The sequence below is a fragment of the Scyliorhinus canicula genome, chromosome 1 (genome assembly GCF_902713615.1).
Source record: "Scyliorhinus canicula chromosome 1, sScyCan1.1, whole genome shotgun sequence".
Taxonomy (NCBI): Eukaryota; Metazoa; Chordata; class Chondrichthyes; order Carcharhiniformes; family Scyliorhinidae; genus Scyliorhinus; species Scyliorhinus canicula.
Window position 1 is genome coordinate 263,913,876 of NC_052146.1, and position 72,089 is coordinate 263,985,964.

Here is a 72,089-nt window from a genome sequence, read left to right on the forward strand (position 1 = left end):
AGAATTTCGCCCAAGGCCAGAGTTTGTTACCCATCCTAATTGCCCATGAAGTTAACTGAACACTTCAGAGGGCAGTTAAAAATCAACCACATCAGTGTGGGTCTGGAACCGCATGTAAACCAGACCAGGTAAGGACGGCAGATCTTCCTCTCTAAAGGACATTAATGAAACAGATGGGGCGCAATTCTCCGCGCTCACGAAAATTCGGAGAATAGCGGGCGGCGTAAATTTTACGGACACGCTGGTCCGACGCCCTCCGGCTATTCTCCCCCCCCCCCCCCCCCCCCCCCCACGGCCGCCCCCCCGACACGAATCGCTGCTCCCGTTTTTTTACGGCGAGCAGCTATTCACCTCTGGCCGATGGGCCGATTTCCAAGGCCTTTACGGCCGTTTTTATGAACGTAAAACACACCTGGTCTGACCGTTCGTAAAAACGGCCGTAAAGTCCCGATCTGGGGAACCATGGCACCGATTGGCACGGCAGTACCACGGCCGTGCCAAGGGTGCCATGGGCCCGCGATCGGTGCCCACCGATCGCGGGCAGCGGGTACTTAACCAGCGCACTCTTTCTCCCTCCGCCGCCCCGCTGGATCCATTCGCGGGGCGGCTGAGGGACATACCGGCCCGCCCATGCGCGGGTTTCACGCATATGCGTGATGACGTAATCCGCGCATACGCGGGTTGGAGTCGTCCAATCCGCGCATGCGCGGCTGACGTCATCTGACGCGTCAGCCGTCGCTAACTCTGGCTAGCAGGGGCAGCACGGTGGCCTAGTGGTTAGCACAACCGCCTCACGGCGCTGAGGTCCCAGGTTCGATCCCGGCTCTGGGTCACTGTCTGTGTGGAGTTTGCACATTCTCCCCGTGTCTGCGTGGGTTTCGCCCCCACAACCCAAAAATGTGCAGAGTAGGTGGATTGGCCACGCTAAATTGCCCCTTAATTGGAAAAAATAATGGGGTAATCTAAATTTATATTAAAAAAAAACTCTGGCTAGCGGGCTTAACGAAAATCGTTAAGCCCGCGATGCCGGAGTTCACGGCCACGCTATGCTAGCCCCGACCGGGGAGCTGAATCAGTTCCCGGTCGGGGGGGGCGGAGGCTGGCGTCAAACGCGCCCGTTTTTGACGCCAGCTTCCCGAGTTTTCGTAACTCGGGAGAATCGCGCCCCATGGACTTTAACAGCAATCAATGATAGTTGTCATGGTTGCCACCACTGCGACCAATTTTCAATTGCAGATTTATTAACTAGATTTAAATTCAACCAGCTGCTATGCCGGGGATTTGAACCCATGATTCACTGAGAATTAGCCTGGGCCTTTGGGTGACTGTTCCAGCAACATTACCATTATGCCACCAAATCCTCGCAAGTGCTGGTGATTTGGACCGGATGTAGTTTGCAAGTAAATGCCACAACTTGGTGATTGACCCCCCTAATCAATAGCAGACAGCGGAGTCAGTGCACATCCTATCGCCCAAGATGGCGTATATGGGACATATCATGGAGGAGCTGGGTCATTGTTAGGTGGATTCCAGAAATCTGGGGTGCAAACACATCTCGCCTTTCTCCCACCTGCAGGCGTAAGACCTGACAACTGATGCAGAATGTTAAGCACGTGGAATGGTTCGAGCACTGAACAGTACCATGCAAGGCGGATGATTACATGTCACAGAAAGCCTTTGAATCAATCTCACATTCATTATTTTTTCATGGCAAACTCTTACACAACCAGGTACGCTGTTACGCCTCAAGTGCAACCATACTGCAGCAAGTTTCACACTCAAACTGCAGCTTAATGGGAAGAGCACTGCACCTACATCTTCCAATAACTTATGGGGTGGCACAGTGGTTAGCACTACTGCCTCACAGCGCCAGAGACCTGGGTTTGATTCCGGCCTCGGGCCACTGTCTGTGTAGAGTTTCCACGTTCTCCCCGTGTCTGCGTGGGTTTTCCTCTGTGTGCTCTGGCTTCCTCCCACAGTCCAAAGATGTTTAAGTTAGGTGTATTGGCCATGTTAAATTGCCCCTTAGTGTCCAAAGATGTGCAGGTTAGGTGGGGTTGCGGGGTTATGGGGATAGGTCAGGGGAGTGGGCCGAGGGAGGGTGCTCTTTCAAAGAGCCAGTGCAGACTCGATCAGCCGAATGTCCTCCTTCTGCACTGCAGGGAATCTATTGAGTGGGCCATTCAGCCCCTCAAGCTTGTTCCCCCAATTGGTTAGATCATGGCTGATCTGGATTTCAATACCATTTATCCAGCTTCATGCCCAACTAAGCATTGCAACCCAGTTTCAGCTTCAGGATGGATAGACAACAACCGCCTTGTACTTTGAGAGATGCAACAGTGCAGCTACGTTAAATGTCCTCTGGGAAATAAATCTGAAATGAATATTAAAAATTGAATGATCATTGCATGGAATGAAGTTGTAATCATTGTCAAATTGTGCTAGACATCAACCCAATGCAAGGTTTATCCCTTTGGAACATTTCAAACCTCCGTGGCAAATTGGCATGAAAAAAAAGGAAACAAAGTCAGCATGTTGGAGCACTTTTTATTTTTAAATACTTCTAAAAGTTATCTGGAGCTTTAAGGAGGCCCACTACCCAGAAGCTCCCAATTCCTCCATTACATATTACTCCTCTGTGCATATTTCAATCACATCAGGCCCCAGATAATGGGATGAGTCAGTGCCCAGAGTGCAGTAACAATTGGAGTGCATCCCCATCACTGGACTTCTCCTTTATTCTCTTGCAATCAATTTGCTTCCTTCCTTGTTCTTTATGCTTGGGCCCATTTTTCTCTCACTAGGGTAAATTTAACCATCTCAGACTTTCAGCAGGCAATCACAGCACTGGGAGTGTGAACTGTAGAATTAGTGCTGGACTGTTGAAGGGCCTATCTCTGACCTTTACCCTTTTACAGGGAGGTCCTCAAAGTGCAGGAACTACCATTCTTTTTACCTCTGCTCTTAGCTTGCTTCTCTTTTTCCTCCATTGTGGCGATTGTAGCAGGTTTTACTGTGAGCAGACAGATCCGCCGATGTATTATTGGACACAACTGAGAAATGTCGGCAGTGCGGGATCTCCGGTCTCCCAGCCGCGTGTTTCTCGACGGCGCGCTGTTCACTGGCGGCTGGATTTGGTACTCCCACCGCTTGTCAATGGGATTTTCCATTGGAACCACCCCAAACCACCGGGAAACCCACAGTGGGGGGACTGTGCTGCCAACGGGAAAAGAGAACCCAGATGATCGGAGAATTCTGGCCACTTTGTACAGCTAGACGCAATTCTCTGGAGTGCGTATTTTAAAAAAATAGTTCTCAGGATACAAACACAGGCAACACTGACAAGTTTTATCAACCATCCCGAGCTGCCCCAAGAATTTGGTTGGGGACCTTCGTCCAGTGACTGTTTGTACAACTGACTGACTCACTAACCATACAGGAAACAATAACTGCATAGTCTGAGCTGTATAAACCAGATCAGATAGGGGTGGCCGATTCACTATTCTGAAAGGGAATTATCCAGTTTTTCCTGAATGATCTGATAACTTTCTAGATAACGATTTCTTTATGGCGCTGGCCCACAAATTAAAATGATTAAATACAGTTTCATTTCTTGCTAGCGTGAGATTTAAACTCATTGCCTTTTGGTTGCTAATCCTGTATTGTAATTAGAAATTTCACTGGCAGCCTCTTTAGGTTTGGCGTGAGGGTAATCCTGGGGCCTGGGGCCTAATCATTCATGGTCCCTGCATTTCCTTTGTCACAAATTGAGCATAAGCATGGCTTCAGCAGTATAGGTAGCTGCCAAAAGCTCGGCGGAAAGGTGGATAATTTATTTGCAGAATTCACAAGGATTTTCTCTTTTCTTGGGAGCGGGGTGGGGGGGTGAAATCTGTGGCTGGGGGTGGGATCTTTGGGGGTTCAGGGGTTCCCTTTAGTCAGGAGGTCTCTCTGGGGGCCCCTTTAGGGGAATCTCCGAGAGGGGTCCCTTTAGTTTGTTGGTCTCTGTGGGGGGTCCCTTTCATTAGGGGTCTATGTGGGGGGGGGCTCCCTATTGCAGTTGTCCCTGAGGGGGCTCCCTATGACAGGAGTCCCGGGGAAGGGGTGGGGGTGGGGGGGATCTGGTAGAGGAGGGTAGGCAGGCAGTGCATTGTGGGGGGGGGAGTAGCTCTCAGATGGACTTTGGGAGTAACTCCCCTTAGGTGCACCATAACAGGGCCATGCTGGTCGAGAGTACAAGTGATTTGCACCCATTGGATTCCCGATCCCAGGGATCAGAGAACCATGGAGGGCCAGAGCATAAGGTGCGGGGTCTGCTAAATGAATGCAAATCAGTCATGAAGACCCATTCACATTCATTTACATCCCCTTGCCAGAGCGCGATCGTAGACCTCATTCACGCCGCTAGTGGGAGATTGGAACATCGCGATCGCCTGCCGATTCTCAGTCCAATCGGGAAACGCGATCCGGGCATCCTGGGATGGAAAATAACGCCCTTAGTCTCCCAAGCGGAGAATTTTTAAGACATGTTTTACAGATTGTAGTACATCTCTATGGGTCTAGCATTTTTTTTAAGGTATCTCTGATGCTAATTCGGCAGAAAACCTGAAAATCTCACAGGTCACTTGAGATCCTCTAATTTACTTTCTAGAGCCGGCAGACCCGAATTTGTATGTCTCTGCTTTAGAGGGCTAATTTCATGGCTGGATACTCTGCAGGAAGATTGGCACTCAGAGAGTTGTGAAATTGCGGGTGCGCCTATTCTGCCCATTCGTGTAAGAGCTGGATCATCAGGCACCATGACCCTGAATTTCACATTGAGTGAAAGTATTGTTCCTCACTAGGGAACACCTGACTGGATAAATTGCTCTTATATTATTAACTACAAATTTATTGGTCAAGTGAGCAATTCATTAAAAAATAGCTTTTGAAAGAGCAATGCGCAGGATGTCGTTGCTTTAAGAAAATAGTCCCCAACTCTTTCAAGCACTGTAAAATTGCTTAGTTTACACCTCTTCAATGAAGGGTTTTCAGAACAGAAGGAACACCCTCTGAAGTCTGCTTTCAAGTCTGCAGGGACATGTTTTTCACAAACCAAACAGTGCCGTTTGTCCCTTTGTTGCATTCTTGAGGAAAGTCTTGCATGCTTCTCTGTGTAGGCAGGGAGTACAGCCGCCTTAGTGACTCCAAGCAGAAAATAAATTCTTCACTTCCAACCCCATTCCACAGAAAATCGAAGCCACAATAAATCTTTGAACAAGCTCAGTCCTGACAGGAGATATCAAACCACTGCACCTTCAAAGCTCCCCGCATTTCTCAAGCGCTGATGAGGCTATTCAGCCTCAATTGCTTAATTAACGGTGATTAAAGAAAGTAAAAATAACGACTTGCTGGTCTTAATGAGTTCTGCGGTTTGAACAAATAGTGATCTGTAATTGAGTTCTGCGGTTGGTTAATCCCTGGTTTTGAAATGTCGCAATGATGACTAAACCTACAGCAAGATCAGTCAGGTTTGTTGGTGTTTGCTTAGGTCGTTGCTAATTTGAAAGCGGGCAAAGCTAGTCATAGTTTCACAGAGAGAACTGAGGGAGAGACAACCCAATAAAGATTTGATAGTGATCCCTGCTGCCAATAAAAGTGCTTTAATGCAACCACATCAATTACAACAGTGCCGTAACTGCACTAAGCCAATGCAATTCTACGTGTTGGAAATTCTTTGGAAAGCAAATAACACTGGAAAATTGTGGCGCCTCATTAACAAATTTGTCTGTTGGGCAAGGAGAGGAAGACCCACAGTTTCTTAATACTGTGCTTGGGCATGTGTTAGATTGTTACGGCACAGCAGACAGAGGGGAATCGGGTGGGCTCCACTATGGATATGCAATCCTCCCTTTCTTTTTTTTAAATGTCTTTTATTACAACATGTATCAAAGCAGGTTACAGCAAATACACACCCTGGGAAACATACTTCCTAACAATCAACTATACAGTCTGTACAGATTTTCCCCTTTTTCACCCTCCCCTCCTCCCCCCACCCCTCTGCCACGAACAGCTCCTCAAACACAGTCACAAACATCCCCCACCTTTCTCAAACCCCCCCCCCCCCCCCCCCCCCCCCCGCTGAGCCCCTTAACTCATACTTTATCTTCTCCAACTGCAGGAAGTTGTACAACTCACCCAACCAAGCCGCTACCCCTGGTGGCGATGCCGACCGCCACTCCAGCAAAATTTGCCGGCGTGCAATCAGAGAGGCGAAGGTCACAACATCGGCCTTCCTCCTCTCCATGAGCTCCGGCTTCTCGGAAACCCCAAATATCGGCACCAAAGGGTCCGGGTCCACCTCCTCCCCCACTATCCTGGCTAAGACCCCGAACACTCCCGCCCAGAATCTTCACAATTTTTCACAACTCCAGTGTGATTTTCTGGCCCCCGCCCACACCTCTCACACTCACCTGCTAGCCCCTGAAAGCACCCACTCATTCTCGCCCGAATCATATGCACCCTGTGCACCACCTTAAACTGTATCAGGCTCATCCTTGCACAAGAGGAGGTCCCATTTACCCTTTGCAGTGCCTCACTCCATACTCCCCAATTGATTGCCCCTCCCAACTCCGCTTCCCATTTCTCCTTGATCTTCACCACCCCGCTCGCCTCCCTGGTCACCACCCGCTCGCCTCCCTGGTCCCCCAACCACTTGTATACATTCCCAATTCTTCCCTCCCTTTCCACATCCGGAAGCAGCAGTCGCTCCAGCAGGGTATATCCCGGCAACCTTGGGAACCCCCTCCAGACCTTTTGCGCAACGTCCCTAACCTGCAGATACCTGAACTCAATCCCCTCGGCAGCTCGACCCTCTCGCTTATCTCCTCCGGACTGGCAAAAAATTCCTCCAAATACAAATCCCTCACTTGACCAGCCCCACCTCCCTCCACCTCCTGTAAACAGTATCCATCCCCCCCCCCCCCCCCCCCCCCATGGGCTCAAACCCATGATTCACGCACAGCGGCGTTAGCACCAACATCCCTTCCATCCAGAAAATGCCTCCTCAGCTGATTCCATATCTTCACCATGGACTGCACCACTGGGCTCCCTGAATACCTACTCGGAGCCAATGGCAACACTGCCGTCACCATAGCCCTCAAACTAGACCCCTTGCAAGATTCCTCCTCCAGTCTAAGCCACTCTACCCCTTCTCCTTCCCACCACCGCCGCACCTTGTCCACATTCGCCGTCCAATAATAATGAAGCAAGTACTGCAGCGCAAACCCCCTTTTGCTGCCTCTGCCTCTGTAGCAGGGTCCTCCCCACCCTCAGCACCTTCCCCGCCCATACAAAGTCAGAGATGATTGTGCCCACTTTCCGTAAAAAGGCCTTTGGTATAAAGATCGGGAGAGCCTGAAAGATAAACAAGAACCTCGACAGAATATTTATTTTCACCACTTGGACCCTCCGCGCCAGTGTTAAGCAGTGTATTTCACCTGCTAAGATCCTCTCTGGCCTCCTCCACCAGCTTCGTTAAAGTTCTAATTATGGAGCCCTGTCCATTCCCTCGCTATCTGAATCCCCAAATACCTAAACCGAGCCCTCGCTACCATAAATGGCAGCCTCCCTAAATTAGCCCGCTGTGCCAGCTCATTCACAGGGAATACCTCACTTTTCCCTGCATTCAGTTTGTATCCCGAGAACCCTCCAGACCTCCCCAGCAGGCCCATAATCCTTCCCATACTCTCTAACGGATCCAAAACATACAGCAAGAGGTCATTCGCATTGAGCGACACCCAATGTTCCCTCTGTCTCCTCGTAATCCCCCCGCCACTCTGCCGACCCCCTGAGAGCCATCGCCAATGCCTCTATGGCCAGTGCAAACAGCAACGGTGACAGTGGGCACCCCTGCTTCGTACCCCTGTGTAAGTCAAATCTTTGTGAGCTCATATCATTCGTCCTCAACCTCGCCCTTGGTGCCACATACAGCAACTGCACCCATGCCAGAAATCCCAGCCCAAACCCAAATCTTCCCAAAACTTTGAACAAGTACCACCACTCCACCCGATCAAATGCCGCCGGTACCAGAGCCCTCAAAGGATTCATCACCACATTCAACGGCTGTCTTATATTACTCGCGAGCTGCCTGCCCTTCACGAAGCCTGTTTGATCTTCTGCAACCAGGAGACACAGGGACACAGTCCTCCATCCTGCCCGCCAAAAATTTGGCCAATACTTTCACATCCGTGTTCAATAGTGATATGGGTCTGTACGACCCACATTCCACCGAATACTTCCTTTTTTTGGGGATTAGTGTAATTACTGCCTGCGTCATCGTGTCCGGCAACTCCCCCTTCTCCAGGGCTTCCTGAAACGCCCCCAACAGATGTGGTGCCATAAAATTCCTTATAAAATTCCGCCAGGTACCCACCCGGCTCGGGGGCCTTCCTCGACTTCATACCCCTGATACTACCCAGCATCTCCCTCAGCCCCAGGGGCTCCTCCAATACCTGCCTCTTTGCTTCCTCCACCTGGGGAAATTCCAGCTCATCCAGAAACCACCCCATGTCCCCCCTCCTCTCCCCCCCCGGGTCCGCCTTGTAAAGTCCCTGTTATCTCTCCCGAAATACCTCATTTATCTTCCCTAACTCCGACACCACATCCCCAGCACGCATCTTCAATATTTCCCTAGACACAGCCTGCCTCCGCAGTTGGTGCACCAGCATGCGGCTCGCCTTCTCCCCATACTCGGATTGCATCCCTCTTGCCCTAAGCAGTTGCCCGACACCCTCCCCATTGTCAGCCTGTCAAACTGACCCTGCAACTTTTTCCTCCTCGCCAATCCACGGTGGGAAACCTCAAATATTCCCTGTCCACCTCCACTACCTCGCTCACGAGACGATCATGTTCCTCCCTCCTTTCCCTATCCGCACGAGCCTTGAACAAAATAATTTCCCCCCGGACCACTGCCCTCAGTGCTTCCCAAAACAATGGCCGCTGACACCTCCCCATTCTTATTCAATTTCATGTGCTCCTTAATTGCCGCCCGGACCTTATCACAAAAACCTCCATCCGCCAACCACCCCGAGTCAAACCTCCACCCCAGCCTCTGTTCTCGTCCCGTTCTGAACCGAATCTCCAGCCAGTTGGGTGCATGGTCCGAGATAACTATCCCCTGTCGCCATCTGGGATGGCCACTTACAACAAGAAACATGGACGTTCGCAAAGCCTAATGGGAAATATGGACAATGTAAGATTCAGGCAGACACAGAGCCTGAATGCATATTTGTGAGAAGAGAATCCAGACAGCATCGAAACCCCCAACCGATTAGCATTTTGATGCCCATCTCCGTTAAGACAAAGGATTGATACTCAGGTAACCGATACACGTCCGGACATTTCGGCGCCACTCCCTTTACTCAGGAAGCATAAACAACAGGGTCAATGACCGCTTAGGACACGCCCAGCCATCAAGGCACCCGCCCCTTTATTGGGTCAGATCGAAGGCGGTGATCGAGAACTGCCCAATTAATGGGGTCCAAACCTAAGGACCACCCAAAAGAGCACAAAGCTCACCAAGGATAAAGAGCGACACTGCCATGTGTTCGACCTCTTTTGGACCTGACGCTCCAACAACGTCCATCTCCAATTGTAGCACCGTCAGAAGCAAGTTCAAGTTCAACGCTCGCTACCAGACGGATTGTCATAGCTGAGCAGCAGTTACTTCTCCAGATCCAGCCAATCCAGATTCGAACAAAGGCCACTGTTCCTCTGACCTAAGCCGGTTCCCGAAGTTAAGTCCAGGTTGTTATAGTTGTTAGGTGTAGTTTAGCTTGTAGTGTTTATGTTGCATGTGTAAGTTAATCATGTGTGTAAATAAAGTACCATTGATCTTGAACTAACAAACTGGTTGCTTGGCTCTTTGACCGATACCCGGTTGAACCTTGTGCCGGTATCATTTGATACCTGGCGACTCTGAGAGCAAATCATATTCATATCCATATAAAAGGAAGGCAACCTTATTGACGGCCATATTTTGAGCAAGTAAAGATAGTAACACTCCGCAAACTCTGCCCCTCCACCTCAACCAAAATCTCTCGATTTACTACAAAGTAATCAATCCTCGAATATGCCTTATAGGCCTGTGAAAAGAAGGAATACTCCCTTCCCCCTGGGTTCTGAAAACGCCATGGATCCACCATACCCATCCTCTCCATAAACCCCCCCAGCACCCTTGCCATTCGTACTCTACCCATTGACCTGGGGCTCGACCGATCCACCCTCGGCTCTGGGACACAGTTAAAATCTCCTCCCATGATTAACTGGTGCGTGGCCAAATCCGGGATCGCTACCAACAACCTCCTCATAAAACCCACATCATCCCAATTTGGGGCATACACATTTACCAACACTACCAGTGCCCCATTCCAATACTCCACTCACAATCACATATCTACCACCTGGATCCCTCACCTCCTTCGCACTCACGAGTCCCATTTTTTTGCTCATTAAAATCGCCACTCCCCTCGATTTCAAATTAAACCCACAGTGAAAAACCTGCCCGACCCACCCCTTCTTTAACCTAACCTGGTCCTTCACACGGAGATACATCTGCTGCAGAAAGACCACCTCCACTTTCAGGGTCCTGAGGTGCGCAAACACCCGCGACCTTTTAAACGGCCCATTCCGTCCCGGGGCATTCCGCGTTACCAGCCTTATGCCTCCAATCCCCTCTACCGTCCGCCATCTTCCCTACTTAACTCCCGCCCCCTTAATTCCACCCTATACCTAGCCCATCCCAGATAGCCGCTTTCTACGCCCCCTCATGCCCTGCCACGTCGCAGCAACCTCCACCCCCCCCTTTCCCCCTTCTGCTCCTCAACCCCCCCACTTCCCCCTTCCCCTCCCCCAAGACACCCCTCTTGGCCTTCTCCCCTACCACCTCACTTCCGTTCACCAGCATAACCTGCTAGCGCGGCCACTCCTGCTCAAAGGCACCTCTCAATTATCTCCCCTCCCCCATACACCCCACTCCTCAGCTCAAGGAGGAAGGCCCCCTGCTAACCTTACCCTCCCCCACCCAAACAAGGACTTCTCCTGAACTCCAGGAACCTTTCTCCAAAAGCAAACAAACAGATGTTAAACACAAACAGTCCCATAAAACAGGAAGGCGGAATGGGAACATCCATCCCCCATAAACTGTTCACCCCTACAACTCCTTACAATCTCAACATTAAGCAGAACCCCCCCCTCCCAAAAAAACGCAAAAATACCCCAATCCCTACATGCACTTCAAACATGCTCCCGACCATTACATAGTGCCAGCACCCCGGTTCCTCAGCATTGTCTGCTCAGTTCACCCCAGTTTATGCTCCTTAATGAAGTCTTCGGTCGCTTCTGGGGCCTTGAAATAATACTCCCGGCCTCTGAACGTCACCCATAATTTCGCCGGGTAGAGCACCCCAAACTTGATCTGCCGCCGGGACAGCACCGCCTTGGCCTTGTTGAAACCTGCCCACCGCTTTGCCAACTCGGCTCCGATGTCCTGATAAATTTGGATGTTATTTCCCTCACAATGGCAGCTACGCTTCTCCCTGGCCCATCGCCGAATTTTCTCTTTCTCCACAAATTTATGGAGTCTCACGATCACAGCCCGCGGCGGCTCCCCAGCCCTAGGCTTCTGCCTCAGGGACCTAAGCGCTCTGCCCACTTCATGCACCTTATCCAGCACCCCTTCTGCCACCAGCCCCGCCAGCATCGTTGAGACGTACCTCGTGGCGCTCACACCTTCCACTCCTGCAGATAGGCCCATTATTCGCAGGTTCTGTCTTCTTGAAGTATTCTCCTGCTCCTCCACCTTTGCCCTCAACGTTTCACAGAGGTCCCCTCGGAGCCTCACCTCTGCCTCCAGAGCCACCACACGATCACTGTGGTCCAAGATCAGTCCTTTGATCTCCCGAATCTGCGACCCCTGCACCTCCAGGCACCTCTCCACCCGTTCCAGAGAACTTCAGGGGTGCCACAGCTTCTTTGATGGCCTTTGCGTGACCCTCACGCATTTCTTTCCTTTGTTGATGGAATTCTGTCTAGATAAAAGCCATCAGCTCATCCATCTGGGGCCTTCCAACTTGCATCAGCCCTTCCCCAGCCGGCATGTTTACTGTGGCTGCTGTAGTACACGCTTGTTCCAACTTTTCAGCCAAATCTCTCACTGTTTTCTGCCGGGTCTGGTAACCAGCAGACATACCATTCCCGGGGGAAATTACTCCTCCAACATTCACCTCCGCCTTTTCATCAAAATTCCACCTAGTATTGGATAAAAAGATGAGTGAAGAGTCCTGGGGCTGGATACTCCGCAGCCCCGCGCCGACATCACGTTCGGCGTTGGGGCGGAGAATACACCTTCACGCCGAAATCGGGCCCGGCGCTGGTACGGTGATTCTCCGGGACCTGGAAATCGGTGTGATCGCAGAGTACGTCGCGTGACTGGGACCCGGCCAGCGATCCTCCGCTCCCGACCGGCCGAGTTCCTGACGGTGTGGAACTAACCACCTATTGCCGGTCGGGATGCTGGCGTGGCGGCTGCGGACTCAGTCCATGGCCGCTCTGGTGGAGGATGGGGGATCGGACACCGGGGGCGGGGGGGGGGGGGTGGCTTATAGGCGGCCGGGGGTTAGATGATAGGGCGCGTGGCTGATCGGGATGGTCTAATTTTTGGGTCTGGCTCCGCGGTCCGAGTCTGCCATGGAGCTCGGTGAGGCCGCTGGAATCCGCCGCTGTGTGCATGTGCAGACTCCAAACCGGAAGTGCGGGGGCCTTATCCGCAGCTAAAGCTGCGAGAATCACTCTGGGTCCCAGCTAGCCCCCTACAGGGCATTGACTTCGCTCATCTATTTTCTAGAAATCTCTGGAGTAAAACTCCAGTGTTTTTACACCGGTGTGGGGACATCATCCCATTTTGGGAGAATCCAGCCCCCTGTTTGGGGGCTGATGAGTCTCCCCCGGAGGGAAATTGGCTCGTCACCAAATTTGACGTGTTTGCCCTTTGCGATTTTGTGCTGCAGTACTGTCCCGGAATCCCAGCTGAGACTTACTTCTTTCAGGTAATCATCCAGGATTACCATGGATGGGCCGAGTGCCCGCCGAGTTAGGCCGTGTTCCGCCGCCGCCGTTCTCGTATAGTCCTACCCAGCAGGACCTTGGCGTTCATGTTGCGGGGGGGGGCGGCCTGGTGGGAGGGAGGAGGGATCCGACCCCGGGGTGGGGGGACTCCATGGTGGCCTGGCCCGTGATCGGGGCCTACCGATCGGCGGGTGGGCTTATCCTTGTCAGGGCCAATGTTCCTCCGTGCCGGGCTCCTGTAGCTCTTCGGCATGTTACGTCGGGGCTGGCATGAAGAAGGCAACACACGCGCATGCGCGAACCTGCGTCAGCCATTGCGCACAGCGCAAACTTGCGCCGGCCGGAGTGCGCATGCACGGACCCGCGGCGCCCGTTCTGACACCCGGATCGGCAGCTGGAGCAGTGTGAGGCTCTCCAGTGCTGTGCTGGCCCCCTGTGCGGTGCAGGATCCCTGATCCTAGGGGCCAGATGATGCCGGCAGAAAATGCTCCGCCGTTTAGGACAGTGTCAACACTTCGCCCCAGGATCAGAGAATCCCTGCCCCTTGAATCTGACATGTGTAGCCACTGCCTGCTTATGTTAATGACTTTGTTTGGAGCAGATGGAGGGTATGTACCTAACATTCCATTCAGTAAACAGTGTCGTAAGGTCAAACCTGGATGTACCTTTGGCCTGACTCAATATCCGGCAATTTTGGCAAACGTTTGAAGAGATGGTGAATGCAGGTTTAGCTTGCAGACTGCCATGCCCACCTTACACCAGTAACATTTCTCTGTCGTACATGTTCTTGGTTGTGTGGTGAATTATAAACACTGATGGTCCACACTGTACAACATGTGTTGAGCCTGTACCTTGTATCAGATCATGTGTAGTTGCGCGGCTCCATCCGTAGAGGGAGATGAGGAGCTTGTACTGGGCTCCACCCATGGCTCCGCCAATGGCTCCTCCCCCTAACCAGAAGTATAAAGGTTGCTGTTGTGAGCCTGCCTGCCAGTTCATCAAGAGTTCATCTTGTCACAGACAGGCTCTGTTGTAAGACGATTAAAACCACCGTTTGCTTCTAACCACGTGTCGCGTGAATTGATGGTCCCATCAGGTTGGTTTACTTCCCTTTTGAGGATATTGAGAGCCAGCAATAATCTGATTCACCCAACTGTCAATCTTCTCTTAGACTTTCTATCATGCATAAAGATGGGGGTATGTGCTGAAGCCCAATATTACACTCCTCTTGCTCCTTATTTCTTGCACAATCAAACTAGCCCTTTTTGTGGGTGAAATGTATTCTTCTGTTGGACTGCTCTCTCGTAGGCGGAAAGCTTCTGCATGAGTGAAAGTCTTTTTCCAATTGCAGTCAAGGGGCGCGGTTCTCCGGGAATCGGCAGGGTGGGTAGAAACGGCGCAGTGGAGTGCCGGGAACCACTCCGGCGTCGGGCCGCCCCAAAGGTGCGGAGTAGTTTGCGCCCCGCCGGCAGGTGTGGAAGGCCTTTGGCGGAGTCCCTTCGGCCCTGGCTGGCTCAGGTCCGTGCACGCGCGTGACGTCATCCCCGCGCATGCACGGGGGGGGGGTTCACCTTCGTGCCGGCCATCGCGGAGGCTTACACAGCCGGCGCGGAAGAATGGAGTGCCCTCACGGCACAGGCCCACCCACGGATTGGTGGGCCCCGATCGCGGGCTAGGCTAGGATACCGTGGGGACACCCCCTGGGGCCAGATCGCCCCGCACTCCCCCCAGGACCCCAGAGCCCGCCCGCGCCATCAGGTCCCGCCGGTAAGGGACCAACTCCAATTTACTCCAGCGGGACCTGCGTAGAACGGGTGGGACTTCGGCCCATCGCGGGCCGGAGAATCGCCGGGGGGGGGGGGGGCGACAACCGGTGCGACTCCCGCCCCCGCCAAATTTCCGGCGCCAGAGAATTCGGCAGCCGGCGGGGGCGGGATTCACGCCGCCCACCGGCGATTCTCCGACCCGGTGGGGGCGGTTGGAGAATCCCACCCAAGAACTTTCTCTTTTATATCACTAAGGGCAAAAGGTGAGCAGAGCCGGGATCGAAGCTGGGACCTTGGCGCGTGATGCAGCAGAGCTAACCACTGTGTCACCGTGCTGCCTGAGTGAGGGATGATAAGGGTTAGTTGGTGATGGATCCAGAGGAGGTAAATGGAGTGTTTTTTAATAATCTTCATTGTCACAAGTAGGCTTACATTAACACTGTAAGGTCATGTTCGCTCTGTGAGGGTGGAAGCCGTTTATCGATTTCTTTAAGGACGATTGAGGGGCCAGCAAAGGAGAGGCGCGTTCGGTGGGGGCGTAAGGGGGTTAAAATGAGGAAGGTAAGGGGCAGGATTCTTCCGTCATCATTAAATTGTGACCTCCTGCTCAGTTCCAAATTGTCCTATGGTGTTAATTAGCATTGGTACGCCAAAGGGAAACTTTAGGGTTTCCACTACTTTACTGATTAACATTTTCAGCCAGATTTCCAAAGCCCCGTGCCATCGTGGCCCACTGCACCTAAACAGTAGTTTAAAAAAAAATGTAGGATGCAATTCCAGCAAATCTATCCATTCATATCAATGGGTGGACAATCAATTTAATAATCTTTATTGTCACAAGTAGGCTTACATTAACACTGCAATGAATTTACTGTGAAAAGCCCCTAGTCATCACACTCCGGCACCTGTTCGGGTACACAGAGGGGGAATTCAGAATGTCCAATTCACCTAACAGCACGTCTTTCGGGACTTGTGGGAGGAAACCGGAGCACCCGGAGGAAACCCACACAGACACGGAGAGAACGTGCAGACTCCGCACAGACAGTGATCCAAGCCAGGAATCGAACATGGGACCCTGGAGCTGTGAAGCAACAGTGCTAACCACTGTGCTACTGTGCTGCCCCGGGGCAGTGCACCCCTAATTTTCAAGCAACACGTCTTTGCAGGTGAACTCCTAGCAATGGCAAGAAAACACAAAGGGTGTCCATAAAGGCCCAGATTTCCAACATGTGCAAATCTGCTTCTTTGGTGGCTTCTATTAAACTATGCGCAGGACCGGAAACCTACCAAGCATTTTGGAAAAGTTTTTGTTTAACTCCCAAGACTCGACGTATTCACATTATTGCACACAGTCTCTATACAACTGGTAAAAAAAAACAGCTGTTACAATTTAGGCTTTAAATGTGGTACCTTCTCCCACATTCTTACTTCCTCATTGTCCATTGGCTTAATTCCCAGTTTTTGATCTACAACCTCATTGAACCTCTTTGTTTATCTGGTTGCCTGTTTGCATTATCATAAAAAACACTGATGAAAATGTCAAAGCCTATGCAGCTTGAAATAGTGCACATGCATCACATTGTAAGTTCCAGAGCTTCGTGAATTCAATTATCAATGTGTTCAGTCCTCTGGTCTCCCTGGTTATTTGCCAATGTTTCATATCTGATTTTGGACACATTTGAATATGCTTCAATGAGATTAAGAATACGCCTGCGATTCTGTCAGACTGCGTGTGTGTTCGGGCTCCAAGCCTGAGGCGGACCCAGGAAGTGTAGAAGATTTTAGTTTAGGCGGGCAGCATGGTCGGCACGGGCTTGGAGGGCAGAAGGGCCTGTTCCTGTGCTGTACTTTTCTTTGTTTTTTTTTCTTTGAAACCACCACCATCTCTTAGTGATGTCCTTCATATTTTCTTTAATGTCGACGGTATGATTGATCAGTGATAACGTACCTGCATAAACACCACAGAGGATACTGACAGCTAAACACATGCCCTCAGAACTAATACCGTTTTAATAGATTGTGAAATATTATATCAGGTACAAAATATGTAACTGAACATTATTTTTAAAAAGAACCCTCCGGTCAACTTTTCCAGCGTTTCAGTAGTTTAAGTTACTGTTTTGCTATGATATCAAACCAAACAAATCAGGAAGCTCGCAGGTTCAATCCCGACTGGATGCTGAGTTCGCTAATCACAACCAGCCGAGAGGTAAACACACTGCAGGTGGCATCCATCCATCTGGAGAGACAATAGACTGTGCACGGGCTTTATGCCAATTTTGGATTAAACATCATCTGTTGTGGCTGTAGAGGCCGATTTGTGATTGGCTCCCCCTTCCCTAGCTGGCGTGGGAGAATTAACATGGACCCAAGGTCGAACAATGTGTTTTCCGTCCAGCCCGTTCTCTTGGTTGTTTATTTTTTCCACTGCTTTTTCCATGCTCTTCCTGACTATCTGGCTTCAGGCAGCCTGTCAGCAGCAAGGACGTGCCACATGCATTGACTCCAATCCTGGTCAACTTGAGGTCTCACTTGCAGATATCACTATATTGCAGACCTTGGCGACCTTGGGCCTGTGCTGAAAGCAAGCTGACCATATAGACCGTCTTTGTGGATAAGGCCATGATCCATATGTTTTACATGACCCAGCCAACAGACAACAGTGCTGAGTCAAGAGGGTAAACACGTTGGGGATCCTTGCATGCTGGTGTACTTCCATATTCCACACTCTGTCTTGCTGGGAGGTGTCCAATATTCATTTGAGACGGTGGAGGTCCAGCTGTTTTTCTTGGCTCGCATAAAGTGCCCCTGTTTCGTTACTGTAACGAGAACACAAGCCTAGTACACACAGAGCTTTAAACATACTATCACTGGTTTGAATAATGAGAGGAAATATCAGCCAGGGTTCCTGCTGCTGACTGCTAACCAGTCACCTTTATGGAAAATCACGATTTTTAATACAAAAAGCAAGGGTTCTGATTGAGAGAATAGTGGGGTAGCAGGCATGATGCCATCTTGAGAAAGAACAAAATGTGTCTGTCCTCTCATGGCACTTCAGCAACCTGATCTCCAAACAAAGTTGTTCGAGCTGTCAGGAGAAGCTTCATTACTGTGGACCTTTCTGCAGTATTCATAGAGCCAGCCACTGGCTGCATTGGTTTATTTGAGTGTTCCATTGACCAGCGCAAGGACCCCATTGGTTGGAGTTGGACTGTTTCATGCTCTGTGCCAGTTTGCAGAGGCTCACCGGCAAGAAACCCAGTTGCTCTTTCACACTTAAGAGTTGCTGGTGTAATCAGTTTTCTTTATATATGTTCCATAACATCCATCAATCTCTGCAGCTGAACTCCCTCCAGCTAATTCCTGGATTGCCTGTACGCCCAGCCTTTGCTCCAGCACACGAGGGCTGGATGCATCTTCATGTAGACCTATCTAATCTACCCTCTGACCTACCCATGGCCCTAGTATCTGGTCGGAATTCCCCATCCGTTCACGCTGGCAGGATTTTCCCATAGCCCTGCAGTTAATGGAGTTTTGGCTGAGAGCGAACTCGGATCGAAGAATTCCTGGATTCTCCGACCTCCCAGCCGCGTGTTTCACGGCAGGGGAAGGCGGCGCGCCGGGATTCTCTCCTCTCACCGCTGCCAATGGGATTTCCCATTGAAGCCATCCCATGCCGCAGGGAAACCCACGGGCGGGAGTGAGCTGCTGACGGAAGCAGAGAATCCCACCGGCAGCGAACGGCGGGAGAATCCCGGCCATGAATTTCTAGTTTAAACATATTTCATGCACACAACAAATGAACTTTAACTCTATCACCACATCTGGAGCACAATTGGATGCAGACTTGTATCGAGAGCCAAACCTATTTACCCTGCATCATGTAACCAATTTGGTTGCGTCGTTGTCAAGAAACAGAATTTCACTCAGCTGTTGCTTTTATGAAAAGTCCCGAGACAATTGCCTTGATGCTGATTGTATTGTGACTAATTTCCATCCTGAACTGCTGTTCCCTGTAAATCAATTTAGGGAGGCAAAACAGCGACATTAATCTCAGAGGTTTACAGAGTAACAGAAGTAGAAAGCTGTCTGATGTGGAGTACAGTACTACTTGATGTATTATGGCACTGTAAAGTTAACAGTGAGAGTCTAAAACAGCAACATCGACAGGCAGACAAACTGATAAGCGATGGACTGTGAGGAAGGATTTGCACGTTGACAACACCCAGGGCTGGATTTTCCACTGGGTATTGGGACCCCGTGTTCGTCCCATATGAGGGACCTGAGCCCATTCATATTCTTTGTGTGCCAACCGGCACAAACCTTCTAGGAGGCACTCAGAATCTTATTTCGGAGAATGGGCAGGCTCCCAATGCTGTAGGTTGGATCAATGGGCCAGCAGCAATGTCTGGCCAGCTGCCCCACTGGAAGATAAGGTGCCACCAAGGCAGGCCGACATTCACAAGGGAACTTCAATGTGGAGGTGCCTTTGGCTGCCTGCAGAGAAGTGATAAACTAAAGAGGTCTGAAGCCTGAAGGGTCATCAGGAGTCATAAGGATGGCTGACACAAGGAGCCAAAGAAGGTGTCAGCAATCTTAGAAGCACTACGTCCTCAAAATGTGACACGACTAAGGCTGTTTTTAGCATTGATCAATTATTATGGTAAAATCATGCTGAATTTAGCAACACGATTGAAGCCTTTACACACTTTGTGATGTGGCGAACAGGTATGGAACTGGTCAGAAGAATATAAAAGTACATACAATGAGGTAAAAGATGCCTTACAGAAGTCAGAGCTGTTGGTTCACTACAATCCCAAGCTGAAGTTACAACTTGCTTGCGATATGTTCACCCTATGGCACTGGTGCAGTCCTCTCACATATTAGGCCTTCAGGACAGAAACGACCGATAGTATTTGCTTCATGAACTCCGACTAGCGGAGAAACAAATGACACTCAGCTAGAAAAAGAGACTTTGAGCATCATTTTTGGGGTAAGATGGTTCCCCCATGACCTTTATGGAGGTCATTTTACTCTTTTGACGGAGCATCGACTCTTGACGACAGTCTTTGGGCTGTTTAAAGGTATTCCTTCTTTCGCAGCAAGTAGGTTCCAAAGATGGTCTTTGATAGAATCGGCACACACGTATGATATCCAATATCGCAAGTATGAGCAACATGTAAATACTGCTGCTTTGTCAAGATTGCCATTACGAGTCAAGCATGAATCGGAAGGACATTTTGTCCACGTCCTGTGTTTCTCACTCATGGATAAAGCACCTGTGACCTCATCTGAATTGCAGAGACACACAAGAACCGATCCAGTAATAGGGAGAGTGATGACTTGGTCCAAAAAGAAACGTCATCAGACATTCATTGGAAAATCCAGACCTCAAGCCCGACACCACACCAAGACTTGTATTGACAGTACAGAATGGAGTTTTATTATGTGGAATCCGAGTGATTATTCCTCTGTGCTTGCGTAGTAATGTACTTGACCAACTGGATGAGGGATGTCCTGGTGTGGTGAGGATGAAAGAATTTGCATGCAGTCATCTTAGTGATTGTGGATGAACACTCTAATTGGTCGAAAGTCGTGATCATGATATCCATGACAACAGAACAGACCATTGAGAAGCTAGACAAAATATTCACAAGATTTGGAACATAAGAACATAAGAACTAGGAGCAGGAATAGGCCATCTGGCCCCTTGAGCCTGCTCCGCCATTCAATGAGATCATGGCTGATCTTTTGTGGACTCAGCTCCACTTTCCGGCCCGAACACCATAACCCTTAATCCCTTTATTCTTCAAAAAACTATCTATCTTTATCTTAAAAACATTTAATGAAGGAGCCTCAACTGCTTCACTGGACAAGGAATTCCATAGATTCACAACCATTTGGGTGAAGAAGTTCCTCCGAAGCTCAGTCCTAAATCTACTTCCCCTTATTTTGAGGCTTTGCCCCCTAGTTCTGCTTTCACCCGCCAGTGGAAACAACCAGCCCGCATCTATCCTATCTATTCCCTTCACAATTTTATATGTTTCTATAAGATCCCCCCGCATTCTTCTAAATTCCAATGAGTACAATCTCCTCAATCGCCCCTCGTAATCCAACCCCTGCAGCTCTGAGATTAACCTACTGAATCTCCTCTGCACACCTTCCAGCACTAGTACATCCTTTCTCAGGTAAGGAGACCAAAACTGAACACAATACTCCAGGTGTGGCCTCACTAACACCTTATACAATTGCAGCATAACCTCCCTAGTCTTAAACTGCATCCCTCTAGCAATGAAGGCCAAAACTCCATTTGCCTTCTTTTTTTTTAATAAACAATTTTATTGAGGTAGTTTTTGGCTTTATAAACAGTTACAGACATCATCAGAAAGGAAGCAAAAAAAGGCAAAAATGTGCAAACATCCACGTACTTTCAATACTTCCATCGTAACATATTGCACAAGCCCGCTCCCCTCCCACCGGTACTACCCGCCATATTTTCCCTCCTACTCTACTCTACCCCCCCCCCCCCCCCCCCCACCCCCCTGCTGACGCTCACTCTCCCGCAAAGAAGTCAATAAATGGTTGCCACCTCCGGGTGAACCCCTGCACAGATCCCCTCAAGGCGAACTTAATTTTTTTCCATCCCCAGGAATCTCGACATGTCCGCAAGCCACCACTCAGTCTTCGGGGGCTTTGAGTCCCTCCACGCCAATAATATTCGTCGCCGGGCTATCAGGGAAGCAAAGGCCAGCACATCGGCCTCTTTCTCCCCATGGACGCCCGGGTCTTCCGAAACCCCAAAAATTGCCACCCCTGGACTCATCACCACCCTTGTTTTTAGCACCTGGGACATGACCCCCGCAAATCCCTCCCAGTACCCCCTCAGCTCAGGGCATGCCCAAAACATGTGAACATGGTTCGCTGGTCCTCCCGTGCACCTAGCGCATTTGTCCTCTATCCCGAAAAATTTGCTCATCCGAGCCACCGTCATATGGGCCCGGTGAACGACCTTAAATTGGATCAGCCCGAGCCTAGCACATGTCGCGGTCAAGTTTACCCTACTCAGGGCCTCTGCCCACAGCCCATCCTCCATTTCCCCGCCTATCTCCTCCCATTTAAGTTTCAGTTCCTCTGTCTGGGACCCTTCCTCCCTCATGAGCACCTTATATATACCCGAGACTCTGCCCTCCCCTTCTTCCCTCCTAGAGACTATTCTGTCGAGGATCCCCATTGGCGGGAGGCGCGGGAAAGATGGGACCTGTCTACGAACAAAGTCCCGCAACTGTAAGTATCTAAAATCATTTCCCCTTACCAACCCAAATTTCTCCTCCAAGCTCCTCAAACTCGCGAAGCTCCCTTCCAGGAACATATCACCCACCCTTCCCGCCCCTGCTCGCCGCCATACTCGGAACCCCCCATCCATACTGCCGGGGGCAAACCGATGGTTGTCGCAGATTGGCGCCCAGACAGACGCCCCCATCTCCCCCACATGCCTCCTCCACTGGCCCCATATCCGCAGGGTCGCCACCACTACCGGGCTGGTGGTGTACTTGGCCGGCGGCAGCGGTAGAGGAGCCGTGACCAGGGCTTCCAAACTGGAGCCCCTGCACGAAGCCGCCTCCACCCGCTCCCAAATAGACCCCGTACCCACCATCCACTTCCTTATCATAGCGATGTTGGCCGCCCAGTAATAATTGACCAGACTCGGCAAAGCCAGCCCTCCCTCGCTGCGGTTCCTCTCCAACATCGCCTTCTTCACCCGCGGAGTCTTTCCCGCCCAGACAAAGCTCATGATCAGCCTGTTAACTCTTTTGAAGAAGGACTGTGGGATAAAGATCGGGAGGCACTGAAAAATAAACAAAAATCGAGGGAGGATTGTCATCTTTACAGTCTGCACCCTCCCTGCCAGCGACAGCGGGAGTGCATCCCATCTCCGAAACTCTCCCTTCATTTGCTCCACCACCCTGGCCAAATTTAACTTATGCAGCCTGCCCCAGTCTCGTGCCACCTGGATTCCCAAATACCGGAAATTTTCCTCAACTAGCCTAAACGGTAGCCCTCTCAATCTGTTCTCCTGGCCCCTTGCCTGGACCACAAACATTTCACTCTTGACCGTATTTAATTTGTATCCTGAGAACTGGCCGAACTCCCTCAGCATTCCCAGTATAGTTCCCATCCCAGCCACTGGGTCCGACACGTACAGGAGCAGGTCGTCTGCATAAAGAGAAACCCTGTGTTCAACCCCGCCCCTCACCATCCCCTTCCAACCCTCTGCGGCTCTTAGCGCCATCGCCAGCGGCTCTATAGCCAGCGCAAACAGCAGCGGGGAGAGCGGGCAGCCCTGCCTGATCCCTCGGTACAACCTAAAGTACTCCGACACTTCTCTGTTGGTCCTGACGCTGGCCCTCGGGGCCTGATATAATAATTTGATCCAATCCACCAATCCCTCCCCGTCCATTTGCCTTCTTAATCACCTGTTGCACCTGTAAACCAACTTTTTGTGACTCATGCACCAGCACACCCAGGTCTCTGCACAGCAGCATGTTTTAATATTTTATCATTTAAATAATAATCCCTTTTGCTGTTATTCCTACCAAAATGGATAACCTCACATTTGTCAACATTGTATTCCATCTGCCAGACCCTAGCCCATTCACTTAACCTATCCAAATCCCTCTGCAGACTTCCGGTATCCTCTGCACTTTTTGTTTTACCACTCATCTTTGTGTCGTCTGCAAACTTGGACACATTGCACTTGGTCCCCAACTCCAAATCATCTATGTAAATTGTGAACAATTGTGGTCCCAACACTGATCCCTGAGGGACACCACTAGCTACTGATTGCCAACCAGAGAAACACCCATTAATCCCCACTCTTTGCTTTCTATTAATTAACCAATCCTCTATCCACGCTACTACTTTACCCTTAATGCCATGCATCTTTATCTTATGCAGCAATCTTTTGTGTGGCACCTTGTCAAAAGCTATCTGGAAATCCAGATATATCACATCCATTGGCTCCCTGTTATCCCCAGCACTGGTAATGTCCTCAAAAATTCCACCAAATTAGTTAAGCATGACCTGCTCTTTATGAACCCATGCTGCGTCTGCCCAATGGGACAATTTCCATCCAGATGCCTCGCTATTTCTTTGATGATAGATTCCAGCATCTGCCCTACTACCGAAGTTAAGCTAACTATCCTATAATTACCCGCTTTCTGCCTACCTCCTTTTTTAAACAGTGGTGTCACGTTCGCTCATTTCCAATCCGCCGGGACCACCCCAGAGTCTAGTGAATTTTGGTAAATTATCACGAGTGCATCTGCAATTTCCCTAGCCATCTCCTTTAGCACTCTGGGATGCATTCCATCAGGGCCAGGAGACTTGTCTACCTTTAGCCCCATTAGCTTGCCCATCACTACCTCCTTAGTGATAACAATAATCTCAAGGTCCTCACCTGTCATAGCCTCATTTCCATCAGTCACTGGCATGTTATTTGTGTCTTCCACTGTGAAGACCGACCCAAAAATCCTGTTCAGTTCCTCAGCCGTTTCCTCATCTCTCATTATTAAATCTCCCTTCTCATCCTCTAAAGGACCAATATTTACCTTAGCCACTCTTTTTTATTTTATATATTTGTAGAAACTTTTACTATCTGTTTTTATATTCTGAGCAAGTGTACTCTCATAATCTATCATACTCTTCTTTATAGCTTTTTTAGTAGCTTTCTGTTGCCCCCTAAAGATTTCCCAGTCCTTTAGTCTCCCACTAATCTTTGCCACTTTGTTTGCTTTTCCCTTCAATTTGATACTCTCCCTTATTTCCTGAGATACCCATGGCCGATTTTCCCTCTTTCTACCGTCCTTCCTTTTTTGTTGGTATAAACCTTTGCTGAGCACTGTGAAAAATTGCTTGGAAGGTTCTCCACTGTTCCTCAACTGTTTCACCATAAAGATTTTGCTCCCAGTCTACCTTAGCTAGCTCTTCTCTCATCCCATTGTAATCTCCTTTATTTAAGCACAAAACTGTAGCGTTTGATTTTACCTTCTCACCCTCCAACTGTATTTTAAATTCCACCATATTGTGATCGCTCCTTCCGAGAGGATCCCTAACTATAAGAGCATTAATCAATCCTGTCTCATTACACAGGACCAGATCTAGGACCGCTTGTTCCCTCGTTGCTTCCATTACATACTGTTCAAGGAAACTATCACGGATACATTCTATAAACTCCTCCTCAAGGCTGCCTTGACAAACCTGGAACACCGGAGCAGGTCATGAATGACAATAGTACTGAGTTCATTTTGAAGGCGTTTGAGGATGACCTGAAGAGAAATGGTACACACTACATAGAGCCAGCTCCATACCTCCACATAGAGTCAGCTCCATACCACCACAAAGAGCCAGCTCCATACCTCAACATGGAGTCAGCTCCATACCACCACATCAAGTCAGCTCCATACCACCACATAGAGACAGCTCCATACCATCACAGAGTCAGCTCCATACCTCCACATAGAGTCAGCTCCATACCTCCACATAGAGTCAGCTCCATACCACCACATCAAGTCAGCTCCAAACCACCACATAGAGCCAGCTCCATACCTCAATATGGAGTCAGCTCCATACCACCACAGATAGAGTCAGCTCCATACCACCATAGAGCCAGCTCCATACCACCACAGAGTCAGCTCCATACCATCACATAGAGTCAGCTCCATACCATCACAGAGTCAGCTCCATACCACCACAGAGTCAGCTCCATACCACCACAGAGTCAGCTCCATACTATCACATAGAGTCAGCTCCATACCATCACAGAGTCAGCTCCATACCACCACAGAGTCAGCTCCATACCACCAGAGTCAGCTCCATACCACCACAGACTCAGCTCCATACCACCACAGACTCAGCTCCATACCACCATAGAGTCAGCTCCATACCTCCACATAGAGTCAGCTCCATACCACCATAGAGCCAGCTCCATACCACCACAGAGTCAGCTCCATACCACCACAGAGTCAGCTCCATACCACCACAGTCAGCTCCATACCACCACAGACTCAGCTCCATACCATCACATAGAGTCAGCTCCATACCACCATAGAGCCAGCTCCATACCACCACAGAGTCAGCTCCATACCATCACATAGAGTCAGCTCCATACCACCATAGAGCCAGCTCCATACCACCACAGAGTCAGCTCCATACCATCACATAGAGTCAGCTCCATACCACCATAGAGTCAGCTCCATACCTCCACATAGAGCCAGCTCCATAACATCACAAAGAGTCAGCTCCATACCACCATAGAGTCAGCTCCATACCACCACAGACTCAGCTCCATACCTCCACATAGAGTCAGCTCCATACCACCATAGAGCCAGCTCCATACCACCATAGAGTCAGCTCCATAACATCACAAAGAATCAGCTCCATACCACCACATAGTCAGCTCCATTCCACCAAATAGAGTCAGCTCCATCCCACCACTGTGTCAGCTAATTACCACCATAGAGTCAACTCCATACCACCACATAGAGACAGCTCCATACCACCACATAGAGTCAGCTCCATACCACCACATAGAGTCAGCTCCATACCACCACATAGAGTCAGCTCCATACTACCATAGAGTCAGCTCCATACCATCACATAGAGTCAGCTCCATACCACCACAGAGTCAGCTCCATCCCACCACATAGAGTCAGCTCCATACCACCACAGAGTCAGCTCCATACCACCACATAGAGTCAGCTCCATACCACCACATAGAGTCAGCTCCATACCACCACATAGAGTCAGCTCCATACCACCACAGAGTCAGCTCCATACCACCACATAGAGTCAACTCCATACCACCACATAGAGTCAGCTCCATACCACCATAGAGTCAGCTCCATACCACTACATAGCGTCAGCTCCATACCACCATAGAGTCAGCTCCATACCACCAAATAGAGTCAGCTCCATACCATCACATAGAGTCAGCTCCATACCATCACAGAGTCAGCTCCATACCATCACATAGAGTCAGCTCCATACCTCCACATAGAGTCAGCTCCATACCACCACAGAGTCAGCTCCATACCTCCACATAGAGTCAGCTCCATACCACCACATAGAGTCAGCTCCATACCATCACAGAGTCAGCTCCATACCGCCACATAGAGTCAGCTCCATACCATCACAGAGTCAGCTCTATACCACCACATAGAGTCAGCTCCATACCACCACATAGAGTCAGCTCCACACCATCCTGAAACAAATGGATTGGCCGAACGTTTCGTTCAATCGTTGAAGCATTCCATCTGGCATGGAAGGACCATGGTACATTTGCAAGAAGAGTAATCAAATTCTTAATGTCATCTGGAACACCGCACAGGCAAAGACACAGAGTTCACCAGCAATGTGTTGCTCAGGAGGAAACTGCGAACACAGTTTGATTGTCAATACCACTTGATACTTTAGTGTTTGTCAAACAACAACAACATGCACAGATTGCGAGTGAACAAAACTCTATAAAGCGAATATTCAATCAAGGAGAGCCAGTGCTAGCCAGAGGCTACACCACCAGTGACAAATGGGTACCTGGTGTGAAACCAGCAAAGATGGTCCAGTATTATACACCATACAGACCAATGATGTAAGATTTGACCAATTTATACTGACCAGTTACTAGCTTCCAGAAGTGAAATCGCTGAAACTTCTCAAGAAGTATTTCCGTTGGAAAATGTAGAGAGCGATACTTCAGAACAGAGATTAAACACAGAGACAAGTTCAGATTCTGTTTCTGAGGACTTCCTAATAAACCATTTCTTTGAGATGGACACTGGAGAAACTTTCCAGGAAGGACCACCTACTGAAGGAACCGGGAACCCTTTCAAGGTCGCGAATACAACCCAAAAGGAATGGGGCAGCAGGGTAGCATGGTGGTTAGCATAAATGCTTCACAGCTCCAGGGTCCCAGGTTCGATTCCCGGCTGGGTCACTGTCTGTGTGGAGTCTGCACGTCCTCCCCCTGTGTGCGTGGGTTTCCTCTGGGTGCTCCGGTTTCCTCCCACAGTCCAAAGATGTGCGGGTTAGGTGGATTGGCCAGGCTAAATTGCCCGTAGTGTCCTAATAAAAGTAAGGTTAAGGGGGGGGTTGTTGGGTTACGGGTATAGGGTGGATACGTGGGTTTGAGTAGGGTGATCATGGCTCGGCACAACATTGAGGGCCGAAGGGCCTGTTCTGTGCTGTACTGTTCTATGTTCTAGATGTCCACCTGAGAGATTGTTTTATTAAGTTGTATTTATGTATAGAGATAATACACACTTGGGTCTGTTGAATAAAAGTAAAGTCGTTGACATTGCACTAGTGAAGTGAAGGGGGAGTGGGTGTTATGTTTCAAAGAATGCATCCCTGCTGGTGAAGCATCACGTGATCTGGTGTGATGTCAGCAGAGCGTGTTTGAGCGGGCTTCAGTTCTCCATTGAAGATTGCGCAATGTTTCCCCGGCGTTGATATGTCGGATAGTGTATGGAACAGACGTCTTTTACAAAGGAGCTGGATAAACAAGTCTTTGGGATACCATTCGTAGTTCTGGGATCGGGTGCAGACTTAGATTCTCAAATAATTCAGTCGTTCAGAGGAAGAATTTCTGAAAGCAGCAGGGAGGAGATAATGGACTTGCAGAGGGAGATGTATATTTGCATTGTTGTGTGATTACACTGGGGAAAGTGTGCAGCATTAGTGTAGAGTAGTACCTAAGTCCTCTGTGAAGTAAAGGGTTTGTTACGTTGAATGCCTTTTTGTCACTTGGTGTTCTTTTATATATGGCCGGACTGTCAGCCAGGCTGACATACAATGTGTCCTAAATTTTTCTTGCCAAATTATTTTAACTGATATAGGTGGTGGCAATCAAACTTTACTGGCGGCCTATAGAATCAGCAGATTCACCAGTCAAAGGCAAGGGGACTGCAGAAAGCTTGCCATAGCCAGCACCCCACCAGCGTCACGTGTAGCTGGTAGGAAAGGACAATCTTTCCCTTTATTTCTGCCACTCAATCGTCCATTTGCAATGATGTAGCAGAGGAAAATCGAGCCTCTGTAATCCTTTGCCAGCTGAGGTTCTGTGTGTTCTTTGTATCAGAGAGCGAATGGGAACTTGCTGTAATATGGCACGTCACCACATTTCCCTGAAATGTTCCAAAATACATCACATGTGATGAGTTAATCTGAAATGCAATTACTCTAATGTGGCTAATGCGGCAGCCATAGGCAGACAGTGAGGTTCCACAAATAGTAATCAATGAAACTGCTTTCTCCCCCATCTTGGTATTTGGTTGCTGGGGAATTGCTTACCAGCAGCAGAAACCCCGGTCTTTCTCCAAATATTGTTTCATCAAAGTTATGACACCTCTGATAATTCAACATTGGCTTGGTAATCCATTGAAGTATATTTGCTCAAGTCCTGGGAGGGAGTTTAAATTCACATCCATCTTTCACCTCCGAGCTGAAATTGCTGGTAAATGAGCCAAGTTGACAAGAGGCTTTGTGAGTAATGAGGTTATGCCATTCTAAACATATGTTCCTCCGATATGATGGCTTCTGGGGAGAGTCCTGCAATTGTTTGCCTTAATCTCCCATTTGTCATCTTTGCTCGTGGAAAAAATCAAGGGAGCTACAAGAAGGAAAAAAATGTCACATAGTTGTCCTCTTGCTGGGGTTGGCAAAGTGCCTGTCCCATTAATGCCAGTTCTGACATTAACTAATGGCCAACACATGTGTAGCTCCCTCAATAACTGGAAACACCAACGTGTCTGTGTTTAAATGGATCCACCCCATCAAATTATTAGGTTTTATTGCTCTTTTCCATGAGCTCCCAAATTCAATTTTTGATATGAATCTTTTAAGGAGTGTGATGGTGATGATTTGAAAAAGGTGGGGACAATGCCCGAGGGCTTTTGGGATGGGTTAGAATGCCTTCTTTCTCTCATTTGGGGCTTGAGTTTCAATGCAGCCTGGACTTCACTTGTACAGATGTTTCTAAGCTTGTGGTTATCTGCTAGATTGTCCTTGGATCCCTTGCTTGCCCTTTAATTCTGAGCCAAACTAAACATGATCAATACCATATTGAGTATGAAACAGTAGTTCTGAATGTGATGTGGGATCAGTGTTCTGACACGAACACTTAAGTGCTTTTAAACCGGAAGAGTGGAGCTGAAGGCAAAGGGAGCAGATTGCCAATTGTTGGCATCTTTATGCCAACAGCGTGGGGGACCCACCTTTGTTGTGGGTTTTGCAAGTTGGTATTGGGGCTGTACTTAAAAGTGCGGGTAAGACATTTAATTTCCTCTTATGCAGCAATGTGAATTTCAGCAGACCATCTTCCAACAAAATTTGTCATATTTGCTCTTGGAAAAAATCATGGGAGCTACAAGAAGGAAAAACATGTCACATAGTTGTCCTCTTGCTGGTGTTGGCAAAGTCCAAAGTTATGGACAGCACGGCAGCATAGTGGTTAGCATAATTGCTTCACAGCTCCAGGGTTCCAGGTTCGATTTCCCGCTGGGTCACTGTCTGTGCGGAGTCTGCACATTCTCCCAGTGTCTGCGTGGGTTTCCTCCGGGTGCTCCGGTTTCCTCCCACGGTCCAAAGATGTGCAGGTTAGGTGGAATGGCCATGATAAATTGCCCTTAGTGTCCAAAAATGGATGATGGGGTTACTGGGTTACGGGGATAGGGTGGAGGAGTGGGCTTAGGTCGGGTGCCCTTTCCAAGGGCCGGTGCAGACTCGAAGGGCCGAATGGCCTCCATCTGCACTGTAAATTCTATGCTTCAATGAAATCTCCCTCAAGAGCGACGGCGAGTACCACGGATAGTGCAGCATACAGAAACTGCAGGTCTCCTTTGGAGGGCTTATAGCAAGCAAATAGAAAAATGTTTTTATATTACAGGAGTGCAACTGCAAGGAGCTGCTTGGTCACCTCGTTCCTCAGTGAACGGCCTGGCATTTGTGGAACTAAGCGCATCATGTTCGCATTCGTAAGACTGAAGGCAGAGAGCAATGCATGGAGGCCACAAATTTGCAGTTAAATTCAAAAGCATTTTAAATGTGCCAAATGTTTGCCTGAAGACTTCAGATCCGACTGCTAAAGACAACCCCAGTGCAATCCTTAAGTGATTAAGGGTGAATTGGTTTGAATGAAACCATGCGGAAGCCTCGGGACCCCTAGGGATGAAACTTGCTCACAGCCTTTCTTCTGCTCGCTGCTTGGAAGCACTTTCTTCCTTTTAACCCCAAGAAGCTATTTGATATGAAGCATCAATAGTTGGACATGTGATTCTGAAGCCTTACAGTTTGAAATCCTACAGTAATCCCACAGGACAATTGAACCTGCTTGACCCCAGTAAGGATCCCTTATTGTCAAGGCTGAATTGCAAATGAGGCGAACCTGTGAAACATTATATAAAAAAAAGTTAGTTGAATGGTCCAGAAGGGGGCTTATTGTCCTGCCTAGCTGAGTAGGGAGCCCATAACAAAGGCAAAGGCATTTCACAGCAATTACTGCCAACTTTCTCACCATTATGTGTGGAACTAGACAGAATGGTTAATAAGAGTAATTAGGGTTTATCAGATGCAAGATAATGAGCTCCAGCTAATAAAACCCTCTGGGCTGCCCATTTTTCCAGTCAGCACCTTGGAGCTTTCTATTGACATTTACTAAAAAGACCAGCAGGAGGACAGTTGTCGGACTTCCCTAAAGACACGCCAGTGCAGGTTACTCCTCTTGTCATGTCTTTAAGTGAACAAGTGACCTTTGGTGACCCCATAACAAAATAATTATAATATTCTCACAGCGCAATCTTGGAATTATTTCTACTTTCCAGGGAGAATGTTTGATTAAGCATAATTTAATGAGATATTTTATATTGAAATGTATTTAAATGGTTACAGCTGTACGAATACATCTGCCTCAATCATACGGCGCATGCAACCTTGCGTTCGTTATTATATACGAGGAGGTCTCCTCTTATTGCTAACAAGTATACACGTCTATACATCAATACGTAAATAGTGCTCTCTCTAACCGGCAGTGAATAAATAAATACATTTGTGACATTCTGATTAATTTGTTCATTTACAAGATTTAGGAAAATAAATAATGTTAAAAGAACCAAGGGAGAGATATAGGGAAATTATTTTACACGGTGAGTTGTTAAAATCTGGAATACACTGTCCATAAGGTTGCTGAATGTCGATTTAATAGCAAAGAGAATTAGATACATCTCTAAAAAGGAATATTGCTGGACTATGTGGAAAGAGCACAGGAGAATGGGACCAACTGGATTGATCTTTTATACAAGCCAGCATTGGCAGATGGGCTGAAATACCTCTTGTTATGCTGTCATTTGTGACCGATAACAATAATCATTAATTATTGTTAAACTGGTTCACTAATTCCCTCTGGGAAAGGAAGTTTGCCACCCTTGCCCAGGTGAGCTCATATGTGACTATAGGCTGAATCTTATAGGATGCTGTGGTTCCTGCCCTGCCCCAACTAAAAATTTGGAGAGGATGGGGTGATCACCCAGGCAAAGAACACAGTCCCACAGTCATTTCATTTTTGAAAAAATCTTTTTATTGGCATTTTCAAAAATTATAAACAATAATGTACATTGCTGGCTGTGTTGAGTCACTGTACAATACAGAAAGGTTTGTCTTTTCCTTCCCTTAGGTTCTCTGTACACAGTCTGCCCCATCTGGCTCAGCATGTGGTCCCTCCCTCCCCACCCCCCCCACCCCCAGCCCGCCCCTCGCTGCTCTCCTCCCACCAAACCTTGCGTCCCCCCCTGGTCGGTTGGGGAGGGGTTCCTCTCCCTTCCTCTCCCCTACCCCCCTCCTTCCCCCCCCCCACCCCCCGTCAGCTTTGGCCGTGTTTCTCGCCCACAGTCATTTCAATGGCCGATTGACCTTTAATAGATTCGAAGGTGTGAATCATGTACCTTGGGCACAGTAAGATCATCTCATCAAGCTGCTGACCAATCGCAGGCTGGCAGCTTTTGACTGTCAGCAGCACCATTCTCAATATTACACCAGGGGGTGCTAGACCAGAGCCTTTCTGGATTTACGTGTTTGAGGGTCCCACCAGAGCTATGTACGTGTTTGAGGGTCCCACCAGGGCTATGTAAGTGTTTGAGGGTCCCACCAGGACTATGTATGTGTTGGAGGGACCCGCCAGAGCTATGTAAGTGTTTGAGGGTCCCACCAGGGTTGTGTAAGTGTTTGAGGGTCCTGTCAGGGCTATGTAAGTGTTTGGGGGTCCCGCCAGGGCTATGTTAGTGTTTGAGGGTCCCACAGGGCTATGTATGTGTTTGGGGGTCCCGCAGGGCTATGTAAGTGTTTGAGGGTCCCGCCAGGGCTATGTAAGTGTTTGAGGGTCCCACAGGGCTATGTAAGTGTTTGGGGGTCCCGCAGGGCTATGTATGTGTTTGGGGGTCCCGCCTGGGCTGTGTAAGTGTTTGAGGGTCCCACAGGGCTATGTATGTGTTTGAGGGTCCTGTCAGCGCTATGTAAGTGTTTGAGGGTCCCACAGGGCTATGTAAGTGTTTGAGGGTCCCACAGGGCTATGTAAGTGTTTGGGGGTCCAGCAGGGCTATGTAAGTGTTTGAGGGTCCCACCGGGGCTATGTAAGTGTTTGGGGGTCCCGCCAGGGCTATGTAAGTGTTTGAGGGTCCCGTCAGGTCTCTGTAAGTGTTTGAGGGTCCCGCAGGGCTCTGTACGTGTTTGAGGGACCCGCCAGGGCTATGTAAGTGTTTGAGGGTCCCGCCAGGGCTATGTAAGTGTTTGGGGGTCCCGCCAGGGCTATGTACGTGTTTGAGGGTCCCGCCAGGGCTATGTAAGTGTTTGAGGGTCCCGCCAGGGCTATGTAAGTGTTTGAGGGACCCGCCAGGGCTATGTAAGTGTTTGAGGGTCCCGCCAGGGCTATGTAAGTGTTTGGGGGTCCCGCCAGGGCTATGTACGTGTTTGAGGGTCCCGCAGGGCTATGTATGTGTTTGAGGGTCCCGCAGGGCTATGTACGTGTTTGAGGGTCCCGCAGGGCTATGTACGTGTTTGAGGGTCCCGCAGGGCTATGTAAGTGTTTGGTGGTCCCGCCAGGGCTATGTAAGTGTTTGGGGGTCCCGCAGGGCTATGTAAGTGTTTGAGGGACCCGCCAGGGCTATGTAAGTGTTTGGGGGTCCCGCCAGGGCTATGTATGTGTTTGGGGGTCCCGCAGGGCTATGTAAGTGTTTGGGGGTCCCGCCAGGGCTATGTAAGTGTTTGGGGGTCCCACAGGGCTATGTAAGTGTTTGAGGGTCCCGCCAGGGCTATGTATGTGTTTGGGGGTCCTGCCAGGGCTATGTAAGTGTTTGGGGGTCCCGCCAGGGCTATGTAAGTGTTTGAGGGTCCCACCAGGGCTATGTAAGTGTTTGAGGGACCCACCAGGGCTATGTAAGTGTTTGAGGGTACCGCCAGGGCTATGTAAGTGTTTGAGGGACCCACCAGGGCTATGTAAGTGTTTGGGGGTCCCGCCAGGGCTATGTAAGTGTTTGGGGGTCCCGCCAGGGCTATGTATGTGTTTGGGGGTCCTGCCAGGGCTATGTAAGTGTTTGGGGGTCCCGCCAGGGCTATGTAAGTGTTTGAGGGTCCCACCAGGGCTATGTAAGTGTTTGGGGGACCCGCCAGGGCTATGTAAGTGTTTGAGGGTCCCACCAGGGCTATGTAAGTGTTTGGGGGACCCGCAGGGCTATGTAAGTGTTTGGGGGTCCCGCAGGGCTATGTAAGTGTTTGAGGGTCCCGCCAGGGCTATGTAAGTGTTTGGGGGACCCGCAGGGCTATGTAAGTGTTTGGGGGTCCCGCAGGGCTATGTAAGTGTTTGAGGGTCCCGCCAGGGCTATGTAAGTGTTTGGGGGACCCGCCAGGGCTATGTAAGTGTTTGAGGGTCCCACCAGGGCTATGTAAGTGTTTGTGGGACCCGCCAGGGCTATGTAAGTGTTTGGGGGTCCCGCAGGGCTATGTATGTGTTGGGGGTCCCACTGGGTGGCAAGCTGGCAGACTCTGGTGCGGAGGGTGGAGGCACTAGGGCTTGAAAGGCTACGGGGGGGGGGGGGGGGGGAATTTGGACAGGGTAACACCTTGGGGGCCCTCCAGTGGGCCCAGGGGACTGTTAAGGAGGGGAATGCTCCTTCCACCACCATTCATGCAGGAAAACCAGGGTGCTTGGCATGGGCTTCTCCCACCTCTGGTTATATCCTGGCAGTCGCTGGATGAAGTCTTTAAGTGGGCATTAGGTCCAACCATTGTCAGCTGCTTCATCAATGACCTTCCTTCCATCATAAGGTCATATGTGGGGATGTTCGCTGATGATTGCACAATATTCAGCACCTCGTTGACTCCTCAGACACTGAAGCAGTCCATGTGCAAATGCAGCAAGACCTGGACAATATCAAGCTTGGGCTGACAAGTGGCAATAACATTCGTGCCACACAAGTGCCACGCAATGACCGTCTCCAATAAGAGAGAACCAAACCATCACCCCTTGACATTGAATGGCATTACCATCACTGAACCCCCCACTATCAACATCCTGGGGGTTACCATGGGCCAGAAACAGAATTGGACTAGCCATATAAGTACTGCAGCCACAAGAGCAGGTCAGAGGCTAGGAATCCTGTGATGACTTATTCACCTCCTGACTCTCAAAGCCTGTCCAAGGCACAAGTCAGGAGTGTGATGGAATACTCCCCAGCTCCAGCAACACTCAAGAAGCTCGACACCATCCAGGACGCAGCAGCCTGCTCGATTGGCACCGCTTCCACAATCATTCACTCCCTCCACCACCGACGCTCAGTAGCAGCCGTGTGTACCATCCAAAAGATGCAACACAGGAACTCACCAAGAGTCCTAAGGCAGCACCTTCCAAGCCGACGACCATTACCATCTAGAAGGACAAGAGCAGCAGATATCTGGGAACACCACCATCTGGAAGTTCCCCTCCAAGTCACTCATCATCCTGACCTGGAAATGTATCACCGTTCCTTCACTGACGCTGGGTGAAGATCCTGGAACTCCCTCCCTATTGGCTCAGTAGGTGCACCAACACCACCTCGACTGCAGTAGTTCAAGAAGGCAACTCACCACCACCTTCTCAAGGGCAATTAGGGATGGACAACAAATGCGGGCCGGGCCAGCGCTGCCACATCATGTAAAAATTAATAAAAGAAAAATTCATTGCCCACTTACAGGCCTCAATCGGCCCATTGGTGGGCAGGCTACCAAATGCTGGTAAAATTGCGGTGGGGGCAGGGACAGAGCAACCCCACCTTCATACCTGCTGGCAAGGAAGTGTAAAATCCAGCCCTACTGACTGTTATGCTCGCTGAGATGAACTAACAAGCTCCTCACTTGTAACTGATTGCAAGCTTTCCAAGAATAATATTCACCAGTACCTTCTCAGGACGATTGGGGGTGGGCAGTAAATCTAATTTTGGCAATATTGCTGACACACAGAAAAGAAAAAAACAACGTTTTATTTAATTGGAGAGGGATTTAAAATAAATGAATGTGAAATATATGGAACAGCATTATACTGTGTTGATAATAAGTAGGTATAATGGCTCAATTTTAATCCAAACCCTACCGGTCCAACAAAAACTGATGAGCAATTAAAAATAAACATGTTACTTACACAAACGTACCTCAACCCTTTTCTTCTGTGTCTGATGTTTACCTACATGGTTCTACAGATGGACGTGGCCCCCATAAACCTTCATAAACTGGTTCAAATAAAAGCCCGATTATGTAAATGGAACCCTGATGGCATATTAACTGGGGCCTGAATGGGGACTAAATACAAATACCACAGTAAGGGTCAGGCTGAGAGAAAGAGAAGCTCTGGGCAAGGAATAAAGATAAATCGAAGAATCAAGAGCATAATAATAATCTTTAATGGTGTCACAAGTAGGCTTACACACTACAATGAAGTTATTGTGAAAAGCCCCTAGTCGCCACACTCCGGCGCCTGTTCAGGTACACTGAGGGAGAATTCAGAATGTCCAATTCACCGAACAAGGATCGAACCTGGGACCTCGGCGCTGTGAGGCAGCATTGGTGAGGATCCTGTTTTAATGAAAGTCTGAAAAATGTCTCTCTTTGGGCCTATAGACACATTTGAGATATTGAGATATAGCCAGACCCTGAATAATATAGAAAATTAAAAGATGGGCAGTTGCAAGATGCGTGGATAACAGAGAGGACACAACAAGATCCCTGGGTCAGAATTCATAAGAAGGGTGAGCAAAATATAGAAACATACCTCTCCTTGCATTGTAGACTACGATTGGAGAGGCTGAGGGACAGTTAAACATTTGCTCCAGTTATACATGTTCAAAAGCTTAAAGAAACACAGCTGGCACTAGAAAGCAGTGTTGCAGCTTTAAGAATAAACAAAATAAAGTAACAGCTCCGAACACTCTGTACCTGCAGTGATACATTTGTTGCAAAATACATCTGCAAAGAGAATCTAACTGTATCCCAGCAACTACAGCCTGTGTGGGGGAAAAAGCGATTACTACATAGTCTTAAAGCGGCAATACCCTTAAAGAGGTAATACATTGAAAGTGGCAATGCACTTAAAGCGGCCATCACAAGAAGGAACAAACGACTGTGGACAGGAAAATTAGAGAAGACCCCAGGTAGAGGGCTGATGTGTTGGGTATGCTGGGCCTGCGAGGACTGCGTTTACAATAGTAGAGAGAGAGACACGCTTCCAACACTTGAAGAAATGCCACTCTATTTTATTGAACTCTTAACTATTAAACATACTTTAACTGTGGGTTGACACTATGCTGAGTTGACTGGAGACCTGAGGCTAACCTGACCAGACTATCTTACTACCACATGGTGGATGTTCTAGTTGTTGCTCACAGGCTCTGTCTGTCTCAGAGGCTGCATCCCAAGAGAGCGGGAAAACTAGTGCCCTCTGGCTTTATAGTGGCTGTGTCCTGTCTGGTGATTGGCTGCCGTGTTCTGTGTGTTCACTGGTCATCCTGTGTGTCAATCAATGTCTGTCTATGCACCATCATATACTTGTGTCTATATTATGACATCTCCCCATTTTAAAAAATGTGTATATGTCAATAAAGAGTGAGTGTGTGTATAAGCCTGACTATGTACAAAGTACGTGAGCGTATTTACATGAGTAGGAGCCTGACTATATACAAAATACGTGAACGTATTTACATGGGAAGGTGTCTAATGCAGATAGAGTGCATACAACAAATTAGGAAGAAACGATATGTACAGATGTGTAAATGAAGCACAAGGCAATGAAACATTCAGTCTATAAATTCAGTCTCTGTGGCGGGCGACGAATTCTGGTTGACCGTCTCAAGGGAGGGTCAGGGGCCGCCTGCACTGGAATGGGCGGAGCTGCATCCAATGTAGAGGGTGGCAAAAGAAGCGGCAGATTGGTGACCTCTTGGAAGGGTGTGCCCTGAGGAATCAGCTGGCGAGGCGGGACATCACGTTCAGGTGGCAAGCGTGGAAGCAGCCACAATGCCCGCATATTACGCTGAAGAAAAGAGCCATCATGTATGCGAACGAGAAATGATGGGGCCACTTGCTTGACCACCACAGCTGTGGCAGACCAAACACTGTCAGGTAGCTGAACACGAACTCGGTCAGCAGGGACCAGAGCAGGGAGATCTGTGGCGTGGGCATCATACACCGACTTGCAGTGGGCCCGAGATTGTTGCATTCTTTGCAGGACCGGAAAATTGTCAAGGTCCGGGATGTGGATAGCTGGCACCGTTGTCCGTAGTGTGCGGTTCATTAGCAGCTGTGCTGGGGACAGGCCAGCGGACAAAGGAGTCGCCCTGTACGCGAGCAGCGCCAGGTTAAAATCTGAACCCGAATCAGCCGCCTTACACAACAGTCGTTTGACAATGTGTACCCCCTTTTCAGCTTTCCCATTTGACTGGGGGTAGTGGGGGCTTGAAGTGACATGCGTGAAATTGTACTGTCGGGCAAAATCCGTCCACTCCTGACTGAAGATGCACGGGCCATTATCAGCCATGACCGTAAGTGGAATGCCATGACGGGCTAAGGTCTCTTTGCACGCCCTGATGACTGTTGCTGATGTGAGGTCATTCAGTCTGACCACCTCGGGGTAGTTAGAAAAATAGTCCACGAGGAGGATGTAGTCCCGGCCTTTTGCGTGAAAGAAATCAATGCCAACCTTGGTCCATGGGGACGACACCAGTTCATGCGGCTGCAAAGTCTCTTTCGGCTGAGCCGGCTGGAACCGTTGGCACGTTGGGCAATTGAGGACAGTGTTGGCGACGTCCTGATTGATGCCAGGCCAGTATACTGCCTCTCGGGCTCACCGGCGACACTTTCCCACCCCCAGGTGACCCTCGTGGAGTTGGCCGAGGACGGGCTCCCAAATACTCTGTGGTATTACTACCCTGTCCAATTTCATTAGTATGCCATCGACCACTGCCAGATCGTCTTTTATATTATAGAACTGTGGGCACTGGCCCTTTTGCCATTCGTCTGCGAGATGGCGCATAACCCGTTGGAGTAGAGGATCCCTGGCCATTTCATAACGAATCTGTACGACCCTTTTGTCAGTGGCCGGAAAGTTGGATGCGCAGAACTCAACATGGGCATCGATCTGGCAGATGAAGTCCGACTGCTCGCACGGCGTGGTGATGGAGCGAGAGAGTGCATCGGCCACAATGAGCTCCTTGCCCGGGGTGTAGACCAGGTCGAAATCATAGCGTCTGAGTTTGAGGAGGATGCATTGTAGGCGTGGCGTCATATCGTTGAGGTCCTTCTGTATGATGTGAACCAGTGGCTTGTGGTCCGTTTCGCCCGTAAATTTGGGGAGTCCATACACAAAGTCATGGATTTTGTCAATCCCCGTGATGAGGCCCAGGCACTCTTTCTCGATTTGAGCATATCGCTGTTCAGTAGGTGTCATGGGTCTAGATGCATGTGCGACTGGGGCCCAGGAGGAGGATTCGTCGCGCTGGAGGAATACTGCCCCAATGCCAGACTGGCTCGCGTCGGTGGAGATCTTCATCTCCTTGGCAGGGTCGAAGAATGCCAGTACCGGGGCCTTGGTGAGTTTCGCCCTGAGCTCACACTACTCTCCCTCATGAGCGGGTAGCCACTGGAAGTCAGTGTTTTTTTTTACAAGATTGCGGAGAGCTGTGGTGTGACATGTAACGTTGGGGATAAACTTCCCCAGGAAGTTGACCATCCCTAGGAAGCGGAGGACCGCCTTCTTGTCCTCCAGTGTCTTCATAGCATTGATCGCCGGCACCTTATCTGCATCTGGCTGCACACCGAACTGCGAAATATGGTCGCCGAGGAACTTTATTTCTGCTTGACCGAACGAGCATTTGGCTCTGTTGAGTCGGAGGCCATGCTCGTGAATCCTCTGGAACACTCGCTTGAGGTGATCGATGTGATCCTGAGGAGTTTCGGACCAGACAATTATGTAATCGACGTACACCCGCACCCCTCGATGCCCTCCATCATTTGCTCCATTATTCGGTGGAACACCTCCGAGGCGGAGATTATGCCAAAGGGCATCCGGTTGTAACAATAACGCCCAAATGGGGTGTTAAATGTGCAGAGCTTTCGACTGGTTGCGTCCAGTTGTATTTGCCAAAAGCCCTTGGAGGCATCCAGCTTCGTGAAAAACTTGGCGTGAGCCATTTCGCTGGTGAGCTCTTTGCGCTTGGGATAGGGTAGTGTTCCCTCATGATGTTACGGTTCAAATCTTTGGGGTCGATACAAATGCGCAGTTCCCCAGACGGCTTTTTGACACAAACCATGAAGATAACCCAGTCCGTGGGTTCCGTGACCTTAGAAATGACGCCCTGGTCCTAGAGGTCTTGCAGCTGCTTCTTGAGGCGGTCCTTAAGGGGTGCCGGCACCCGATGGGGTGCATGAACCATAGGTGTAGCATTCGGTTTCAGAAGTATCTTGTATGTGTAGGGGAGTGTGCCCATACCCTCGAAGACGCTGTGGTATCGTGCTATGATGTCATTTAATTGGATTTGGAAGTTGGCATCCGGCAAGGTTGATGCCTCAGCGGGCGACATGGGGTGAACCCGCTGCACAAGATTCAGGATTTTGCAGGCCTGTGCACCGAGCAAGGAAGCTTTGTTAGGCCCTACAATTTCCAAACGCAGGGTTGCTTTTGAAGAACGATGGGATACCGCAAGCTGGCATGAGCCACTGGCAGCAATGGCATTGCCATTGTAGTCGAGAAGCTGGCAGGCCGATGGAAGGATGTTCGGCTTGACGTGGATGGTATCCAGGTCAGACTGCGAAATGAGGTTCGCTGAAGCGCCGGTGTCCAGCCTGAAGCGTATGCAAGATTTGTTGACCGTAAGGGTGGCACACCACTCGTCGTCCGGATCAATGCTCATCACTGGGAGGGGCTTGGCCTTTCGTATGCTTGGTGATGATGCCCACCCGGAATGGGGATGTGAGATCCTCGGTGTCGGGATCTGGAACCATGTCGGAGTCGGAGTCTGCAACGGGTTGCTGTACTGACCGGACGTTCCTGCGCTGCTGCTGGGATCGATGTGTGGTGGGCAGTTGAGCAGATCTGCACAGGGCTGCGTAGTGTCCAAGCTTGCCACACTGGAGACAGCGTCGAGATTTCGCAGGACATTGCCGCTTTAAGTGGACGGAGCCACAGTTGTTGCACGTCATGGCACCGACGTCAGGACGCTCCGTGCGTCACCGCGCATGCGCGGTGCATTCGAACGATGTGCGCACCTGCGCAGTTCAGTCCTCGGCCTCGCCGTCCCCTCGGTCGTTGCGCGCATGCGCAGAGGCCCGGGAAAAGTGCGCGAAATGGCTGCCCTCATCCAGACTCAGGCGACGGAGCTGTTTTACGGCCTGCATCCACTCCGCATCGTGGGGCCCTGCCGCACCGTCTCTGCCGCCTTGATATGGGAGAACCGGTTATTAGCGTGCTCATGTAGGACGCAGGTCTCAATGGCGATGGTGAGGGTGAGCCGCTTTACTTTAAGGAGCTGCTGGCGAAGGGGATCGGAGTGGACCCCGAAAAGATCTGGTCGTGGATCATGAAGTCGGAAGTGGAGCCGTAGTTGCAGGACTGCGCGAGGATACGGAGATGGGTTAAGAAGGACTGAAAAGGTTCAACCCTACCCTGAAGCCTCTGCTGGCACACATAGCATTCAAAGCTCTCGTTGGCTTCGATGTCACAGAGGCTGTTGAACTTCAGCAGGACTGTTTTGAACTTTGTCTTGTCCTCACCTTCAGCAAAGGTGAGGGAGTTAAAAATGTGGATAGCGTGGTCCCCGGCTGTAGAGAGGAAGAGAGCGATCTTCCTGGCATCCGATGCGGCTTTGAGGTCGGTGGCTTCAAGATAGAACTGGAACTTCTGCTTGAAAATCTTCCAGTTAGCACCGAGGTTGCCGGCGATGCGGAGCTGCGGGGGAGGGCGGACACTGTCCATGTTACCGGATGGCTGATCGCTGGTCGAAGACAGACTATCTCAAGGTAGGTCCGTCAAACTCAAGCATAACTCACTGGTACCATGATGCGTTGGGTAAGCTGGGTCTGTGAGGACTGTGTTTACTGTAGCAGTGAGAGAGACAGGCTTCCAACACTTGAAGAAATGCAACTCTATTTTATTGAACTCTTAACTATTAAACATACTTTAACTGTGGGTTGACACTATGCTGAGTTGACTGGAGACCTGAGGCTAACCTGACCAGACTATCTTACTACCACATGGTGGATGTTCTAGTTGTTGCTCACAGGCTCTGACTGTCTCAGAGGCTGCATCCCAAGAGAGCGGGAAAACTAGTGCCCTCTGGCTTTATAGTGGCCGTGTCCTGTCTGGTGATTGGCTGCTGTGTTCTGTGTGTTCATTGGTCATCCTGTGTGTCAATCAATGTCTGTCTGTGCACCATCATATACTTGTGTGTATATTATGACAAGGGCAACTCTCAAAAAGGTTCATTAGCAACAAAGACCTCAAGGAAGAGGCAATGAAAGACCACAGATGGAGGTCAATGGAAGACCACAGAAGGAAGGCAATCACCACACATGGATGCATAAAGGTTGGAGAGTAGAGAACATGGCCTATTCCACCAAGTCCAAAAGAGAATGGAAGGTAGAATGCAGGAGCAGTATGAATACAGACAGGAACTAGGCAACCGGTTAGATGGGCACAGCAAGGCAGACTGAGGCCAAGCTGCCAGTTTCTGATGGTCCATATAGTGAGTAATGGTACATATTAAACAGATAAAGTACAGGCCTTACATTCTAAACAAAAGAAAGACTTGGTATTCCACCCATTGTGTGACCAAATCCTGACACAAAATCGGTACAAATAGCAAGTGCACGCAGATTTTCTACATTACAGCAGTGAATATGTGTTAAAAGTGCATTTTGAGACATCTGGTGGACATGACACAAATGCAAGTCTTTCTTTTCATAGATTCTTAACTTTTAAATCTGAGGACACAGCTTCAGGCAATGGGAATATATATCTAAGATTTGAACATGGGTATGCTCATTATCTTCTATTCATTAGAATGAAGATGGGAATTTATCCCACAACATGCATCCATTTATGCAGTGCTGAAGTAATCTGGACTCAGTTGTTTGCTCAGCATCTTGCAGAGATGTTATAAACCTCATGAAACTACAGATTTGTATGCACCACTGGGAAGCTATGGTAATAACGGTAAAAATGATCATCCTTGGCCAATGCAAAAATTACCCTTGCTTCTGAGCTTTACCAAACATAACTGTGTTTCACCCCCATGCATTTTAACATACATTCTTTGGAAAATATTTTGATTGATGCCCAGTTTGTAAGGGCATTCATAATTACATTAAAAAGTGCTGAAAAGTGCAGCACTTTACAGCATTCCCCGCTCCAGATTTTATCTGTGGCAACAATTTTATTTTCCTGTCAAGGCTTCATTCAGTGCACGGATGGAGCCCAGTGGCGCAGGGTCCTACAACTGATGTCTTTTGATCCAGGTCTTGCTAATGCATTTGCCACTTGACTAAAATTCCATTCGAGCTGAGGTACAAACAGCTAACCGGTTTCTTCCACTCCAGGCCATGAGGTCTGCCTGGTTTTGTCATAACAAGTCTGTTCACTGCAGGCTCAACTGCCAGAGGATCTTTTTTCATTCTGACTGCTCGAATAAACATCTCCACATTCTCTCAAGACACAAAATGCATCAGCTTCTGAGGGTTAAAATGTCTTGACTGTATGTGACTCCTCTAGTGTGGCTCTGCATTGAATCAGCATTACAGACTGTGTCCAAATATTTATTCAGGGTAAAGAAAAAAATGGCTGTAATTGATTCCTGCCTCAAGGAGTGGTGCATCGAAGTACACTCAAACAAGTAGCCATTGTAGTATGTTGACTAATCATCACAATCCTTTCAGCAAACAGGGACATCAAAGAAAATTGTGCAAACCAAAAATTGACCCACTAGCATGCGAACTGCCAGAGTTTGTGCGAAAACTGTAACAAGTACATTTTGAACAGGAGGGAAATTTTTAGAATCAAAGATGTCTTTGTGACTATTGATATCATCAATGAGGTCACACCAGTGCCTATAGCAAACAAATTCTTCCATTCCAGACCACATAATGCTTTGGAAAATAACCTGATGTGCGTCCTATCTCTCCCTTTGCTCAGCATTGGCAGCAAAGCCTTTACCGCTTTGACCCCACTCTGTGGAAATCCCTCCTAAACCCCTTAGCCTCCTTTCTGACTTCACCTTTAAAGGCCTTCCGTGAAGCCTGGTAAGCTTTCAGCCCTCTTTGGTCTCATCCCTCAGCTCCAGATCTGCTCCTTTTTATGTTTATCTCCTTAATACTCCCTTGTGACATTTTCCTATGCTAAAGATGATATACAAGTGGAAGAGGTTGTTGCTGGCTGTGATGGCGATGGCCTCTCGTCCTCACCAAATTGTCTCATTTTCTGCTTAATCTTGACTTTGTGTAATTATGTGGGCAGACATTATGGGCGAGATTCTCCGCACTCCCGACGGTGCGGAGAATAGCGTGGCTCGTAAAATTTTACGGCCACGCTGTTCCGACGCCCTCCCGCTATTCTCCCCCCCCCCCCCCCCACGCCCAACTCCCGACACGAATCGCTGCCGCCGTTTTTTTACGGCCGGCAGCGATTCACAGCTGATAGATGGGCCGAGTTCCCATCCCTTTACGGCTGTTTTTACGAACGGCAAACACACCTGGTCTGGCCGTTCGTAAAAACGGCCGTAAACACTCGCATTTTATAACCATGGCACCGATTGGCACGGCAGTACCACGGCCGTGCCAAGGGTGCCATGGGCCCGCGATCGGTGGGCACCGATCGCGGGCAGCGGGCCCGATGCCCGCGCACTATTTCTCCTTCCGCCGCCCCGCAGTATCCATTCGCGGGGCGGCTGAGGGGCAACCCGGCCCGCGCATGCGCGGGTTTCGCGCAAATGCGCCATGACGTCATCCGCGCATGCGCGGGTTGGAGTCTTCCAATCCGCGCATGCGCGGCTGACGTCATATGACACGTCAGCCGGCGCTAACTCCGGCAAGCGGGCTTAACGAAATTCGTTAAGCCCGTGATGCCGGAGCTTACGGCGTCGGCATGCTAGCCCCGACCGGGGACCAGCCTTACAATTTCTCCCGTTTTGGGTTTTGTTTGGCTGCAGAATAGATACAACGATATAAGACAAATCCCAATTACATCCATTGGTGAATGTATTTTTTATTATGCTTTACCATATATCTGAAGTCATTTTATGCATCAAATAAGCACCCTCTAACTGACTTCAATATATCTACAGTAATGGGATTTGGCTCAATGTAATTTAGTTGAGAACTTCAGGCAATTGAATGTGATTGTAACCTAACATGCGCAGTGGAAAACTGTGGGATCTAATCAAGCATCTGTTTTATACCTCATTCAAAATGACCTTCCATTGAAGTCAAATCTGAATTTGCAATAGCAGCAAAGGTTGAGTTATGAGGAAAGACTTGAAAAACTGGAGCTCTTTAGCTTTGAAAGAAGACATCTGAGAGGCCACCTTGTAGAAGTATAGAGGTTAACGCTGAGAACTACTTCATGAATCCAGAATAAAACAGTACAGTCATAGATGAAAGTTACTGAAAGGAAAGATTAGGACAGACGTCAGGTACATATTCCTTCTGCAAATGAATGATATTAAGTGGCATTGTGGAGACACATTCAATTAGATGATGTATTAACCATCAACGCATACTTCGAACCCTGTACTGGTTCCTGGTTGAGCAATGCCTTGATTTAAATATTCTCATCCTTGTTTTCAAATCCCTCCATGGACTCATCCCACCTTCCAGAACCTTCTCCAGCTTTACAACCCTCTAAGATACCTGCGCTCCTCCAATTCTGGCCTGATGCTCAACCCTGACTTTGATCCCTCCACCATTGGTGGTTCTGCTTCAGCTGCCTCCGCCCGAAGCTCCTGAATTCCCTTCACAAACCTCACTGCCACCCTGTTTCTCTTTCCTCTTTTAATACACTTCTTTAAACCTACCTCTTTGCCCAAGCCTTCATAATAATAATCTTTATTAGTGTCACACTTTGGGCCTCTGCCTAATATCTCCTTCTGTGGCTCAATGACAAATTTTATTTGATAATGCACCAGCGAAGCACCTTGGTACACCAAAGGCCACTATATAAAGGTATGTTGTTGTTAATAGGGAAATAGTGGGGATGAATTGCAGCCTGCAATCGTCGTCAGAGAACGGTGACACGGATAGAAAATCCGGAGAGAATCGAGAAACACGATTCTCTGCACAAAGACCGCCTTTCTGATTTTCCACACCCTTTGCCAACGACTTCACAAGGTTTACGCCTACGGAGCTTGGGAACCTCATATTAATGGATTCTAATAAATGTTAAAATAATCAATGGGTCTGCCCGCCATATGATCCCTCCCCTCACTAAATATTCATATCTCTCCAATGTGAGGTTTACAATAGCCTTTTAAAGATGAGAATCAGTGGAGGGAATCCCTCTGGTGGTGCAAAGGTAAGTGTAGCCGTCAGGGGATAGGGACATGCTCGGCAGAGCCCTGGCACTGCCCCTGGCACAGGTTAGCACTGGCAGATTGGCCACACTGTCATTGCCCCCCTAGCCCGGCCAGCCTGTAAGTGCCACTCTGTGCTGGGGCAGTGCCCTCATGGTGAACCCTCATGTGAGCCCCATGGGGGGGGGGGGGAGGGGAGTGGTTCTGTTTATGTGTGGTGGGGAGGGGAGAGCTGACAGTGAGGAGGGAACTTGCAGGCACTGGGGGGGCTTCATACTTCCATTGTCGTTGGTGGGACCCCCCCCCCCCCCCCCGATCCGGGAGTGGGGTATACCCAATGATTACCATGGGTGTTCGATACCTCCATACATCCATGGATGATGCAGTGGGGGAGTTGTAACACTTGAGTTTTGATCAGGGCATCCTTTAAAGATGGGACCCTGATCGCCATGGATTCAGGTGTCAGCTCAATCAGGCCCCGCCAGAGTGATGGCATAAACCACACCCAGTCATTGTTATTCTTCAAAGAGGCTCAAAATCTTGGGGTGAACTGTCCCACTCCCAGCTGCATGTTTCTTGGTGGTATGCCATTCCCGCTGCTGGCCAATGGGATGGCATTGTGCCTCAGACATAAGTTTGTAAGTTTATAAGATATAGGAGCAGAATTAGGCTATTCAGCCCATCGAGTCTGCTCTGCCATTCTGTCATGCCTGATATGTTCCTCATCTGCAACCTACAATGTTACAGGTCAAGAGCTGGATTGCGAAATCAGCCAGAGCATCTCCTCCTTAGAACACATGACCGAGGAGCGGGAGTAGTCGGCAATTTAGCCTCCCGAGCCTAACACCCTCAATGTGATCATGGCTGATCCCATCATGGCCTTAACCCCACTGTCTTGCCCGTTCTCCACAACACTTCAACCCATTACCAATTAAACATCTGTTTAACTCCTCCTTAAATTTACTCACTGTCCCTGAATCCACTGCACTCTGGGGTAGCGAATTCAACAGATTCACAACCCTTTGGGAGAAGTAGTTTTTCCTCAAATCTGTTTTAAATTTGCTCCCTCTTATTCTAAGATTATGACCTCTCGTCTTAGAATGCCTCACAAGAGGAAGCATCAGCTCCACGTTTACTTTAGCCAAACCTTTTAGCATCCTGTCATAGATTATCATAGAATTTAAAGTGCAGAAGGAGGCCATTTGGCCCATCGAGTCTGCACCGGCTCCTGGAAAGAGCACCCTACCCAAGGTCAACACCTCCACCTTATCTACATAACCCAGTAACCCCACCCAACACTAAGGGCAATTTTGGACACTAAGGGCAATTTATCATGGCCAATCCACCTAACCTGCACATCTTTGGACTGTGGGAGGAAACCGGAGCACCCGGAGGAAACCCACGCACACACGGGGAGGATGTGCAGACTCCGCACAGACAGTGACCCAAGCCGGAATCGAACCTGGGACCCTGGAGCTGTGAAGCAATTGTGCTATCCACAATGCTACCGTGCTGCCCACTTGTATACCCCAATCCAAGAGCCGGTGCAGACTCGATGGGCCGAATGGCCTCCTTCTGCACTGTAAATTCTATGAAATCTATTAGATCTCTCCTCATTCTTCTGAACTCTAGAGAGTATCGGCCTAAACTGTTCAATCTCTCCTCATACAACAAGCCCCTTGGGCTGGATTGTCCACCCCGCCGCGTCAAATTTCTGCCCCGACCTGCCGGCGGGATTCTCCGTTACGCCGGCCGGTCAATGTCCCACCTATTTTTGTGTCATCACGACCTCTCCCACCTGCGTCCAGGCCCAGTGCACGACAGCAGGTGGCAACTGCCTCCCCACCCCGGGGTACAGAGTGGCCCACCGTTCTTCCACTGCATTGAGTAGGGTCTCCAGCTCAGCGTCCGTGAATTGGAGTGCCCCTCTACTTGCTACCACCTTGTTCGCTGGGATGGTGTGTATGGGGACCCGAGTGTCTATCTACGGCTGCAGCTTGTCAGCCTCTCGACTACCAATCCCGATTCCGGCGAATCAGACACTGTTTTTCATTGGAATCGGTCGTGCTCCCATTAAGGGTCGGAGGATTGATCTGGAAATGGCACCAATTTTACTGTTGTAGAACACTATTGATTCAATCCCTGATTCAACACTTCGTTCCTGGCACGGAGAATTCCGCCGATTTACTTTGATTGCCATTTTCAATGTGGTCAAAGTAGATTCTGATTCACAAAGAAAGCTCTTATGTGGCTATGTTGTCTCTTGGAGGTAAAACTCCTGTTCCACAAGGATGTCTCTTTATGTGTCATTAAAGGTTATGACTGCACATCAATGGATCCATCCAAACTATCACAGGTGACATATACCAGATAGAACCGTTCGCTGTCTATGGATGAATCAAGCATGTGAAAGAGATCTTGGCCGGGATTCTCCGGTACCCGGCGGGGTGGGCCGTACCGGTGCCGAGGAGTGGAGTGAACCACTCCGAGGTCGGGCCGCCCAAAAGGTGTGGAATCCTCCACACCTTCAGGGGTTAGGCTGGCGCCGGCAGGGTTGGCGCTGCACCAACCGGCGCTGAAGGGACTCCACCTGCATGGGTTGGCGCATGCACGGGACCGCCAGCATGTTCTGGGGTGATCCCAGCACATGAGCAGGGGGGTTTTTCTCCACGCTGGCCATGGCGGACCGTTACAGCGGCCGGCGCGAAGGGAAAGAGTGCCCCCACGGCACAGGTCCGCCCGCAGATCGGTGGGCCCCGATCGCGGGCCAGGCCACCGTGGCCTCCCCTGGGCCAGATCCGCCGTGCCCCCCCCCCCCTGAGAACTCGCAGGCCGCCCGCAGAGCCAGGTCCCACCGGTAAGGACCTTGTTTGATTTATGCCGGCGGACAGGCTGAAAATGGTCGGCCACTTGGCCCATCGCGGAGCGGAGAATCGGCGGGGGGGGGGCCACTGCCAACGGCCCCCGACCGGCGCAACGCGATTTCCATCCCCGCCGAAAAACCGGCACCGGAGAATCTGGAAGCTGGCATCGGGGCGGGATTCATGCCGCACCCCGGCTATTCTCCGGCCCGGCGGGGGGGGGGGGGGGGGTGACGGAGAATCCCGCACAGTCTGCCAGGATCTTGACGGGAGAGAGAGCAGTTAGAGGTTGAAAGTCTCTATGGTTCACTATGCGCAGGAAATGGGTGGGAGCTCATTCTCAGCTTGAGCAGCCCAAATTCATGAGAATTTGAAACAAGGCTGGAAGATTCACCTAGCTTGCAGTAGAGGGAGTACTGCCAGGAAAAACCTTCACTGTGAAAGACAGTTCTGGAGTTAAAAGTGACCAAGCTGGGAAAGGAAAAGAATGGAATAAAACATTTAGAAACTAAGAATAACTTTGCACTGGTTCTGGAGAATTAAATGTCTACTTCAGGGTAATGTAAAATCTAACTGTGAAGTTGGATTTTTGGCTGTGTTTAAAAGTAAAAGGGGAAAGTTCTGTTCTGTAGTTGAAAGTATAAATGGCCGACAACAATAATGTTTAGTCAAGGTGATTTTGGACTGTTTTGATTGTAAGAGTCTTAAAACGTGAAATCCTGCCCAGTCGACCTTTCAGCTATGAGCTGGAAGTTTGAATTTCTATTTTTCAAAGTTTTGACTTCTTTGTTGGGTTCTAACAGTTTTCCCAACAGCTTTATCACACTGGTCCTGGACCTTCACTGTTACATGATCAACAAACTACAAAGTCTGTTCTTCTACTCAGCAACCTTATACAGACTACCCTACCTGGTGCATACGTGCTTGGATATGTCACTCCCCACAGGCAGACCATGCCGATATTGAAATAGATCTGTCAGTTAGAGGTCCATTTTCCCATTGCGCCAGCAGCTTTATTATTCCATCTAAGATCCTGCCTCCCACACATATCTTTGAGTCATCTGCAAGCATATGGACCATTCCATCAATGCCTTCATCCAGATCATTAACAAAGATAGTGAAGAGCAATGGTCCTTCCACAAGTGCCTGGTGTACTCCATTATTAAATCATCCCCACAAATAGCTGTTTCTATTCATGACTACCTGCTAGCTAGGCAAGTAGTGGTGCACCTCCGGATAAGTTGTTGCGCCCTCACGTTACCCTCTCTTTGCTGTTCCTGTTCTTATATTCGCTCTCATAAGAGCGATTCGGGCCTTCCCAATCGCTCAGAATATATTACAAAATAATTAAGCAATGGGTTATGTCAAATCTGAAGTTTCACTTGTCCCAGCTGCATATACCTGGGGGTTAATGCTAATTACCCCAAAAAACACATACATTGGATTCGGTAGTGTCGATGAACAATTGGCTAGCTTACGCAAGCCCACTAGGTATTCCGAATGTGGAATTTTACTAGGAGTCAGATATCAGACCTAGCATAAAATAGCCAGGAGATCTTGTGGCACAGTGGGTAGCAGCCCTGCCTCTGAGCCAGAAGCGCTGCTATGTGCAGGAAGGGAATTGGAATAAAATAACCAGACAGTGGATTCACCAGATGGACCTAGCACAGAGATGTCATGGGCCAATTAATTTCCATTAAAATGAGTGGCTGATCTAATATCTTATATTAGATCAGCTGATCTTATATTTAGTGCTCAGTTTACTCTATTGCAAATCTCGTGAATCGGCTTATGTTCAGTTATTCAGAAAAAATACATGAGTGTTTTGTAATGTGTAACCTTTGAACTTAACCTGAGTTGCGGCATAGCCAACTAAATGACCTGGTGTAGAAATATTACAAATCATCCACATTTTTATGAGCACATGATTAAAATTCCTAAATGATATTTAAGTTATCTTGGCAAACTGATGGTGCAATTATAAGGATTTCTTTGTAATAACAAATTAGACCAGAAGCAAAGAAGACCGAAGCGCATCTTCTGTACAATGACCGACACTTTTAATTAGCCCTGTGCAAACACAAGAAGCATTAGGAATAAACTGAAAGAACTCCTGCACGCTGCAAATGAAACTTCCAAGCTGGTGGCCCCCACAGAAACTCAGGTTGGTCCCTGAGGGTAGTTGAAAATTTCACATATCTCAATATGCACTCGGGAGTAAAATGACCCACATTTCATCAGCAAAGGAATAAAAGGGGATATTTCAAGTAGAGATTTACACACAGCACAGAAACAGGTCATCTGACTGAACCGATTCATGTTGGTTTATGCTTCGCAATGAACATCCTTCCCCTCATTTATTTCATCTGGTTTAGCTGGTTTAGCTCACTCAGCTAAATCGCTGGCTTTTAAAGCAGGCCAGCAGCACGGTTCGATTCCCGTACCAGCCTCCCCGGACAGGCGCCGGAATGTGGCGACTAGGGGATTTTCACAGTAACTTCATTGAAGTCTACTCGTGACAATAAGCGATTTTCATTTTCATTTCATTTTCATTTCATCTGTCATCACACTCATGTACTTTTTTAAATTCTTTCATGGAGTGCGGACGTGGCTTTCTGGCCCAACATTTGTTGCCCATCCCCAAGGGCATTTAAGAGTTAGCCATCTGATCAGGACTCACAGATTTCCCCAGGGAAAAGGGTGCCAGTGAACAAGATGGGTTTTTACAAAAATGGTTTCATGGTCATCAGACTTCTCATTCCAGATTTTAATTGAATTCAAATTCCAGGGATTCGAACCCGGGACCCTAGAGCATTACCCGCTCCCTCCCCTCCCGAGGACTCGGCAGGCCGCCCACAGAGCCAGTTCCCGCCGGTAAGGACCTTGTTTGATTTACGCCGGCAGGACTTGCCGAAAACAGGTGGCCACTCGGCCCATCGCGGAGTGGAGAATCGCAGGGGGGGCCGCTGCCAACGGCCCCCAACCAGTGCAACGCGATTCCCACCCTCGCCGAAAAACCGGCGCCGGCGAATCTGGCAGCCAGCGGTGGGGCGGGATTCACGCCGCTCCCCCCGGCAATTCTCCGGCCCGGTGGGGGGGGGGGGGGGGTCGGAGAATCCCGCCCAAGGTGCAGGTGAAAACCAAACGCTGGTGTATTGAAGAACAACTAACACAGAGAACTGTGTTCTGTTATCACTGAGTTACTTGTCCTTTTATTAAAAAAAGTGTTTCAATCTTCATTTAAAAAAATTAATTCTCATGATGTTAGGGCAGCACGGTAGCATGGTGGTTAGCATAAATGCTTCACAGCTCCAGGGTCCCAGGTTCAATTCCCGGCTGGGTCACTGTCTGTGCGGAGTCTGCACATCCTCCCCGTGTGTGCGTGGGTTTCCTCCGGGTGCTCCGGTTTCCTCCCACAGTCCAAAGATGTGCGGGTTAGGTGGATTGGCCATGCTAAATTGCCCTTAGTGTCAAAATAAGGTTAATGGGGGGGGTTACTGGTATAGGGTGGATACGTTAGGCTTGAGTAGGGTGATCATTGCTCGGCACAACATCGAGGGCCGAAGGACCTGTTCTGTGCTGTACTGTTCTATGTTCTATGATGTTCCTGACCAGACTTTCATTGATTGCCCATCCCGAAGATAGGGGTTGTGGTGATATACTGTAGATACTGTAAATACACAAGGGGTAAATGTAAATACACTACGACTAAGTAAACACCAGAGGGAGCACCAGAGGTGTCATGACATGCAGACGTACAGCTAATGAACACATAGAATAGGACACGTCCAATGGGCAGTCAAGACACCCAGAGGTGAAACTACCACAAGGGGGCATTACACAACCCATATATAAGGACAGGGCACACATGCTCTGTCTCTTTCCACAGGCGACACTTAAAGAGTAGGACAGGGGCAGATCAGAAGCATCACACCCACCACGTGGCTTAGAGCAGACTGGTTAGTTAGACTGCGTTACTAGAGCAAGATTAGCAGGAGAGTCGAACTCATAGAGAACTGTGCTAACGGTTCAATAAATCACATTGAACTTACTTCAAAGTCTGGAGTATCTTTTGGTCAAAGCTGCATTGAGTTACAGCCTGTGTTATCCCAGAGTACATAACACAACGGGGTGAGGCGTCTTTTTGAACTGTTGCAGTTTGTGTGGTGACTGTATGGTCACAGTGCTGTTTTTTTCCTTGTTTTTTAAATTTAGAGCACCAATTTATTTTTTTCCAATTAAGGGGCAATTTTAGCATGGCCAATCCACCTACCCTGCACATCATTGGGTTGTGAGGGCGAAACCCACACAAACATGGGAAGAATGTGCAAACTCCACAGGAAAAAGACCCAGAGCCAGGATCGAACCTGGGACCTTGGCGCCGTGAGGCAGCAATGCTAACCACCGTGCTGCCCTTGTCACAGTGCTGTTAAGGACCGTGTTTCAGGACTTTGACCAAGTGACTATAAAAGAGTGGTGATCTATGTTCACCTCACGATGGTGTGTGAATTGAAGATGGCGGTGTTCCCATGCGCCTGCTGCCCTTGTTCATGCGGTGGAGGTCTCAAGCTTGGGAGGTACTGTCAAAAAAAGCTTTGGTGTGTTGTTCTCAAGGACAACTAAGAATTGGCAATAAAGGGTGACTTTGACAGCGGTGTCCATATTATGAGAATGTATTTTTTTAAAACTGAGCACTTTTTAAGGATATTTAGGGATAACAGACCTCCGTCCAGAATTTCCAGCCCCCGGCTGCAAGTTTGCTTGCCATTGGAATCTTCCAGTCCGACCGAAGCCAAAGGCTATTTACATTGCTCGCCAGCTACGCCTCCAGGAAACCGGCAAAGTTCCCACCAGTGGGAAGGGCCAGAAAATCCCGCCCTTCCTTTATGTATGTTCATTGTTCTTCAATATATCTGTATTTACTTGACATCCACACTTTGAATCTGTCGTGCATCCAGTCACTATTCATCTCTGCAGCAATAACACATTGGTTTCAGGGCCATGGACACTAGTGTTTCCCTGTTATTTTAATTCTTGTTTCCTCCTGTAGGTCTCAACATTCCCACTGGTGTCAGCCTCCATGTTGGCCGTGATTATGTTTCAGTTAGATTTAGTGTTGTTACGAAAAAGGAAAAGGATCGATCTAAAGTAAAGGATAGATAAAGAGTTTAAATTGGGGAAACGCCAATTTTATTAAGTTGAGATGTGAGTTAGCAGCAGTTTCTGCATGCGACCATTTCACATCCTTCAGATGCCAATAGCTGAGGTGAAGCCTGTGAATTATTTGCACACCCAGCATGTCCCACTGGCCGCTGAACAGGAGCAAAAGCAAAGTGGGAGCTACTGTAGCTACCACCATTTTGGGCGAGTTCATTTCATGTCATGTCGGGAATAAACTTGCTGGTCAAATGGTTCTATGACCCACCATCCCTCTGGTCAGTGGCCTACATTGGTTCCCAGTCCAGCAACCCTATAACTTGAACATTCTCATCCTTGTTTTCCAATCCTCATCCCCTTCTATCTCTTACACTTCCAGTCACAGAGCCCAAGATCTATGTATTTCTGAATTTCTGGCCTCATGTGCATCCTCAATCACAGATGACAGGGTGGGGAAAAATCGGAAAACTAGATCTCACTGGTAAGATTCTCATTTTTCGATTCTCGTGCGATTTTGCGCCCACTTCACCGTTTTCACTCGTGGCAAACACCGGCATAAAACTGCCCGACATGGTCACCAACATCCTCTTAGGGCATGGTACCTGGAGGAGGAGGAGGGTTCTTTATTTGATGATAAGACGATACACACACAATGGTGATCTGGAGACTATGTAGACACTTTTAATCTGGAGGACTGCTGCTTCGTTCTGGTTTATAGTCTTGGTATTATACATCACACTTTCAGAGCTTAGCACCTCTGAAAGTAAATAAAACCTCAGGCCCGGATGAAATGTATCCTCAATGTTAAAAGAAACAGAGGAATAAACAAAAGAGAACCTTACAATCATTTTCTAATCCCTTCTGGCCATAGGACTGCTAATATTGTATCATTGTTTAGAAAGAGAGTATGGGATAGATTAAGCAATTGCGGTAAATCAGTCTAATCTCATGATGGGAAAATTATTGTGCAAATTTCTGGTGCGGGGGGGGGGGGTGCAAGGATGAATAATTATTCAGCAAGGCACAGGTTAATTGAAGGGATTTGTGTCTGATAAACGCAATTGAATTTTCTGAGGGTGCGATGAGAAGGATTGTTGAGGGCAAGGTGTGTCCTGCAGTCTACATGGATTATGAGGTTTTGAGAAGGTCCCACACGGCTGACTGGTCAGAACCAAGAAACAATGGCAAGTTCAGCGTAAAATTGGCTCAGTGGCAGGAAGCAAATGGTCTTGGTCAACGGGTGTATTTGTGTCTGCAAGGTTGTTTCCAATGAACTTCTGCAGGGCACAGTCCTCAGTACTGGGATGGGAACCTATGCAAGGAGTCAGAGAAAGAGGGAGCAAGGACAAAAGCAAAAGTGAAGAAGAAAAGTGATAGGTGGAGAAACCAAGGGCAAAATTCAAACAAGGCAATAGAGAAAAATATTGGGAGCAAGACAACCAATGTAAAAAAGACAAACTTAAAGGCTCTGTGCCTTAATGCACAGAGCATTTGCAATAAAGTGGATGAACTAATCGCGCAGATAGATATAAATGGGTATGATATAATTGGGATTATGGAGACATGGCTGCAGGGTGAACAAGGATGGGAACTGAATGTCCCAGGGTTTTCAGTATTTAGAAAGGACAAGCGTAAAAGAAAAGGTGGTGTTGTGGCACTGCTGGTTAAAGAAGAAATTAACACAGTAGTGAGAAAGGATATTAGCTCTGACAATGTGGAATCTGTATGGGTAGAGTTGAGAAATACCAAGGGACAATAAACATTAGTGGGTATCATATATAGACCCCCAAACTGCACTGGTGAGGTTGGGAATGGCATTAAACAAGAAATTAGAGATGCATGTAACCAGGAAATATTGGTGATCATGGGTGATTTTAATCTTCACAGAGATTGGGCAAATCAAATTAGCCCCAATGCCGTAGAGGAGGAATTCCTGGAGTATATACAGGATGGTTTTCTTGACCAATATGTGGAGGAACCAACTAGAGAGCAGGCCATCTTAGACTGGGTACTGTGTACTGAGAAGGGAATTGTTGTCAATCTGGCTGTACGAGACCCCTTGGGGATGAGCGACCATAACACAAAATAATTTTTTTTATCGAGATGGAGAGTGAAGTAATTGATTCGGAGACTAGGGTGCTGAATCTTAATAAAGGGAACTATGAAGATATGAGGTGTGAGTTTGCCTTGATAGATTAGAGAGAGTTACTTAAAGGGATGCCTGTAGATAGACAATGGCAAACATTCAAGGAACGCATGGGGGGACTACAGCAACTGTTCATTCCTGTCTGGCACAAAGCAAAGGGGGTAAGAGGGCCAATTCATGGCTTACAAAGGAAATTAGAAATAGTATCCAATACAAGGAAGAAGCCTACAGGTTGGCCAAGAAAAATTATAGGTCTGAGGATTGGGAGCAGTTTAGAATTCAGCAAAGAAGGACAAAGGGATTGATTAAGAAGGGGAAAGTACAGTACGAAAGGAAGCTTGCAGGGAACATCAAATCTGACACTAGGAGTTTCTACAGATATGTGAAGAGAAAGAGATTGGTAAAGAGAAATGTAGGCCCCCTACAGTCAGAAACAGGGGAATGCATTATAAGGGACAAAGAAACGGCTGAGCAATTGAATACATACTTTGGTTCTGTCTTCACAAAAGAGGACACAAATCAGATACCAGAAATGTTGTAGAATGAAAGGTTTAGTGAGAGGAAAGAACTGAGGGAGATCAATATTAGTAGAGAAATGGTGCTGGGAAAATTGATGGGATTGAAGGCGGATAAATCCCCAGGGCCTGAGAATCTGCATCCCAGAGTGCTTAAGGAGGTGGCTCTGGAAATAATGGATGCATTGGCAGTCATCTTCTGGGATTCTATAGACTCTGGAACTGTCCCTGCAGATTGGAGGGGAGCTCATGTCACTCTGTATTCAAAAAGGGAGATAGAGAGAAAGCAGGGAATTATAGACCAGTAAGCCTAACATCGGTAATGGGGAAAATGCTTGAATCCACTATCAAGGACTTTATAGTGGAACATTTAGAAAACAGTGGCAGGATCAGTCAGAGTCAGCATGGATTTATGTAGGGAAAATCATGCTTGACAAATCTGTTGGAATTCTTTGAAGATGTAACCAGTACAATTGACCAGTCGAAGCATTTGACAAAGTCCCGCATAAGAGATTATTGTGCAAAATTAAGCGCATGGGATTGGGAGAAATATTTTGAGGTGGAAAACTGATTGGCAGAGAGGAAACAAAGAGTAAGGATTAATGGGTCCTTCACAAATTGACAGGCAGTAACTAGTGGGGTACAACGGGGATCGGTGCTGGGACCCCAGCTATTCACAATATATATTAATGATTTGGATGAGGGAACAAAATGTAACATCTCAAAGTTTGCAGCTGATACCAAGTTGGGTGGGAGGGTGAATTATGACGAGGATGCAGGGATCCTACAGCATGATCTGGACAGGTTGGGCTAGTGGGCAAATCAATGGCAGATGCAGTATAATTTAGATAATGTGTTCTATCTATAAGTGTTCTATCTATAAGTGTGAGGTTATTCACTTTGGAAGCAAAAACAGGAAGGCAGATTAATACCTGAATGGTTGTAAATTGGGAGAGGGGAATGTGCAGCGGGACCTGGGTGTCCTTGTGCACCAGTCGCTGAAGGTAAGCATGTAGGTGCAGCCGGCAGTAAAGAGGACTAATGGTTGGCCTTCATTGCGAGAGGTTTCGAGTATAGAAGCAGGGATGTGTTACTGCAATTGTACAGGGCCTTTGTGAGGCTACACCTGGAGTATTGTGTGCAGTTTTTGCTCCTTCTATGAGGAAGGATGTTCTTGCTGTCGAGGGAGTGCAATGAAGGTTTACCAGACTGATTCCAGGGATGGCGGGACAGTCATATGAGGAGAGATTGACTAGGTTGAGATTGTTCTCCCTGGAGTTCAGAAGAATGAGGAGGGGGGATCTCATAGAGACTTATAAAATTCTAACAGAGGGCAGCACGGTGGCCTAGTGGTTAGCACAACTGCCTCACGGCGCTGAGGTCCCAGGTTCGATCCCGGCTCTGGGTCACTGTCCGTGTGGAGTTTGCACATTCTCCCCGTGTCTGCGTGGGTTTCGCCCCCACAACCCAAAAATGTGCAGAGTAGGTGGATTGGCCACGCTAAATTGCCCCTTAATTGGAAAAAATAATTGGGTAATCTAAATTTATAAAAATAAGAAAAAAATAAATAAAATTCTAACAGGACTAGACAGGGTAGATGCAGGGAAGATGTTACCAATGATGGGTGTGTCCAGAAACAGTGGGCACAGTCTGAGGATTCAGGGTAAACCATTTCAGACAGAGATAAGGAGACATTTCTTCATACAAAGAGTGGTGAGCCTATGCAATTCATTACTACATGAAGTGGTTGATGATAAAACCTTGAATATATTCAAGAGGCAGCTAGATATAGCACTTGGGGAGAATTGGATCAAAGGCTATGGGAATAAAGCAGGATTAGGCTATTGAGTTGGATGACCAGCCATGATCGTGATGAAGAGCCAAAGGCCTCCTCCTGCTCCTAGTGTCTATGTATCTATGTACCTTGCGTTTTGAAAGCTGGGATTAGGTTGGATAGTTGTTTATCAGTCACCACAGATACAATGTGCAAAAATCTTCCTTCTGTGCTGAGTATTTTCTGTGCATCTGTGTCTATGTTATTATGTATTCAGCTGTAAGACCACGTGGCGTACAACATGACGCCGGCTGGGCGCAGATAGTGTTGGGTTGTGAGGGCGAAACCCACACAAACATGGGAAGAATCCGACCTGCCAGATAGGTCTTGACCACCCCCCACCAGTCTCACCAGCCCCCATCGATGCTTCACCGGCCTGTGGAACGGCTGTCACAGCCCCCCCCCCTCCCCCCCGACTGTAGCGTCACTGGACACAGTCCACAGCTGCCACGTGAGGTCCCTGAAAACTGTGAGCACAGGCGCCCCCACGCCGTCGGGAAGTCGGCCAATCAATTGGGGGTGGAGCATTGGGACAGGGTATCAAGTGATATCCTGAGACCGACCCAACGGTGTGCGCTGTACTCAGCATCGATTTTAAGGGGGCGGAACATCTGAAAAATGGCACTGCCTCCGATTTCAGCGTAAAAACAGATTCTCCGGCCAATCGCCGAACGTGATTTCGGCATGCACTATCGGAGAATCTAGCCATAAGTGCTGGCGCCGGGACAGAATCGGTGGACTTCTATTACAGCAAAACTGGTGCTGCCCCGCGGAGAAATTCAGGAACCGTCAATGGACTAGCACCGGCGCCACATAGAACACAACCAATTCCAATGAAAAACGGTGTTGGATTTGAAGGGGTCGGGATTGGCACTCCAGAGGCTGACAAGTTGCAGCCACATATTAGTACTTCACTCCCCACACACACTCATCCCAGCCAACAAGATGGCACTGGTTGCGCTGGAGCACGCCCATCCCATTGATGGGTCGGTTGGGGTCAAAGGGTAACTTGGGGGGGTGGCCTGGGGGACGTCTAGATGTCCAGTGACACTAAGTTCACACTGGGCAGTCATCGTTGTGCGCAGCTGCATGGTTGCCTTGGCGGCTGCGGCAATTGTGTATGCCCATCCATCCTGACCCAACGGACCACCTCCTGGCCGTTCTCCACTACTCTCCCCCGGCCCTGGTAGAAACCCCCAGCCAATGGCACAACTGTCAGCAAATTATGCGATGTTGGACACTTTCAGTATCCCCTCTCTCTCCCTCAGCAATCATGGCGCCTGTTGACCGATGTTTGAAACGGGGCGGGATTCTCTCGCCATGTCTGCCAGGCGACGGGAAAATCCTGCCAGAGGTCAGTGCACTTCTCCATTGTCCGTGTCTGGCCCGTGGTGTTCTTGAAGCGGGTGGGGTGGGAGAATCAAGCCCCATAAGTGAAAATCGCCATTGGTAATTTCTCTGTGTCTATGTGGAACATCGCGGAGGCCCAGGAGAATACCGGGTCAGGCCTGTTAAGATAAGCTAACAGAGTTTACAGTCCATGCGGAGTAGAATGCATTGACGCCACTGTTGAAGCACCGGAGCATGGCATTCTGGCGGGCGCCCGGCATTGACCACGATTTTGCCCTCATGACCAATTCTCCGCCCAATCATTTTTCCCGATTTTGGCATCGACCGATGGAGATTCCCGGCCCATATCTTTGGAATTTGCTTCTTAAACTCTCACTTCTTTCTCTGTCTCTTCCTTTAAGATATACTTTAAAACCTACCTCTTTGACCAAATGTTTGATCATCTGTCCTATTTATCTTCTCATGTAGCGGCAAATTCTATTCGATAACTGCTTCCGTGAAGTGCCTCAGCATTTTACGATGTTGGGACACTATATAAATGCAAAGATGATGGGGAAACATGGGGGTGGGGGGGTGACATTCAGCATGAGCAGAGCCTATCCAATATTCTTCCCATTGAATTTAATCTCTGGCACGCAGTTAACAGTCTCAGCATAAATGCACACTAAGATTCACGTCGCTTACAACATTGGAAACTTCAGATTGGTTTTCGCGCAGTGTCATTCGAGCTGACTTGGCAAAACATTGCTTCTGCTCAGCGAAGAAGACATATATTTTCAATTCATGGCAACATTTCCTGGCAATAATGTGACGGTAAACGGACCTTCCTTCCAGATTTTAATGGCATCATTGAAGATAAGAGGGTTATACATTTAAACATGCCTGTCAGTATTAGCACACTCCACTTAACTGCATGGAGGCTATAAAATCAGGGCAGCACCGAAACTACCCAATAAATTTTATGGTGTTTTACACTGGCTTTAAGATGAAATGATAAATCCTATAGGGGTCCCTTTGATTGCACAGTTTAAACAATCATCAAAAGGAGCTTTTACATACTGCCTTTCTTGCACTATTCCTGTTTCGGAAGAGTGCTGCTCTATTTACTTTAACAAATGTGCCAGCCCACATTAGGTTCAGCAGTCAAAATCAAATTGCTTAATGAAGTGAAAGGGCTCAACTGCCCTTAGCCTGAGAACTATTAGTAAAACAAAATTTTCATGGGTCTATGATTTTGCCCACGATGGAGTCGCAGAAATAACAGAACAGCTCAGAAATTGAAAGTCCCTTCCCCAAATAAGGCAATTCCTATTTTGGTGGGGGCAGGAATAGAGCTGGGCCAGGGTTCCCGTGTGTGCAGTTTATGAAGGCAGCTGGAGGCAGTTGAGTGAAGTGAGATTTTGTTAGGCCAGTAGTGTGAAACCTAAAGTGCGCAGAGTCCAGGGAACAGCAGGTCTGAATTTGTGGATTCAGTTCAATAGCCAGGGTACCCCTTTGGACAGATAAGGTACCCCTTTAGATTTGGTTCTGGGACACTTTTGGTGGAGTTCCAGTGTCCTTTGAGGTAGGTCAGGTGTCTATTGGGATTGTTAAATGTAGGCATAAACGTGCACAAAAAGTGCATAAACTCATTACTGTCAAGCTCATTGGAACTGTCAATAGAACTGTCAAAATCAACTGTCGCGACTGTCAAGAGGACCTGGCAAAAGCATCTGTCAAACGGAGCTGTCAAGCTGGCAAGGAATTTCAAAGACTTGCTCTTTAAATTTTTGGAAAACCTTCTGGAGTGTTAAAATATGCTTGCTATGGGCTCAGTGGCGCAGGTTGACATGAGGGTGTGAGGTGTCATGGGGGTGAGTACGGGGGCTTGCAGTGGCATGAGTTGGCACAGATGAAGCATGGAGGCGTGTGAGTCAAGGTGAGGGGTGAGGGCAGGAGGTATGTTTTTTGTTTTATTGTTTTCTTTCTAATTTTGTACACGGTGCTGGTGAACAGAGTCAGGCCTTACAGCCAGCCTTGCCACCACATCCAACAGCCTCTACATTTGGTCCAAGGACAATGGGCAAAAACTTCTAATCAGCCCGCTGACCAATTTTCATCCTTTTGGAATTGAAATCCCAACTTCTGGTCTTTTTCCCAGCGAGGGTTCATGAAGCTGGTATGTGTCCCGGCTGCGCATTCCTGACCCGGGAGCAAACACTCAGGCCTTTATGTGAATGAGGCAACAGTTTTGGATGACCTCAATTTACAGAGGGTAGAATATACGAGGCTGATCAGGAGTGGGCTGGAGTAGTCAAGTCTAGAAGGTAACAAAGGTTGTGTGTTTTAGCAGCAGATTACAGGAAGTGGGCCAGAATTATGGTGTGTCACAGAGGTAGAAATAGCCGGTTCTAGTGTTCATGCTGATGTGGGGTTTGAAGTACATTTCAGGGTTAATATGACACCAAAGTTGTGAACCGTCTGGTTCAAACGGTTGCTTGGGAGAGGGATGGAACGGATGAAATATTCAAATATTTTAAAGCTCTAATGCTTGTAGTCACCAGAAAGAACAGGGAATGTACGCTCTCAGGAGACACCCCAGAACCCTGTAAATGGTAAGTTATCCCACCAGAGAATTGGTTGGCCTTCTCTGAAGACTTTGACGAAAGTAAATCACAGGGACACACCAGTTTTTAGATTCGGACTGTGTCCCTGAATAGAGTTGCTCAATCCATAACTGAAACTTCCAGCAGCTATTGATTTTTTTGTTGCAATGCCTGAGGAAGTAGTAGTGAGTGAGTGGATTATGCCGCCTTGCATGGGAATAATAGGAACACTGTTCCAGATGGCTGACAAATAATTTAGCCTTCAAACCTACAATGGAACAATTTGTCTCGCGTAGTGGTTTCATGCACTAAAGGCTTTTCCGCTGTATTATGCTAAATAACCATACATACTTCCTTTTCTTCAATGTGCGGGTGATTTGTGATGTCCAGAAAATTTGTGATGTCCGATAAACGCTGGCCTTGCCAGTGATGCTCACATCTGAAGAATAAATAAGGAGAAAGTTGGAGTCATTGCATCGCTGTTTCTTCCTTTGCTGGGCCCATATGCCTAGTTCTCTTGAATACAATATGCAGCTATAGAACTAGCTTTGTGTAGATAATGCTTGTGGCTTGAGCCCCTGGTACCATGGATCTTGCCAATTAGCCTCAAACAATAGCAGATGATAGGTACAATCAAACAGATGAGTCCTTCAACTCATCTGTGCTGCCAAAGTTTCCAGCATTGTCCAACTGAAAATCAAAGCAGAGAATGCCTTTTATGAGGGGCATTCATGCTTTAAACAAGCTTTGAGAGACCTGCAAGAAATTATCCCTGCCACGTGAGTGCACCGTCCACATCTTGGAAGGTTACCTTTAGCCAGAAACTTTAAAGAAAATTTAAAAAAAAAAATGTTTTTTTATTTTTACCCGCTTCATTTTTTTCAATTAAAGGGCAATTTAGCGTGGCCAATCCACCTACTCTGCACATCTTTGGATTGTGGGTGCGAAACCCATGCAGGCATAGGGAGCATGTGAAAACTCCAGACGGACAGTGGTCCAGAGCCGGGATCGAACCTGGGACCTCGGCGCCATGAGGCAGCAGTGCTATTCACTGCGCCACCGTGCTGCCCCGCCAGAAACTTAACTGGACCAGTCATATGTATACTGTGGCTGGATATACACGTCAGATGCTGGATATTCTGCAGCAAGTTGCCCACCTCCTGACTCTCCAAAGACTTTTCACCATCCACAAGTTACAAATTCGAAGTGTGATGGAATATTCTCCACTTGCCTGGATGCGTTGACCTTCGACAACTCCCAAGAATGCGAGCGACATCCAAGGGAAAGCAACCTGCTTGATTGGCACTCCATCTACCATCTTAACAATTCACTTTCGCATTCACTGGTGCAATGTGATGTACTGGCTCAATATATACCATTGACAAGATGTGCGGTAGCATTTCACCAAGCCTCTTTCAACAGTGCCTCCAAACCAGTGATCTCTACCACCTAAAAGGACAAAGACAGCAGATACATGGGAACAGCAATATCTACAAGTTTCTCTCTAAGGTACCGAACATTCTTGCTTGGAAACAGCACCATTTCCTCACCATTGCTGGGTCAAAATCCTGGACCTCCTTATCTGCAGAACAATGCAATATCTTCACCACACAGATTGTGGCAGTTCAAGAAGACAGCTAACCATCGCCTTCTCAAGGGCAATTAGGTCAATAATTGTTGGCCTTGCCAACAATGCTCACATCCTGTGAACAAATAAAAACATTTCTGATGCGATTGGGTGAGCATCATCAATGGGGCTTGGGAGTTAAAGCTACCTGAGGCTCCAGTCTTCCACAACTTGGGGTTTCCAGAGTGCCTCAATCTCTCATTTCACACCCGTCTTAAAACTGGGGCATGATCTAACGGCAAGAAACCTGCCTTACAGCCTTTCTCATGCAAATATAGGTGGATTGTATGCATTCCAAGAGTACTGATCATTCTTGCCATTGCCTCCTACACTATAAGGCCCACCTCTTCTTTGATCCCTTTTGCAACATTTTCCATTTTGTACTCAGCTCGAATGCTGATATTACTGCCCAGAGTTACAAGTTTACATTCCTCAATAAATGTTACTAACGTTGGCAGTAACCCATTTGAAATAGTTTCCATAGGTGAGCCCGTGTTCCCTGTCAACCGAAACCTGCAATCTTAAAACATGCAGTGAATAATCCAGACTTTTGTGATAAAATTGCAATTAGATAGGATTCCACTAAATCAAGCATAGTTTCACAATGTTGATAATATCAACTATGCAAGATCCTTTTCATAACGGGCTAATCTACTTATCGGATTTGCTTACAAATCTAATTCATTACAGAAGCACGCAATGCAGCTGAGGTATTAAAAAAAGTGGGAATACAGCACAAAAGATCTGAAAGCGTCTGGCAAAGATAGCCAAAAAGGGTAGCAGCCTATGGAAAAGAGGTACCAAAGAGAGCACACAACTTCTGTGAGACAGACCTCTGAACCACCTGGAAGTGATTCAACAGAGTGGAGGCCGCTGCATCTTCATGAGAGGAAGCCTCAAAGCAAATGTTCCTCGCGCCATATGGATGAAGGTGGAACTAGCGCTGAGTGCCGGCTCTCTCAACCCAGAACCACGGACCAGTGCTACGAGATGTTCAATTATCTAATGAGGTCAGGTAAGGTAAAGCACTGGCTATGCTGCCTCTTCTAGCTGGAGAACCAACTTACTCCTCACTCTCAGAAAATTAATAGCTGCACAACTAATCCTTCACACTGCACTCTGTTTAATGAGGGTACTTATACATTTGTCTGTACTTGCATGTAACATTTGAGCTACGGACAAGCCTAAGTCTCCAGTAAATAGCCAATTAAATACGGACATTCATGGGGCGGCATGGTGGCGCAGTGGTTAGCACCGCTGACTATGGCGATGAGGACCTGGGTTCGGTTCGATCCTGGCTCTGGGTCACTGTATGTGTGGAGTTTGCACATTCTCCCCGTGTCTGTGTGGGTCTCACCCCCACAACCCAAAGATTTGCAGGTTAGGTGGATTGGCCACGCTAAATTGTCCCTTAATTGGAAAAAAATTGGGTACTCTAAATTTATTTTTAACAAATGGACATTCACAGCCATCCTAATAATTCACACTTCTCTTTGTTTAAGGATGCAATAATATGAAAGGACGATAGAATTTCCAGCCTGCCTGTCCTTTCTGTTTCATTCCGGACAAATGGAACATTTGTGACAGACAGAAGTGAATGTATGCCACCAAAGTTCCATTGTATTATGATAATTTCTCCCATTCAAACTAGACAGAATTAAGCTCAAAGGTGATGTTAAACAACAGCACATTTCTTTTTGGAAAAGGGCTTTGAACTTCTAACATTCATATGATGAGGTAGCCATGCTGTTGTCTGTTTTATAAAAACAAGAAGCTGTTTGCAAATAGCCCCACCAAAGCCATCAAACTAATTGAAAGTCATTCAAGCAGCCAAAGTAATTAACAGATTTCCAACTTGGAGGCAGAAGATCCAACAGGGAGATAAGGATTCTCCTTTACAGTAGTGAAACCATCCAAGAAACCACAAGCCTGCCACATGGGAGCCAAAGATCATAAATTAGAGTCTGAGATAATTGCAAACAGTACCTTACCTTCACCTGCAGCTAATATCTGTGTGTGAGTGTGTGAGACATTGCGATAATTCTGGACAAGTGCATGAAAATAAATCATAGAATGATAGAATTTACAGTGCAAAAAGAGGCCATTCGGCCCATCGAGTCTGCACCAGCTCTTGGAAAGAGCACCCTACCCAAGCCCACACCTCCATCCTATCCTCATAATCCAGTAGCCCCACTCAACACCAAGGGCAATTTTGGACACTAAGGGCAATTTATCATGGCCAATCCACCTAACCTGCACATCTTTGGATCCCACTACCCACGCACACACGGGTAGAACGTGCAGACTCCACACAGGCAGTGACCCAAGCCGGGAATTGAACATGGGACCCTGCACCCTGCAATTGTGCTAACCACTATGCTACCGTGCTAATTTAAAACTCAAAAAAGCTTGCTGCTGGAATTATTTAATTTGGCTAAACATCCCAAGAATAAGAAAGCATAGCTCTGTCATTACAAAACATACCGATCAAGGGTAATAAAGGGACACAAATATTTTGTCCATGGCAGAATGATAATCACAGGAAAGATGATGATAATGCTAATGAGGGAAGTGACGTGCCCTTGGACCTTGATAATGGCCCTTGTTCCTTTATTACAACTTTCATGATTTCACACTCACACTGATTACTTTCTCACTCATAATCACCACCTCAGTTATTTTAATTGAGAGATTAGATCATCTAGAAATTTGATTTGGAAATTAGGTAACATCAGGGAGGATGTGATGGTGCTGCATCGAGCACGAACCAGCAAAGCAAGGTAGCTATGTTAAACTTATACTTGGTTGGACCACACTTGGAAAACTACGAACAATTCTGGTCTCCATATTCTAAAAATGGGAGTGATGTACTGGAACACGATTTACTGGAATGGTAGCAACATTGAGAGGTTATAATAATAATAATCTTTATTATTGACACGAGTAGGCTTACATGAACACTGCAATGAAGTTACTGTGAAAATCCCCCATTCGTCACATTCCGGCGCCTGTTCGGGTACACTGAGGGAGAATTCAGAATCTCCAAATTACCGAACAGAACATCTTTCAGGACTTGTGGGAGGAAACTGGAGCACCCGGAGGAAACCCACGCAGACAGGAGGAGAACGTGCGGACTCCACACAGACAGTAACCCAAGAGGGAATTGAACCTGGGATCCTGGCGCTGTGAAGCAACAGTGCTAACCACTGTGACTACCTTGCCGCCCAGATCTATCAACAAAAGCTGAAGATTTCTAAGAAGGCTGGGATGTGACTTTTTCTTAAGTGTAATTTCACATTCTTTTTCTCCTTTTAGGGAATAGTGAAAAGATTCCTCAGCAGATCAGCCCATTGAACGGCATTATGGACACACTTTCTGTCATGGACAAGTCCTAGGGTTGGACTCGAACCTGGAGCATTTGGTCCAGAGGTAGGGATGCTATCTGTATGTCACACGTCCTCCTATGGGTGACCTAATTGAGGACTTTAAGATTATAAAAGCTCTTAAATGGTAGATAGAGAAGAGGGGCTGGATTCTCCGACCCGCTGCTCCACTTTTCAGCCTCGACCCGCCGGCGGGATTTTCTGTTACGCCAGCCGGTCAATGGGGTTTCCCATTGTGGGGCAACCCCACGCCCCGAGGGCTGGGATTCTCCGCTATCCGGCAGGGCGGGCCGCACTGGTGCCGAGGAGTGGCGTGAACCACTCCGGCATCGGGCAGCCCAGACGGTGCGGAATCGTCCTCACCTTCAGGGGCTAGGTTGGCGCCACGCCAACCGGTGCCGAAGGGCCTCCGCTGGCCAACGCGAGTTGGCGCATGCGCGGGAGCATCAGCGTGTTCTGGCATGATCCCAGCGTATGCGCAGGGGGGTTCTTCGCCGCGCCGGCCATGGCGCACCGTTACAGCGGCCAGCACGGAGGGAAAGAGTGCTCCCCACGTCACAGGCCCGCCCGCAGATTAGTGGGCCCCGATTGCAGGCCAGGCCACCATGGGGGCCCCTCCTCTGGGGCCAGATCCCCTCTCCCCCCCCCCCCCCCCCCCACCCTCCCCGAGGACTCTGCAGGCCGCCCGCAGAGCCAGGTCCTGCCGGTAAGGACCTTGTTTGAATTACGCCGGTGGGACTGGCCGAAAACGGGTGGCCACTCGGCCCATCGCGGAGCGGGGAATCGCCGGTGGGGGGGCCATTGCCAACGGCCCCCGACCAGCGTGACGCAATTCCTGCCCCCGCCGAAAAACCGGCGCCGGAGAATCCGGCACCCGGCGCGGGGCAGTGGGGTGGGATTCACGTCACCCCCCTGGTGATTCTCCGGCCCGGTGGCGGGGTCGGAGAATCCCGCCCGAGATGTTTCAATTGTGATGTTGACCAGGCTTGGGACCAAAGGTTTAAGATAAATCCAGGGATTTCAGGGAAGAACCCTTTGCCCAGACAGCGGTTAGAATATGGAACTTGCTACTATCGGGAATGGTTGAGGTGACTAGTATAAATGAATTGAAGGAGAAGCTAGATAGCACATGAGAGAGAAAGGAATAGAAAGATATATAGAAAGATAGGGTTCAATGTAGAAAGAAACATAAATGGGCCTGCTGGTCTGAAAGTCCAGTTTCCGTGCTGTAACTCAGCTTATTACCCCAAAAAGGCAGCAATTCAGAGGCAATTTCAGGTCAATGGCTGTAGAAATGGTGAATATATCTCCAATGAGATATAATTAGTAACTTGTCTTCTTCTATTTGCTTCATATATTTCACTAAAGTCAATCATTAACACAGATAAGTATTGAATAGTGTTTGAGGCAATACTTTAAAAGTAAACACTTATTCATAAAAACAAAGGGGCAGCAGGGTAGCATGGTGGTTAGCATAAATGCTTCACAGCTCCAGGGTCCCAGGTTCGATTCCCGGCTGGGTCACTGTCTGTGTGGAGTCTGCACGTCCTCCCCCTGTGTGCGTGGGTTTCCTCCGGGTGCTCCGGTTTCCTCCCACAGTCCAAAGATGTGCGGGTTAGGTGGATTGGCCATGCTAAATTGCCCGTAGTGTCCTAATAAAAGTAAGGTTGGGGGGGGGGGTTGTTGGGTTATGGGTATAGGGTGGATACATGGGTTTGTGTAGGGTGATCATGGCTCGGCACAACATTGAGGGCCGAAGGGCCTGTTCTGTGCTGTACTGTTCTATGTTCTAATGTTTAGAACTTTAAGATAATTTAAGCTACTGATTGGATGTAAAATAATATCTAAAACAAATATAATAGATTGCAGTTGATCTTCAGTTGCTTTTTGCTTTGCCGAAAATGATTGAAAACAACTCGAGATATTTGTATATTGTGGGTGGAGTCCTTGAGGTGTTGGGATTCTCTTTTCCCGCTGGGGGTGGGGTTTGAAGGTGGGGGGGGGGGGGGGGGGGGGGGGCGAAGGGGGGGGGGGGGGGGGGGTAGCGTCTCCCACCCTGTAGCTTTTCTCTTGCACTGTCAGCAAAACTGCATGGACCCAGACAATTTGAATAACTAAACAAAGCCTAAGAAATGAGATGAAATAAAAATGTTTTTTTTTTAAATAAAAGGTCTCCTTAAGCAGAGCAGCTGGTTTGAAAAGATCTCAAGCGATTTCCGTCTCTGGGTTGTACACCAACCAGGGAGGTGTACATGTTGTAACAGAAATTTGAAAGGTGTTTTCGACAAGGGAGGTATCCAAAGAAGACTTATCAGATTTGATAGCCGACCTGGAGTTGCAATCGGCCTTGAAGATAAAATGGGTCTTAAAGCATTAATTAAATGCTTTGCTTCTTCTGAATACACTTGGTATGCAATATTTTGAGTTGCTGACATGATAATCCAACTGATTGCTGCAAGGTAAACAGATTTTTGTTATGCTGACTAACAGAGCACAATTATAATTTAAGATCCAATAGCTCCCATTGAAAGCTGTCACTTGACCCACTGACGGACGAATATATGTTTCATCACCTTTTTCTTTTCAGGAAGGAATCATATTTCACTGACAATGCTCCCGCTTGTCTGTGGGTTTTAACGTCTAACTTTGCCCAACACCAGTTTCCAGATGATGGTGAATAACTTTGTTGCATGCAATTCAGCTTTTCCATTTTTAGCTAGTACCTCCTTCATTGCTTTTTCATGTTCTTATATGTTAAAACACACACTGAGCTAGATATTTAGTCACCATCTGCATGTGCCATCCAAGCCACACACCTTGTGTGACTTGGAAATATATTGTCGTTCCTTCACTTGTAGCTGGGTCAAAATCCTGGAACACCCATCCTAACAGAAGGAATAAATAAAAAATGAAAAATAATCTTTATTATTGTCACAAGTAGGCTTACATTAACACTGCAATGAAGTTACTGTGAAACGCCCCTAGTCGCCACATTCCGGCGCCTGTTCAGGTACACGGAGGGAAAATTCAGAATGTCCAATTCACCTAAGAGGCACGTCTTTCGGGACTTGTGGGAGGAAACCGGAGCACCCAGGGGAAACCCACGCAGACACGGGGAGAACATGCAAACTCCTCACAGACAGTGACCCTAGCCAGGAATCGAACCCGGGACCCTGGCGTTGTGAAGCAACAGTGCTAGCCACTGTGCTACCGTGCTGCCCCTGTGTTACCGTGCTGCCCATTGTGCTTCTTAAAGAGAGGTCAGGAGGTGAGGTGGCATGGTGTGAAGTATAACATTCAGACTGAACTCTGTTACAGAAATACCAGAGACCAAAGACTATTTCTTCACTTTCTTTTTGAATAAACCTCAAATTTCAAAAAATCTCGATCTTGCGTTATGGAGACAATCGCTGTTAAGGTCTTGCTGAATTATCACCATCACTATGAGCTTTAAGCCATGGTCCGGATTGGAATTCCAGCCCCCTATCTCCTGTTTTACTTTGACTCTGACCACCCATCCAGTTTTGAAGTTCGAAAAGTATGGCAGATGTAATGCTTGGACCCCCCTATGAGTTCAGGGGCAGGAATGTTCAATCTTTGCATCTGGGTATATCTGCATGTATATACAAAGTGATTATATATAG